This window comes from Salvia splendens, chromosome 10 (genome assembly GCF_004379255.2).
Source record: "Salvia splendens isolate huo1 chromosome 10, SspV2, whole genome shotgun sequence".
Lineage (NCBI taxonomy): Eukaryota > Viridiplantae > Streptophyta > Magnoliopsida > Lamiales > Lamiaceae > Salvia > Salvia splendens.
The window spans coordinates 14,518,909-14,578,575 of record NC_056041.1 but is presented as its reverse complement, the minus strand read 5'-3'; the positions used below and the strand labels follow the sequence as shown (position 1 = coordinate 14,578,575).

At 35.9% G+C, this 59,667-nt stretch overlaps 10 protein-coding genes across 12 annotated transcripts in view; 3 read left to right on the top strand and 7 right to left on the bottom strand.

Moving 5' to 3' along the window:
* Window positions 1-1,039: 1,039 nt before the first annotated feature.
* LOC121750522 (dirigent protein 11-like) lies at window positions 1,040-1,795 on the bottom strand. Its single transcript, XM_042145074.1, has one exon. It carries the CDS (start codon window positions 1,722-1,724, stop codon window positions 1,128-1,130), a length of 597 nt encoding a protein of 198 aa, XP_042001008.1. The 5' UTR covers window positions 1,725-1,795; the 3' UTR covers window positions 1,040-1,127.
* Window positions 1,796-3,058: 1,263 nt separating this feature from the next.
* On the top strand, window positions 3,059-5,203 carry LOC121750569. 2 transcript variants are annotated; one of them, XM_042145128.1, is made up of 5 exons: window positions 3,059-3,503; window positions 3,608-3,658; window positions 4,092-4,148; window positions 4,485-4,558; window positions 5,001-5,203. In XM_042145128.1, exons 1-4 carry the CDS (start codon window positions 3,364-3,366, stop codon window positions 4,549-4,551), a joined length of 315 nt encoding a protein of 104 aa, XP_042001062.1. In that variant the 5' UTR covers window positions 3,059-3,363; the 3' UTR covers window positions 4,552-4,558; window positions 5,001-5,203. The 2 variants fall into 2 exon arrangements, with proteins under 2 accessions (XP_042001062.1, XP_042001063.1); XM_042145129.1 differs by lacking the exon at window positions 4,485-4,558.
* A 1,323-nt stretch (window positions 5,204-6,526) lies between these two features.
* Window positions 6,527-7,327, bottom strand: LOC121751131 (dirigent protein 11-like). The gene has a single exon (XM_042145849.1). It carries the CDS (start codon window positions 7,265-7,267, stop codon window positions 6,656-6,658), a length of 612 nt encoding a protein of 203 aa, XP_042001783.1. The 5' UTR covers window positions 7,268-7,327; the 3' UTR covers window positions 6,527-6,655.
* Window positions 7,328-13,135: 5,808 nt separating this feature from the next.
* LOC121751647 (dirigent protein 11-like) lies at window positions 13,136-13,792 on the bottom strand. The gene has a single exon (XM_042146445.1). It carries the CDS (start codon window positions 13,753-13,755, stop codon window positions 13,183-13,185), a length of 573 nt encoding a protein of 190 aa, XP_042002379.1. The 5' UTR covers window positions 13,756-13,792; the 3' UTR covers window positions 13,136-13,182.
* A 927-nt stretch (window positions 13,793-14,719) lies between these two features.
* On the top strand, window positions 14,720-17,555 carry LOC121751252 (zinc finger MYM-type protein 1-like). 2 transcript variants are annotated; one of them, XR_006040038.1, is made up of 3 exons: window positions 14,720-14,856; window positions 15,038-16,887; window positions 16,970-17,555. XR_006040038.1 is itself a non-coding variant. In XM_042145965.1 (2 exons), the coding sequence occupies exon 2, from the start codon at window positions 15,053-15,055 to the stop codon at window positions 16,679-16,681; it is 1,629 nt and encodes a 542-aa protein (XP_042001899.1). In that variant the 5' UTR covers window positions 14,720-14,856; window positions 15,038-15,052; the 3' UTR covers window positions 16,682-17,555. The 2 variants fall into 2 exon arrangements, 1 of the variants encoding a protein (XP_042001899.1); XM_042145965.1 differs by having other exon boundaries at window positions 15,038-17,555.
* A 10,300-nt stretch (window positions 17,556-27,855) lies between these two features.
* LOC121752669 lies at window positions 27,856-30,186 on the bottom strand. The gene is made up of 7 exons (XM_042147778.1): window positions 29,872-30,186; window positions 29,513-29,698; window positions 29,076-29,260; window positions 28,796-28,976; window positions 28,603-28,725; window positions 28,457-28,498; window positions 27,856-28,239 (listed from the first exon to the last, which is right to left on the bottom strand). Exons 1-7 carry the CDS (start codon window positions 30,184-30,186, stop codon window positions 27,856-27,858), a joined length of 1,416 nt encoding a protein of 471 aa, XP_042003712.1.
* A 9,053-nt stretch (window positions 30,187-39,239) lies between these two features.
* On the bottom strand, window positions 39,240-40,143 carry LOC121751210 (dirigent protein 21-like). The gene has a single exon (XM_042145928.1). It carries the CDS (start codon window positions 39,974-39,976, stop codon window positions 39,407-39,409), a length of 570 nt encoding a protein of 189 aa, XP_042001862.1. The 5' UTR covers window positions 39,977-40,143; the 3' UTR covers window positions 39,240-39,406.
* A 1,464-nt stretch (window positions 40,144-41,607) lies between these two features.
* Window positions 41,608-42,407, bottom strand: LOC121752668 (dirigent protein 21-like). Its single transcript, XM_042147777.1, has 3 exons — window positions 42,365-42,407; window positions 42,118-42,175; window positions 41,608-42,046 (listed from the first exon to the last, which is right to left on the bottom strand). Exons 1-3 carry the CDS (start codon window positions 42,405-42,407, stop codon window positions 41,608-41,610), a joined length of 540 nt encoding a protein of 179 aa, XP_042003711.1.
* A 13,934-nt stretch (window positions 42,408-56,341) lies between these two features.
* LOC121750361 (dirigent protein 22-like) lies at window positions 56,342-57,198 on the bottom strand. Its single transcript, XM_042144882.1, has one exon. It carries the CDS (start codon window positions 57,111-57,113, stop codon window positions 56,514-56,516), a length of 600 nt encoding a protein of 199 aa, XP_042000816.1. The 5' UTR covers window positions 57,114-57,198; the 3' UTR covers window positions 56,342-56,513.
* Window positions 57,199-59,393: 2,195 nt separating this feature from the next.
* LOC121750462 (dirigent protein 21-like) overlaps window positions 59,394-59,667 on the top strand; it is an 861-nt gene continuing 587 nt past the window's right edge. Inside the window, exon 1 of the mRNA XM_042144997.1 lies at window positions 59,394-59,667. This exon is cut by the window's right edge and continues 587 nt beyond it. Coding sequence (XP_042000931.1) covers window positions 59,546-59,667 — 122 coding nt within the window. The 5' untranslated portion in view covers window positions 59,394-59,545.

Genomic DNA, 59,667 nt, shown 5'->3' with positions numbered 1-59,667 from the left:
TACTTTTTCCCCCCTCTCTCTCTTACTTTACCAATTTCACATTAAAACCCGTGCTATTCACAATGTGTCCTATTTTTCGTGGACGGAGGGAGTATTTTTTATCATCAATTTTAAATAAGTGCAAAAATACATAAAATGTTAGTTTTAAGTCAATTTTTCATGGATCAAATATTCTAGCAAAATTAAATATGACACGTCCAGTGACAATTTTTAATGATATGGAAATGACATGATAAAAATTAGTGTTAAAATAACAATTACTAACACAATATCCTTTGATTAATTTGATGGATTTTTTATATTTTAATTAATAAATATGGGAATTATGTGACAAAACAAGATGGATTTGGTATAGTTAGAAATTTTGACATGCCACCTTAGACCAAAACAACATCGTTTTGGACATTCCGGCATGTCATATTGGACTCCATTATATTTGGACAAAAGTTGATTTTATATGAAATTTTCCGCACAATAAAAGTTCATGTTTTTTCTTTTTAATAAGGTGTGACTCATTATCCAATAACATTTTCTTTTTATATCTCCTATTCTACCAATTATGCTTTAAAATTCTTGTTATCCTAAAAGTGTCTATTTTTATGGGTCGGTACTCCATATTATACTGTAGTAAAAATTACTTTGTTATTAATAAAGATATCCTGATGAAGTTCTTCCATCGACGATATATAATTTCTTTTTCACTCACTACCCATATATTAAAACCTCAAAAATGATAGAACCACTCCAATATATGTGTGTTAATTAAGCCATCTCTATTGTACACTATATTCAAACTCAAATTTTTAATAAATGTCATACTAAAGTAGTAGTTATATTTCAATTATTGATATGACCCTGGATATTGAATTTTATTACTCTATAATGGGAAAACGCATAGCATTAATATACGTATATAGTACGTGCTCCTTATTTTTTGGCGTGTTATCTAAATTCAAATATAAATTTTTTACTAGAATCCATTCAAGCAGTTGACTCAACTGGCAAAAGATAATTAGGAATTCTGTGAGTTCCTCAAATGTAAAGTAAAAAACTAAAGGATTTTATAAGCGACATATGCAAAAGACGAATTTAAAACACAATCTGAGTGGAAATTCACAATTCCCTCATCACATTTCACTGAGTGTTCCACTATAGGTGGTGTAGATGTTGTAATCCAACACCGATATGTTTGTTCCGGTTGAATTTGTCTTTTGAATTGCGTATCCACGTGCAAATCGGAAAACTCCGGTGCCGCCGGCAACCACGAGCTCCCGCTCAGCCAGGCCGATCTCGTTCCGCCCGAGAATGCTGAGCGTGCTGCCCGCGTAGGGCCCCGCCGAGAAGTAGAAGTTGAGGTTCACCGCGATGGCGAGTGTGTTTAGGTCGGCTCTCGTAAGTAGCCCCTGAAGGCGCCCGAGCGCTTCCGAGTCGCCCTCCGGCCCGGCCGTGACGAGGTCGTCGATGACGCGGACTTTGCCGAAGCCCGTCTTCGAGGTGTTGGAGATGGAGGCTTGTGCCACGTCGTACGTAGTGGTGTTGGGGTGGTTCACGCCGAGATCCTGGACAAAGACGCGGAAATTCACGATACTTTGTTTTCCAAAGCTGTGGGGGAATTCTGTGAGTTCCTCCACGACAAGGCCTTGCTTTCTAGCATCCACACTGAATGTGGACGCTAGCAAGCAAGAGAGTGTTAGGAACACACCAATTGAGGCAAGCTTTGCCATGTTTGTTTATTTATGGCTGATTTTAACTTGATGGATATGTGAATTTTGTGGGGTGATTGATTTCGTATTTAGAGAGGGGTTTATATAGAGGTATTGAAGTAATATTTAATGATAATAATAAATGGAATTGTGCTTGTACATTTCGGAGAAGTTTCTCTAGCTTCAAGTTGGAAATAATAATTTTTGTCTTTCATGTGTTCTTATAACTACTATTGTAACTACTCAATTGAAAATGTTTACAATTGGGCCATATGGTTTATAAAAATCATTTCACACTCAATGAACAACGAAAAGATGCGAAAACTCAAACTAACAAACACTAAACATAAACTTAATCAACTTTGCGCACGTCAACTTTCACGTCACATCGGATTACTACGATAAATTTCCCCCTAAATATGCATGAATTGATCAAATTAGTGTCTAGTCTTGATAATTGCTAGTACTATTATAATATTACGAAAATGCCATAGGCTGCAGCGTATCAAGCTCCTTGACTCCTTGTTATAACGCACGGAATAAATATGCCATTATTGTGACTCACCTCAGGCGGCTAAATGCAAAATTATTCGATTTTATTTTACATGAAAAATTGACAAGTGGTTGTTTGTAATTAGATTACAATTTTTATTACGTGGAAATTGTGAAAAGCCCACCCACCATATATTATTTAAAAATACTTCAAATTTCAAATTGTGAAAATATCTCTATAATATGTGATCGCTATTTAATGTGTTTTGTATAGTTGGAACTATTCCTCAGCCCACGAAACATAATCACAAAAAAAACTAAATACTATAAAAAATAAAACCAATAGCCCAATAAATTTCAGCCCTTAAAACTACATACAAAAGAACAAATTCAGCCCACACAATTGCTTTATTGTCGATATTTTAGGTGATATGTTCTTAATACTCGTGCTGGAGAGACGTTGCAATTAAAACAATAGTAGAAATCGGTCCTTGGCCATTCTTGCATTCTGCTCCTCAGGACAAAATTCAAATATTTCATATTTATTGGGACGAAATATATTTTTCCTTTATCATGCAGTAAACTGCAATATTGATTGTATAAATTATATATTTAATTATATTATATTGCTACATTAATTAGATTTGACCACTAATTTAGCCAGTCGATTTTTAAGATATTAGGTTACTCTGTACATACACTGTGTAGGAATTCGCGAACAAAAGTCATGCAAATTAGAATAACACATGTTGCTATAATTAGCTTTACTGAGAGAGTGGTTAGAAAAAGGGCCCACTTAATAAACAAATTAGCTTTTATTCGAACTTCTAGTTGAATTTATTCGAACTTAATGATAGCAAATAGCAGGCGGGAGTGAGATATGTAATAAGATTCAAGACTCTTTTCTTCATAACTTTTAATTACTATACTGTAACCCTATAATCACCTTCCAGCAGAAGGTAACTGATTTATCAGATCTAAATCTAAATCAAGTGATCAAATCTAAATCTCGATCGTCTCAATCAATTGATCAAATCTAAATCTCGGTCATCTGAGTAAAAAATCTATATCTCGATCGTGCAACTTCTGACGGCGTATAGAAGATGGCAGGTTTTTAGAGGAGAGCGGATTCAAAGAATATGCTTTTTTTTGTGTGAGAAAGTCATCGATGATTCAGTTCAAGACGAAGCTGGATATGTCCATGGTTGCTAATTCCAAAGAGATCGTTGTCATTTTAGGATTGAAGGCAGCTGGTTTGAGCGATCATGCGCCATATATGCCAGAGACACCAATAATGTCATTGCTCAAGTAAGATCCAGATTTAAACCCACTTTTTTTCTCTAATTTAAATCTATCCATTAATGATGTAACTATGGAGCACTTGGTTTATGGTCTATCTTATTCTTCATCAGCTTTACTCAATGGATTCTACTACTAATTGGATTAATTCGATCTTTGTTGAGGTAATTCTGCATCTAAAAGCCTTACCACCATTATGTGATTTGCACAACTAACATAACCCCTTGACAAATTGTTTGGGTTTTATATTTGCTTAGTAACAAGTATTTTATATGATGTTGTTGGAAAACTCCATGTTTCTAGACATAGGCCAAAAATATTGTGAGTGATCAAAGACCTAAAAACTATTGACAAGTAGAAGTGACTGAGGCCTAAGTTATGATATACCTTAAGTAGCTCAAAACAAGGAATTTGCACCCTTCTTCAATCAAGTTATCCTTGCTCCTAATCTTCTTTAACAATACCACATTATTTGCACTTTAATGATCATAGATTGGTTTCAAATTTGAGAATTTTGTTCACTTCTGCTTCATACTGCTGTCAGTGCAACTTGTATCACTACTCTAAATGGAAATGGAACTATATTCTGTTGTGCAGCTTTTACAATTTTGAATGCCAAGAAAGCCGTTGTCAAATTCGACCTTTTCAAACATGGTAAGTCAAGAATCACCATATTTTATAGCATGATGGAAGAGTTTGCTATAAATTATGCATTATCCCCACTCTAATTGGAAATGGAATTATATTCTGTTATGCATGCTGCCTTTTATCTTTCTTTCTACTTTGTTTTTCTTGTATATCATGGATAATATATTAATGTGCACCTCGCCACTTGGTGAATTAGTTAACAAAATAAAAGATCTGTCGACTATCCTGTTTTATTTCTTACGGCAGAACGCATTTTATTTGTGCAAGCAGCAAAACTAAACTGTTGTAGGTGTTTACAAAGACAGTATGAGGCTTACTCTAATATTAAGTAGTAACTCTCAGGATGTATTCCAGATTACTCCCTACAGCTATTTCACTTATAGCAAGAAAATGTCGACAGCTCCTCTGATATTATTGTAAAGTTCCCTCTCTCTTTCATTCATTCTCTCCATCTATATATATATATATATATATATGTGTGTGTGTGTGTGTGTGTGTGTGTTAGAATTTATGTACAGAGGAATTAGTATTTATAGGAAATGCAGAAGATCGGTAGATTTATGTGACTTATGCCTATCAAGGGAACAAAACTGTCTACACTTTTTAAAGTTTTGTGTATATGTAAAATTTTTGTTTCTAGTCACATTCTGAACTATATCTTACTTTAGGATTTTAGTTGTTTTCCCTACTGTCATGCCAAGCTTGCAAATGATCATTTCCTTGTTCTGTTTTGCTTAATTTAGCCTTGAAAATTGTTTACTACTATAACCTTTGGACTTAACATTCTCCAAGTTTTAAATTAGTCATTCCTACCATTCTTATCGTACTGATTTGTTGATTTGTTACATGTCAATCCAGCAAATGAACGGATGCTCGAAGACGGTGGTGCTGATAGATGCGAGCAGACTCGGAGAAACAAACTGCTACATTGGTAGAACAAGCGAAAAGCCTTCAGTCAACAATTCCTACAAATGAAAAGAAGCTAAGGATAGATTAAGCAATGTAGACTCCATGAAGTGTGTAAAACAATTTTATTTAATTGAGTACATTTCTGAATTTCATTTACTCTATTTATTCGTTTGATAATAATTAATGAAAAAATCTGTATAATAATTTGGAAAACAAATAAAAAATAAAAATGAAAATATAGCAAACCAGCTTATCCGAGCATATTTTATCCAATAAAACAGACATTTTGCAAGCACAATGCGGTGCTTGCAAGTTTCAAGCATTTGGCCAGATTAGCTAGCACATTCAAGGTGTTTGCAAATGTGCTTGCAAATTTTGCAACAAAGCAAATGGGAAGCACCTGTGGTGCTTGCAAGTTGCTTGCAAATCTCCATTTTTGCAAGCATATGGGCCTATTTGCGACTAAATCGGTGCTCGCAAATGAGCGTTTGTTTTGTAGGGTATATAGCTAAATTGACTTGAAATGAGCCAGTTTTACGCATCAGTTAAAGTACAATTTGAACACACTAATATGTGGAGTAATAAGTAGTACCTTCGTCCCAAAAAAATGACCTCTTCTTTGAACTGTATGAGATTTATTCAACTTTATTTTGTGTGTTAGGTAAAGTGAATAAAGTAAAAGAGATAGTAGAAGAAAGTAGAAATAAAAGTGTTTCTATACTATTGTCGTCATCCTTATTTTAAAAAAATTACTCTCTCCGTTCCAGGATAATAGAAATATTTCATTTCGACACAAAAATTGAAATGAAGAGAATAAAATAGAAACACAAATATAGTTGATTAGTGCATATATGAGAGAGAAAATTGAAAGGAAATGGTTAAGTGAATATAAAATAAAAGAAATTAAATATGTTACTAATATTTATTAAAAATAGAAATGACCCTGTTACTTAAGAATGTCTTAATTATATACACAACTCTATTATATTTGAACGGATGGAGTATTATTTATAACTGAAATTACTTTTTTTCTCAACAAAGATAACATAAAATCATATGAATTTCTAGCATCAACATGTAATTTCATATTCATCCACTACCTTTTAAAAAAAGTTACTAGCGTCAACATGTAATTTCTTATTCATACACTACCTTTTAAATAATGTTAGAATGCTCCAATTGTTGAAGGTGTAGCTTAAACTATGCTGTTAACTACAGCATATCTCGGGGAACACGCATATTGGAAAATCAAGAGGATATATTTTATATGTCGTCAAAGTTCTTGATCCTGGATATTGAATTTTATTATTCCAAGGGAAAATCAATATACTACTACATTTGGTTATTAACCGATATTTAGTTACCGATAATCATATCAATCACATTTCTATAGCATTAAATGCTCCTTACTTTTTGACGTGTAATTATCTAAATGAAATTTAAAATTATTACAATAATCCACACAAGCAGAAGACTGAATTCGAAAAGGAAATTTTCATCCATAGAAATGTACGTAAAGGAAAAGAAAAAGTGTTTTAGCGACATGAGATGCTAACAAAGTCATAAAACATAATCAAGTAAAGTGGAAATTCATCGTTCACTTATCACATTTTCACAACCTGATTGATTGTAGCGCAATAGGTGGTGTAGATGTTATAGTCCAACACCGATACATTAGTTATGGTGGAATTAGTCTTTTGAATTGCGTATCCACGGGCAAATCGGAAAACTCCAGTGCCGCCGGCGACCGTGAGCTCCCGCTGGGCCAGGGCGATCTCGTTCCGGCCGAGAATGCTGAGCGTGCAGCCGGCAAAGGGCCCCGCCGAGAAGTAGAAGTTTAGGTTCACCGCAATGCCTATCGTGTTTAGGTCGGCTCTCGTCAGGAGCCCCTGGAGGCGGCCTAGCGCCTTGGAGTTGGCGGCCGGCCCGGCCGTGACTAGGTCGTCGATGACGCGGACTTTGCCGAATCCTGTCTTGGAAGTGGCGGTGATGGAGGCTTGCGCCACGTCGTACGTGGTGGTGTTGGGGTGGTTCACGCTGAGATCCTGGACGAAGACGCGGAAATTTATAAATTTTTCTTTTCCACGGCAAAAGCTGTCAGGGAAGCCTGTGACTTCCTTGACGACAAGGTCTTGCTTTCTAGCGTCTGCGCTCAGAGCTGACACGAGAAAGCATGAGATTGTGAGGATCAGACCAATTGAGGCTAGCTTTGCCATGTTTTTTTTATTGCTATTTTGAACTTGATAGGTATGAGAATGTTATGATGTGATTGGTATTGTATGTAGTGTGGGGTTTATATAATGGTCTTAACAAACATTTAATGATTAATGTTCATACTTGGAATTAATAACTTGTCTTCCTTGTGTTTTTAGAGCAACTCCAAAAGAAAGATATAAACCCCTCACATTAAAGTGTCTAATTAATTTGATAGTAGTTGCTAAGTATTGAGTAAAATGCCAAATCCAGTGTTAATATCTTGCTCCCTTGCTGTAATGCACTAAATAAAGGTATCATTAATACGACCCACCTCATGATCAAGCTAAATGAAAAAGTTTCCATTTTTATTGGATTTTTATTATAATTGGTCTTATTATTATAATAGAATCAGCGAAGCTGCAGGTGGCTTAGTAGTTACAGCTCGACTTTTGCATTAATTAATAAGTATAATATTTATATTTTAGTAGTATACTTGCGTAACGTGAAATTCAAGTTCATATTGATCATTTGAATAATGGACCCAATTGATTTTGGAGAAAATTTCGAAAGGCATGGAGCACTAGTAGTAATTAAAATACTCCTATACAGCTATACTAGTGGTCCTCTAACATAAAACAAATAAGTAACATTAAAATAAAACAAGCAGGAATAAAGATTAGTAAGATAAATCATTCAAAGATCTAAACACTTCATACACGTAATATGCACACTTTAAAATGATAAGAAATTGTAAATAATTTGCTTTATCATTTTAAGTCTCTATCTTTTATAGGTACAGATTAAATATGAAGAGATCATGACATTAATCCAGGCACTAAACCATCGGTTACAAGAAATGAAAGCGAAAATAGACGGATCCTATTTCTCATCCTCCATCACACGAATTAAACCCTCCATTTCTTTTCTTTCAATTTTCAACATTTATAACAAGCTCACAATTTTTAGGCAAATTATCTCCTTCAAATGAAATGCATCTGATAAACCTTACGTGCATTGATCGATCGAACTCAGATTCTGAGTTAGACAAATTCATACTCTAGAATTTTAGTAATACAAATAATCCAAAAACGATCAGCAATACCAAATTAAATTAGACAAAATTACATCTGTATAAGTGACATGTATACACGTCCAAAAAAAAGCGTGTTTGCAAACACCAAAACACCTTTTTTTGTAGTGATATAGAACCATAATCACAAATAAACTCAGACTAAACCTATAGCCCAATACTTTTCAGCCTAATAAGTTTCTTAAGCCCAACTTGTAAATGAACCCATAAATATAACAAAGATTAAGACCATAATAGGTCCATTAACACCCCAAAGTTATTACTCCCTCCGCTCTTGAAAAATTGTCATTTATTTTCATTTTTGTCATTCGCTAAAAATTTGTCACATTTCACTTTTATTATATTTTGTAGTGGGCCCTACATTCCATTCACTCATTCTTACTCACATTTTATTAAAAAATAAATAAATATATAAAAAGATGACTCACATCTCACTAGCCTTTTCAACTCACTTTTTTTTTACATTTTTTAAAACCCATATCAAGTCAAATAGTGACAAATTATTAGGGACAGAGGTAGTATACCGATATACCGATTTGTAGGGCTGTCAAAATGGATATCAGGAATTGAATACCCGATATCCAAACCTGAAATATCGGGTAATTGGATAGCCGATACCCGATTTTCTGATTTGCATTTTAACTTTCAACTTTCAAGTATCTTTGAGGTCAACGTCGGAAGTAATGACGACATCATGATGAGGATATGGAATTTCAATAACTTCACATCTTCCCCAGAAGAATAAATGGTCTGAATTGCATATGAGCAAACCGGTAAACACCAGTGCCGCCGGTGAGGATCAGCTCCCGACGGTTGACCACGTTTATTAGCTTTTCGAAATTAAATATGAGATGGTAACTCTTTAGTATAACTAAAAATTGAGCGTGTTCAGCCAATTATAATTATAAAAAAGAGAAAAATGAAGAGAAGAAATATTATTTCTATAAATTACGATTGAGTGACGTGCCCGATCATTAAAATATTAGTCAATTCTATATCCGAGTTTAATAGTAATTAATAGTAGTAATGAATGTTATTAAAATGGGAATACAAATGAATGATGGGAACGAACGAACATGTGGAGCTCCAAAATAGAAACATACTACTAAGGGATAAAAGGTGGAATAGATGGTGTATTCTATAACGGTATAGAGGCTGGAATCCTCTCTGACGCCGCTCGAGTACGTGCTCAACACTGCGTAGCCGGCGCCGCTCCTCATTCCGGCCCCCGACGTGAAGACGACGTTGTAGCTCATCGCCATCGCTGCATTCGCCACGTCGGCGGAGGTCATGATGCCCAGCGCCTCAGTGTCGGCGCTGGGCCAATGACGAACACTTTCCCGAAGGAAAGAAGCGCGTCTGTGGAGACGGCGGCGCGTGCGACCTCGTGAATTGTTGCATTTGGGCGTAGAATTGAATTTTGGCTAACTTTTCATTTTTGAGGCATAAATATTCGAGCTGGAGTACTTCATCACCTATTTTCCGACTGTTTATTTTTGAGGCATAAATACTGAGGCGAGCGATGGACAAAAATGTGTACGTAGGGTTTAGATATTTGGGGAAAATTCGTTATGTTAAGTGATGTGGTTTTGATGGGTTTATATAGTGAGTTGATGAAATTGCTGATTACTCAAGTAATAATAATTTGAGTAATTTAATTCAGGTTTTATAATTGGTTATAGTTTTGTTTTTCGATTTTATATGACTGTTGACTTACTACTCCCTGTTCGTATGATTAAATATCTATATTTGATTTGCATAGATTTTATGTACTCCATTTTAGAAAATAAAGTAAATGTGGATATTCTAAAATGTTACTTCTTCTATTCTCTCATAGTCGAGTTACTTTTTTTAACTTGTTTTAGAAAAAGCATAATAAATAGTTAAAGTGTCTCTCTTACTTTACTTTTTCTCCACTCTAACTATTTATTACTCCCCCGTCCCCCAAAGAATATGAACTTTGGGTTCGACATGAGTTTTAATGTAAAATTGGTAAAGTAAGAGAGCAGTAGAAAGAAAAAGTAATTAAAGTATTGTTAGAGAGAGAAGACTTTCTAAAATTGGAAAGTGCATATTCTCGTGGGACGGACTAAAACGGAAATAGTGCATATTCTTGTGGGACTAAAACGAAAAGATTGCATATTCTTATGGGACGGAGGGAGTATGATTTTTCCAAAATGAGTGCTAAAAAGAAGTGACTCAACTATGAGGAAACAGATGGCGTAATATAATATATTTATAACAAATGAATGCGTGTAATTTGCATTCTTAGATTTTCTAGTTATACTCCCTATGTCTTATTAAATATGAAATGTTTGTTTTTTCATATGTTCATATTTAATGGGACAAATAGAGTATTAGTCAAGATTGTTTTCTTCGTTTAATTTTCTTGTTTATTTATTGCTAGACTTCCGATTGATGTTGATTTAGATTATGTAACTTTTTTTCAATCAACTAGCTGCAAGAGCCGCCTATGACTTTGAATATGAACCATGTGTCATGTGAAAATAAATTATTCTATTGAATTTTATATTATTTGACTCTGGCAGAAAAAGAAGACCTGTAAATTTTATCTATTTCGTCAATATCGTGTTCTACGGTGTAGCAGTAATCGTAAGAGATCTTACATTTCATAACGAAATTCACTTCAATGGAGTATATAATAGTAGAACAAATTAAAAAATATTTATTCTCGAGTGTTTTTATCTATAGGTTGTCATTTATATTTACAAGCTAACTGAACACATTAAAATGCAAAAAGTTACATAAACCCCAGAGTTATTAATGATCACATATAAGAAGTTTAGATTACGCCATGGTGACCACAATTAATGATTGTCCGTGTTTATCCAAAGGTTGAATATAAGGTCATCCACAACGCTGTTACTATACAGTTCCTTAAACTACTATTTGAGGGTTCCACTGTACTTTTTTACTCCATTCATTAACTAAGGAACGGAACCTGCAACCCTCCGTTTCTTATCCGTTCCTTAAATTACTATTCATTCAATTTCATTTTTTATTTTTATTTCCAACCCAATTCAATTAAAACAAACACACTTTATTAAATAAAATAAACTTACAACATAAAATTCGTAAAAAAAACATAATTTAATAATTTCCTAAAAAATAAAAGTACACAATTTTAATAATTTCATCTACCAAAGTTTGCCCAAATGTGCTCAATTAGATCCTGTTGGAGTTGGGTGTGGGCACTAGAGTCGCGTGTCCTTGCAGGAATAGATAACCGTTCTTGTATAGACGGATGCGCTCCACTTCGAGGCGGACTACTTGCGGTTGAGCTTCCGAGGGATTCAGGGTCGAACCAATTTCCCGCCTCGGGTCCTTCGACTTGGACAATCATGTTGTGCAAGATTACGTACGGGAGCGTCGTTGGGGCGGCGCGGCTTCTTCCGCCTCCCGTCGTCGATCTTTTTCAAGTGATTGTTCCAATATTTGACGCATTTGTTCAAAAGGATCCATTAGTTTGATTAAATTTTGGAGACGAAAAACATAGTTGATTTGAGATGAAAATTGGGGTGGAAATAGAGAGGATTTGAGAGGAATAGATGTGTGTTTGTGAGTGAAATGCGTATGAAATAGAAGTATTTCTAGAGTAAATAAATAATAAATAAAAAATGGATACAAAAAAACGGTAACAATACCGTTGCAATTTTTTTTTTTTATTAAATTCGATTTTTTTTAAAAAAATGAATTATTGCGTCACCATGGCGAAACCCACTCGCGGTGCAGCGAGTGGGCGTCACGCGTCGAATGAGAGCCTGCCACGTCGCCTCGGCGCATGGCGGAACGTGTCGTGCCGCGTGCTGCGGTAACGACACCCGGAACAGCATCGGCACAGAATGGCGACAAAACGGCGGCTGCAACGCGTGCCGCCGCGGAACCGTTCCTCCGGAACGGCATAGGCACCGCAACGGCAAAGCGTTGCGGGTGCTCTAAGTAGTCTAACGGGTAGAATTTTTTAGTATTATTATTTTTTAATTTTATATGTTCTTTCAAAATTTCTCGTAGTTGTATTAGTCAAACAATTTTTAATATTTAAATGACATTTGAACCTATAGCGACAATTGAAATATATTGTTAATAGACACTATCAAAAGGATATTTATTAAAACAAAATTAATTCGAATCTGGAGACTCATTCTAGATGAATTTTTTGGTAATAAACAATACTAACAATTAATCTACTTTAATTAAATAATATAATATTAAAAATTTAAGTTAAGAAACTAAGTCATTTTCTATTAAAGTCCAATAACAACAAATGTAGTACTACCATTCAACTCATTACTCGTACATAACTGATATATACATCGAATAGAATATTAAAACTCGTGTCATTTCAAACCATAACATATTTAATAGACATAGGTTGTATTGTATCATTGAACTACAATGCCAAATTACTTAAACATGTATGGAATTTCATCGTTGCACAACATCTAAACATATTCCAAAACACTATTTATTCTTGATCACAACTCACATTTTCATCACATCACACAGGGACAGGGTGTGAAAAATCATAAACTAGAAATCATATAACAAGGATTGAGATAGAAGAAGAATTCTTCATTTATAAAACTTCAATCGAATCACAAACTACACGTGAGCTATCTATTTATACTAAGAGCTAGATATTTTGCTCAACTAACTCCTTAACTAACTTCATGCTGACTAGATGCTTAGTCATTGCCAACTGGATGATGAGTCAGCATGCTTCACGTCTTATGCGAGCCTTCACTTTCTCCATGCACACGTACTCTTGTTCTTGATTCTTCTCATCTTCATTTCATGCATAGCTTGCTTTTCATCCTCTATCTTTCACACAGGGCAAAAGGTGGTGTAAATGGTTAATTCTCCAACAAAATAGAGCACCGAATCCTCAACCCGGCTTGAGTAAGTCCTGACAACGGCGTAGCCACGTGTGAACCTGAACACACCGGTTCCCCCAACCACGGCTATGTGGCGCTCCCGGTCCAGAATCTGGTTCCGGCCAGCAATACTGAGGGTGCTCCCCTTATACTCCCCCGATGTGAAGACGACGTTGAGGCTGTTCGCCATCGCTGTCACGTTCATATCGGCGGAGGTTATGATGCCTTGAAACTTCCCCAACTCCTTGGAGTCGAGCCCTGGTCCTGCGGTGATCACGTCGTCTAGGACAAGGATCGTCCCGAACGATGATGGGTAGTCCGAGGAGACCGCGGCGTGTGCGACCTCCTGCACGGTCGCGTTCGGACCGCCTGTCACGTCATGGACGTAGAAACGAATTTTGACCATTTTTTTATTGTTGAGGCAGATGTTGTCGAGCCGTAGCTCATCGCTGGCCCTGATTTTTGTGGCGATCAACAAAGTGAAAATCACTAAAATTGGATAATTGGCATTCAGTTTTGCCATATGAAAGTTGTGTGTGTGTGTGTGTGCGCTTGTGAGAGAGAATTTCTATAGATTTGCTAGAGTGTGTAGAGATTGAATTATCGATTCTGTATAAGAATGGGATTAATATACTAGCTAGATATTTGATTCATTGTTGATCTAATAAATTAATCACTAGTAGGAAGTCCGTTTGGTTAACAATAAAATATACTAAGTGATATGAATAAGTGGAAATCGAGTTTCATTTATGAAAAATAATAGTAGAAATGAAACGAACAATTTAATAGTAGACCCAAAATGTCGATATGATACTTCCCCGTCCGCCATTAAGAGTCTCATTTCTTGGCAGCACGAGTTTTAAGAAATGTTAGAGAAATTGAGTGAAAAAAGTAGTGTAATATGAGTCTCACTTGTATATATATATATTATTTTAAATGAATGTGAGTGAAATGAGTTAGTAGAATGTGAGACCCTATTACCATTTATGGTAAAAGCAGGGGCGGATCTACTTGGTAAGAGGGTAGGGCTTAAGCCCTTACCCAATTTTTATTTTTTTTATTTTCTATTTATAAATTTTTAAAATTTTTAGAAAATCATGTTAAGCCCTTATTAAAGTGGTGCTATTGTAGAATAAATTATCTTGAAATGATTGATAGAAAGGGCTGAAATTAATGAAAGATCAAAGAAGTAAAAATTTGTAGATCAATGGCGGATGACTCTGTGAAGAAGAAGATGAAATTTATTACTCCACCACCTAATAAGTTAAATAATAATATAGAGACTAGAATCAGAGTGACCCCACCACCTAATAGTAATAGTGGCACTAGCACACGTTTCTACTTTCTAACTTATAAAAGTGCTTCTACTTTCTAACTTATAAAAGTGTTAGTAGTATTACTTTAAATAGTGTTAGATACACACGTTTTTTAAAATAAATATCAGAAAATTTGTGCACAACAATTATAAAAGAAGAGAGAACGGCGGACAACAACTCAACAAGGGTTTCAGTTCAGACTTCACTCTTCAGTCTTCAAAGAGGCGTCTCTTCCGGAGGTTCTGGCGGCCGGGGAATGGCAAGTGATTGAGAGTTGAGAGTTGAGAAATTTCTACATAAATTGCAAGGTAGGGAATTTAATGAAGTTAATTATAATTTCACCCCTGTTTTTTTAGGATTTTAAGAATTAAGAGAATAGTTATAAATGATAGGACTTCGTTATTTTAATTGTGTTATGTTATGTGTTTGGTGTGGTGTTGGCAATTTATGGATATAAACTAATGTTGTATTCCAATAATTATTGCTTAGGTTGAACCGTAGAAAATGGAACGCTTCTTCAAAAGAAAGCGCCAGGATGACTTTTCTTCTCCAAGTGAACCAATTGTTGAAGCAATTAAAAATCAGCCCCAAATAGAAGTCGAATTGCATCTGAATGATATTGTTGGTGATCCAGGAAAACGTAAACCAATTGAAGAGTTCAATGTTGCAATTCGTGATAGAGTACGAAGAGAGTACTTGAATAAGGGTCCTTGCCAACCAATTGGACATAAGAATCGTAAAAAGAAATATGGTATTCAAGAAAGGAGTTTTCAAGATGTTTGGTTTAAAAAGTATACATGGTTAGAGTATAGTGTATCAAATGATGCAGCTTTTTGCTTTTGGTGCTACATTTTCAAGAAGTCAGATAAAGGAAGTCGACAATCAGATGATGCTTTTACAAAGACAGGCTGTAGCAACTGGAAAAATGCATTAGAAAGATTCAATTTTCATGTTGGGGCTGTGAATAATTGTCACAATAATGCTAGAATTCAGCTTGAAGCTTTTCAAGATCAAAGGAACAGTGTGGCAAGTATATTACGGTCAAATACCCGTGAGAAGGAAGTTGCATATCGTGTTCGGTTGACAACTTCATTGAATGTGACTCGGTTTCTCTTAAAGCAGGGATTATCTTTTCGTGGACATGATGAGTCAAGTGATTCTTCAAATCGAGGTAATTTCCTTGAGTTACTTCTATGGTTTAGTCTGCTTAACGATGATGTTTCCAAAACTTTGGGTATAAATGCTCCTGGTAACAATCAAATGTATTCTCCTAGTATTCAAAAGGATTTAGCAAATGCTTGTGCTTCAGAGGTCACACTTGCCATAGTTAATGATATTGGAGATAAAGTTTTCACTCTTTTGGTTGATGAGGCTCGAGACGTTTCATTGAAGGAGCAGATGAGAGTTGTTTTAAGATATTTGAATAATGAAGGATGTGTGATTGAGCGATTTATTGGGATCGTGCATGTAACTGACACTACATCTCATTCTTTGAAATGCGCTATTGATGATTTATTGGTGAACCATAATTTATCTCTATCTAAAGTGAGAAGCCAAGGATACGATGGAGCTTCTAATATGCGAGGTGAGTTTAATGGATTGAAATCCTTAATATTGCAAGAGAATCCATATGCCATGTATATCCATTGTTTCTCTCATCAACTCCAATTAATTATTGTTGCGGTGGCTAAGGGCATTAGAGTTGTGAAGGATCTTTTTACCTATGTCTCCATGATTGTGAATATGGCTGGGGCATCTTGTAAGAGAAAGGACCAACTTAGACAATTGCAACATGAAAGATTAGTTGAACAACTTGATGTTGTAGAAGTGATAACTGGAAGAGTTAAAAATCAAGAAACTAGTTTGGTAAGGCCGGGGGACACTCGTTGGGGCACTCATTACTTTACATTGCTTCGTCTATGCTCTATGTGGTCTTCGGTTGAGAAAGTGCTGGCAGTTGTACGTGACGATGCTATTACTCGTGATAACAGAAGTACCACTGCAGGATTGATCGAAATGATGGATAATTATGAGTTTGTTTTCACTTTGCATTTGATGAGACATTTGTTGGGAATAACCAATGAATTATCTATTGCCTTACAAAGAAAGATCAAAATATTGTTCAAGCCATAGCATTGATCCAAAGTGTGAAACATCAGCTGCAAAGTTTTAGAGAGTATGGATGGGAAGACATACTTGATCAAGCTACCAAATTTTGTGAATTGCATAATATTTCACAAGCTGATATGGATGAAATTATACCGCGCCGTGGTTATAAGAAACATGGAGCAGAGTTGATCACGAATTTGCATCATTATCGTATAGAGATTTTTTATCAGGTACTATAATATTTATATTCATGTTTTCTATATATATATACATATTATTTGTTATTTATGCTATTGTGATTTCAATGCCAAGGTTGTTGATTTAACTATACAAGAGATGGATAATCGATTTTCTGAAGCTAGCACCGACTTGCTAAGATGCATATCATGTCTTGATCCAAGAAATTCTTTCTCTCGATTCAATGATGATCAAGTAATCCGTCTTGCTACATTATATCAAGAGGACTTCTCTGCAAGCGATCGTTTACGCCTTCCACATCAACTTAGTAATTTTATTGCTAATGTACGATGTGATCCTCTATTTGTTTCCTTAAGCAATTTGGGAGATGTTGCTACAGAAATGGTAAAAAGTGGTAAGCATTTGGTTTTTCATTGGTTTATCGGATTATTGAGTTGGCACTGGTTTTACCCGTTGCTACTGCATCTGTTGAGAGAGCATTTTCTGCAATGAAGACTATCAAGACTGACTTGCGAAATCGAATATGAGATGAGTGGATGAATGACAGTTTAGTTGTGTATATTGAGAAGGACTTGTTTTCAACGATTGATAACGAACAAATTCTGCAACGTTTTCAATCGATGAAAACACGTAGAATTCAGTTGCCACCGCTTTAGATGTAAAAACACAACTATGAAATGATCCTCTGTTCTTTTGATTAGATATGTGTTGGACTATTTTGCATTGAACATATATGATTTTACTGTTGCGGTGAATCGGTATTTTATATATATATATATATATATATATATATATATAGAGTTGTGATCAATTGAGATTTTTTAGCCTAATTGAGAATTGAGATGCATTATAAGCCACTCATTTTTATTAAATGAGTGGTCCAGAATTTGCCACATGGAAAATATTTTTACATTAATTAATTGTGAAAGGGCATATTTGTAATTTCATCATATATTTTATTTAATAAATATTTTTTTATTTTTTTAAAAAAAATTATTTTTTTTTCGATTTTTTATTTTTTATTTATTTTATTTATTTTATTTTTTTTATTTTTTGTCAACTACATATACAATTCATGTCAACTACACACATGTAATGTCAACTACATATACAATTCATGTCAACTACACACATGTAATGTCAACTACATATACAATTCATGTCAACTACACACATATAAGGTCAACTACATATACAATTCATGTCAACTACACATATATAATGTCAATTATAAGCTGTTGACATTTGATGTGCAGAGCTATTGACATTTGATGTGCAGACTACACATCGTAGTTGACATAATGTCTCAGTAGTTGACATCGCGCGAAAATTTAAAAAAATTTTAAAAAAAATTAAAAAAAATTAAAAAAATTAAAAAAATTAAATTTTTTTTAGTTGTTGACATTTTAATACGAGTTGTTGACATTTGATATTCTGGCTATTGAAATGAAATGACGATAATACCCCTTAGTTGACATAATCTACTTGCAGTTGACATTTCAAAATGAGTGGCTGAAAATGCATCTCAATTCTCAATTAAGCTAAAAAATCTCAACCTAACAAGACCCTATATATATATATATAGGTCCATGATCAATTGAGATTTTTTTTGCTAATTGAGAAATGAGATGCAACATCAGCCACTCATTTTAATTAAATGAGTGGTCCAGATTTTGCCACACAAAAAATACTTTTAAATTAAATTATTATGAAAGGGTATAATGGTCATTTCGTGGTTTAGTTTAGGGTTCTTCAGCGTTCTGTGAAATTTGCGATTGGCGATTGGCGATTTCTCAGAGATCTCTCTGAGCCCATTGATTCCAACGCTTCCTGATTCAATTGAGTCGAAAATTAGAACACAAACGCTTTCAACGATTTCAACGATCTCTGCTTCGATGATTCCTCATCATATCAATTTAAAAAAAAAAAGACCAATTCGACGGAGTTTGGTTGAATCTGAAGTTTTTAGGTTGATTTTATCGACTTTGATTCTGTTTTTATACTTTATTTGTTGATGCCCAGTAGAATTTGTTCCTAATCGTTTTTTTTTGCTTTTACATCTGTAGCTTCGAGTTCAATTCGTAATCAAAAGCTAAGGTGTTATCTGATGGATTCTTCATCTTATTCCGAGTCGACGTCGACGAATGGTGAAGGTAATTTGGATTGGTTTTCATTAACATGTCCTTTTTGTACTTTGTTGGTGAATTATACTCTGTTGACATAAATCCACAGTTATTGATATTTGAATTGATTTTCTGTTGACATAAATGCAATTCTGTTGATATGATGTATGTTACCTGTTAAATATTGTATGTAGATATACTCTTTGTTAACTTGCAAAATAGTTGTATGCAAAATGTACTCTCCCCTGGCTGAAGAGCTCCTGCTGTGGTGTTTGTTGGTGGAGGAAGGTGTTATGGGTAGGGTTGACAGTTCATGAGAGGATGTCTAAGATGTTGGTGCTGGTGTGTTGGTGCTGCATATTTTAAGATTTTGATTCTGGTGTAGGTCATTTAAGATATGATAGTTGACATTATGTTCTGATTTGAATTGATGTTCTGTTGATATAAATGCAAATATGTTGACATGATGTATGTTACCTGTTAAATATTCTATTTACCTGTTAAATGCAAAATGCACCCTCCCCTGTCTGAAGAATCCCTGCTGTGGTGTTTGTTGTTGGAGGAAGGGGTTAAGATATGCTAGTTCACATTATCTGTTTTAGGTTGTTGACATATTTTCCCATTATGTAGTAGGACCTGTTATTCCAATTTGCAAGGCTGAGTTGAAGCCTTATGAAGGTCAAAAATTTTCTTCACTTGAGGAGGGAATTTCCTTTTATGAAAAGTATGCTCGAGAGGCTTGTTTTGATTTTCGAAGATTTGGAAATAGGTCCAGTGGTGGTGTTATTACTTTTCAGTATGTTGTCTACAACAGACAAGGTTTTCATACAGTTGATCCGTTGGATGTCGATGTAATTATATCTGACGATGTGAACGTGTCGGATGACGATGAAGTAACTTCAAAGAAGAAACGCAGACGTGGCACAAAAAGGTGTGGATGTGGAGCAAGGATCAGTTTAAAGTTTTTTTCTGATTGTGGTGTTAAATATTATCTTGTGCATCAATTCATTGAGGAACACAATCATGCTATGGTTGACAAAGATCATAAGCGATTTATGAAAGGAAATCGCAGTATGAATGATGTTCATCACAAGTTTGTTGAAGATTGCACCAAAGCTAACATCGGTCCTACTTCAACGTTCAACTTATTAAAGGAGTTTTTTGGTGGTTATGATGTTGTTGGGTGTACGTTGAATGATGTTAGGAATTGTTCTCGTGATATTAAAGAGAAACTGAAAGAAGTGGATGTTCAAATGATCCTAAATCAGATGCAAGAGAAGAAGAGAATTTGTGAAGGCTTTTTTTACAAATATCAATTATCACCTGATGATAATAAGTTAGTGAGCTTATTTTGGTCTGATGCATAGTCTCGGAAACATTACCATATGTTTGGAGATGTTGTAGCATTTGATACAACATATTCGACAAACAGGTAGTTTATTTATTATACTTGGTAATTGACATACATAGTAGTTAGTTGACTTAGCAGTTGACATAGTAGTCAACATATGATATATCTGTAGTTGACATTGGTTATTATGAAAAATTTGTTGATGTTTTGTGTTGATCTATTTGTTCAATAGGTATCGTATGGTGTTTGGTCCATTTACCGGGAAAGACAATCACGGGTGTCCTATTGCATTTGGAGCTGGTTTCGTATCCAGTGAGAATTGTGATGCATTCTCATGGCTTTTTACTGTGTTTGTTGAATGCATGGGTGTTGCTCCAAGGATCATAATCACAGACCAAGATTGGGGAATGAGGCTTGCAATTGAGAAGGTATTATCTGGTACAAGACATCGTTTGTGCATGTGGCATATTATGAACAAGTTGTTTGAGAAAATACCTAAATCTATTTCTGATAGAGAAAAGTTTAGTAAGGAGTTTAAGGCTTGTGTTTGGTCAGAATTGTAAGATCCAGATGAGTTTGACATATTATGGACTGGTATTGTTGAAAAATATGGTGTGGAAGATCATAAATGGTTTAAGGACATGTTTGCTGTTAGACATATGTGGATCCCAGCCTACTTTAGAGATGTTCCTATGGGTTCTTTAATGAGAACAACATCTTTTTCAGAATCTGAAAACAGTTTTTTTAAGAGGTACTTGAAACCGTTGTTTAATTTTGCTGACTTCACTCTTCAGTATAACAATGCCATTGATGCTCAAAGGAATCAAACTGAAAGGCTTGACTATTATGATTCTGTAATCTCTCCAAAATATGCCACTGATTTAGCATTTGAGAAGCAATTGGCATCTGTATACACGGATAAGATGTTTAGAGTGGTACAAGAATTGATTTCTGAGGCTGATAAGAGTTGTCGGATGATTAGCATGTCCAGTTTGGAGAACATCGAGGTCTTTAAAGTTTCTGATGCTAGAAAGAAGACCTTCACAGTTACACATGAGAAAGAGACTGAGTCATTTGATTGTGAGTGTAAACTCTTTGAAAGGTGTGGTTATCTATGCAGCCACCTTTTCTTCGTCCTCAGAAACAAAGATGTCAACAATATTCCAGAGAAGTATGTTGGTAACCGGTGGCTGAAAAGTGGATTATTGAAGGCAGTTCATGGTCTCACTAGTGATGAAAGTGCGTCTGGCAAAGGTATGTGAACTGTTTCCAATAGATATTTCAGTTGATTTGTCATATGTTGCTCAAACAAGACGCCAACATTATCTGTATCTAACAAAAACACTCATGTTTAGTACATTTCAATTTTGTGTTGACATAAACTGTATAGGCTGTTGACATGTTACAGATTTAGTGTTCATATAATTTACATAGGATATTGACATGTTATATGTTTGCAGGTTCTAACGAAGATGACAAGCTACAGATTGGTAACAGGTGTCATGGACGTTACTTTGGTCTATATCAACGCGCTTTTAAGAATAAAAATCATCTGATTGCATTGGATAATTTGCTTGCGGGTATTGCTCCTCAAATTTTTACTGATGACACTACTAGATCATCATCAGTTGATAAAAATGATTCCATCAAGAATATATATGGTATTGCTGTACCTGAAGAATAACTGCACATGCTCCAGATGTGGTTAGTACAAAGGGAGGTGCAAGTGACAAGAAAAGCAGGATTAAGTCGAGCATAGAGAAAGCAATTGAAAAAGCAAGTAAACTTCATAGGCGTTGTGGAAAGTGTCATAAAGTGACTGATCATAATGCCAGGAGTTGTGGCAGAAAGTAGACATAATTGTTCTTTTTTAACAAACAGAGTTGTTTTTGAGTTTTTAACATATGCCAGAAGTTATTGACATTTTCTTATTAGTAGTTGATATTTGATATTTTGGCTATTGATATGAGAATTATTTAGTTGACATTTTATACAGTTTATTGACATTTTTTATATGTTTTTAACATTTGATTTGCTGTCTATTGATATGTATTATATGACCATAATTCATGTACATGTGCCCAATAGGGGGAAAAATATTTGTTTTTTTTAATTATAAGATTTGTTTTTAAGTTGATGACATTTTCTTATTTGTTTTTAACATTTGATTTGCTGTCTATTGAAATGTATTATATGACTACACGTACAAGCGACGTCAACTGTGTTACAAGCCATGTCAACTACACGCACAAGCCATGTCAACTTCACGTACAACCATGTCAACTACACGTACAACCATGTCAACATTTAATATTAATATCACGTTTTGTTTACTTCTTTCTACGACTAAACAACTCCTTGTACTTGTTGTTTAGCTCAAGCAATTTCTCCATGTTTGCTTCCATCCAATCATGAGCCAGTTGTAACATCGGCGACCTTTGGTTATTGTAAATCGATGAAATCATCGTGTAGCAATACCTTCCCCTGAGTATCTGGGGAATCTTTACACTACGTCCAGAGAAGCCAATATCCCATTCACTGCCCTTTTTGCCAACATAGGTCTCCATGTGCCTCATCAAATAGACACCACAATCCTTGTTGTTCGTGCTTGTGGCCCACTCTAAAGGCAGAAAGTTGATTGAAGACTTGTTTACATTCTCTGAAATATCTAATATTTTCTTCTCTATGAAGTATGCTTCAAACATATCTTTCTGCAAAATATATAAATAACTAAATCAAACTACACAAACAAAGCATTTGAACATGACGTAGAAATTATGTAAACTAAATGTAGAGAATATGTCAATAACATAGATAAAAGCATACCATTAAACCAATATCAATGTCATACTTCTCGAACGGATCCATAGCTTTATGTGGCTTGTTGTTATCTATTACCTCAATGGTGTTTTTCTTCACCCAATATACTACAAGATAGTAATGGAAATTTGCACAAACTGGGAAGAAGACCTGTATGACATGAAAGATAAAATGACATTAAAGATAAAATTATATCCAAAGAACACCTTTCATATTCTTACGTAAATCTTATTGTGAGATGTTATTACCAAATCAATTTCTCTCCAGTTGAAATCTGGTCTTCTTTGAATCTCATTATCTATCTGAGAAATGAAATTCTTTTTTGCTGTCGAACCATCCCAATTATCTGGCCGATTTGTTACATTGAAATTCTGCATTTAACAAGTTTGGTTAAAGAGACGTCTGATTCAAAGAGTTTACTTATAATTTAAGATTACTTACACATGGAGATGTAGTCAGAAAAAAGCGTGAAAGTGATGTTATGGGCCTTTCTTTTTCTCTGTTGTTCAGGTGTGAAGCCCATGCGTTAATTACACCCGCATTAATTTCTTCATGGGGCTTCAGTGACGAAAACAATTCCTTTGTCGCCCAAGCAAAATCATCCTCATAAACGCATGCATCTCTGAAATGAAGTTATACAAACGACACAAGAACAACATTCTTCAATCATGTTAACTGCACATAAAACTAAAAAATATTTTTTAGATCAATGAAATAATTAAATGATGCATACTTGTCTACTCCTTCTGTTTCTAGTATGTAGTAGTAGACATCTCTTTCATTAGCTTCAAGGTATGTTTTTGTATGTACAGCTCTTATGTCAAATGGAGAGCCTATGAATGGGTCAGAATGCGTTTCAGCATGAGACTTTTTCACTCTGACTTTTGGCACTGGAATCTCCTAGAATGGAACAACATTATGTTATCAGTGCAATAAAATTCATGTTAGTTACAATTAAAATTATGTCAAATATATATACTAGCCATGCAAGTAATATAATTATGTCAACTATGGTGCATCTCGTGTCAACAGCACATACAAGTCATGTCAACTTCAGCACATATCGTGTCAACTATATGTACAAGCCATGTCAACTATGTTACATACTATGTCAACTACACAGAGAACGATGTCAACTACAATTATAAGTCAAGTTAAAAAAAATCATAAGCCATGTCAACAACAATCATAAGCCATGTCAACTACACACAGAAGCCATGTCAACTACACACATAAGGCATGTCAATAACAATTAAAACCAAATGTCAACTTCACTTTCAGTTAAAACCAAATGTCAACTTTATTTTCAAGTCATGTCAACTACACAAAAAACATGTCAACAACAATTAAAACCAAATGTCAACTTCACTATCAAGCCATATAAAAAACAATTCAGTCATTTTAATCATAGTTTAGTTATTTTACTTCAACAATATAATCTTCTTTCTCTTTCCCTTTGTCCTGTTGCTTTTCTTTGTTCATTTCAACATATGCGTCATCCGTTTGGCCTGCAGCTGGTGGTAAGATAGGAGAGGCTGATTCATTACTGTCATCAACCACTGTGTCCTCTTTTGTTCCTTCTACTTCTCCTTCTTCAGCAGCCTATTCAATTAGTAATTTATAATTAATATCAATTTAATTTCAATTGATTCTAAATAACAAAAGATAGGATTTGGCTCACCCCTTTAGGATCAGAAACTGGCGAAGTAGGGATATTTTCTCTGTATCCTTGCTCTGCATACTGCTTGTAAATTAGTTCTACAATGTTAGTATCTAAACTACATGAGTAATCTAATGCCAACTCAGAGAAAGATATGTAAAGAAAATGATGTACTTACTTTATCCAAGAAACGTGGCGTTTTGAAAGTTGGAAATTCAGCCAAATCTTCAAGTGCTTCCTTTTCTTTTTGAGCAAGAAGTATTGATTCAGAGATTGTTTTCCAACGATCAAAAGTTTCAGGCTTGTCTTCCTCAAACATCTTGGACAATAGTTGACACTTCTCATTCACAGCCTCAATTGTCGTTGTTTGGCTTCCAACTGAAGATCTAGCCATATCACACAACATTCCGAATAAGTAATTAGTTTTGATGTGTGGATGAGCTTCTTTAAGGGTCTTGACAAGATTGATTTTCCTATTATTCATGTCAAGAATGTTTGTTACTACATTCTTTATGAATTTTTTTGGTATTTGTAGATTATGGGAAGACCCAACCCCACTGTCAGGAGTAATCTGTGGTTGAGGTACATGTTCCTCCTCCTCCTCATCCTCCTCGTGCTCCTCTTGCTCGTGCTCCTTCTCCTCCTTTTTATCCTTCCCCTCCCCCTGCTGCTCCTCCTTGTCCAAAATATATCTCTTCTTTATACGTCCTAAACCAAAAACTCCTTCTCTGATCTCTTTATTTTCTCTATCCTGAAGATGTTCACTTTTCCATCCTTTCATTAACGGAAGTGTGCGAGGAACAGGACGCTTGTCTTGTATAACTCTATCTAAGTAGCAAAGCTGCACATGTTAAAAAATGCATGTCAATTACTAGTGTGTAGTGTCAACTCAATATAGAAGCCACCTAAATAACTAATACAACTTATGTCAGCTATATTACAAGCTATATCAACTACACATACAAGTCATTTCAATAAGTAATGTAATGCAAAATGTAAAACATACGATGAGGAAGGGAAGTGGTCCTGCAAAGGCGTTCTTCTCTGTCTTCGACCAATTTTCCATAGCAAACTTGAGCACAGAGATTGTATATGAACACCAGTTGATATTTCTAACATTATCCAAATCATCAACTATCTCTCCAATCTTAGATTTTATCATTCCACATGTTGAAGGCTCAATCAATGCAGATTCTAATAAGACCAAGAACAATCTCTTGAACTGTGGTCCTCCTTCCTGATCAGCTAACATAAGCTGTTCAACAGCTTTATGGTTCACGTTTGCTGGTTTCGTATCACATTGCTCTGCTAAGTCCCTCATGAAAGGTACATTACTTTTCCACTTCTCCCTGCGGTAAGTAATGTCTCCTCTTGGAAATCCATACACAAGCTCCACATCCTCTTCCGTGAGATGAATTTTTTTGCCATTACAAAGCTTTATCTTACACTTTTCTTCATCAAAGCTCTTCAACAAAGAAAATGCTAATCCACTAGGAATGTACTCAATTTTGTAATGCAAGACACTCTCAAAACCCATCTCCTTCACAGAATTAATCTGTGCCTCATTCAATTGATTTATTGCATCAACAAAAAACAAAGGCTTCCTTTTCACTAGAAGCCTTTGAGATACATTTTCAGCAATCTGACTATGTTTTTCATCCTCTACACTTTTCTTTTGTTTTTTCTCATCAATCATTAACTCTTTCTGAGATACCGAGGTACTCCTTTTTCGCTTTGATATTTTTCTATTTTCTGGTTTAAAATGAAACACAATAAATCTATATCAATAATAAGTTCGGGCATTAAGTATACTCTGTTAATAAATCTATGTCAATAGCTATGTCAATAGCCATGTCAAACAAATCATATACTCTGTTCAAACAAGCATATACTTTGTTTTATAGCTATGTCAATAGCCATTGTATGAAATGAAACACAATAAATCTATATTAATAACTCTTTCTGGTTCAATCTACAGTCATCCAAATTTGATTTAATACACTAAAATCGAAGCAATATACTTAAAATTTGAATCAATTGCTGAACCCGAAGAAGTCGGAACCACCGCTGATGTTGAACGCCGATTCTCTTCGATCGATGCTTCAACCGATTCAACCACAATTTCTATTTGCGATAAATCCTAAATCGATTTATGCAACCGTTGATTAGAAAAATGATAACAAAAACAACATTCATTATTTTATATAGAGTCACTCCTCCAATTTAATTCAATTGGAAACCCAACGTCAAATTTAACCAAACGGCCTCGGATCTGAACCAAATAATCACAAACGTCCACAAGCACTAGAAATAAGCAGCATTGAAGAGAAATTGACGAATGTAATGCTATATTTAGGCAGATCCGAATAATTTAGAAATGCGGGTACCGAAAATGGATTGACTTCAGGTTCTTCCTCGTCGAACGGATTGGGATCGTTTCCCCGATTCATCGCCACCAACTTTTGCTGCGCCTAAATTCCCAAGGAGTAGTAAATTTGGAGAGATGTTTTGATGGTAAAGCGAGAGAATGAGAGAAAGAGAAGTGACGGTCGAATTCTTTATTTCGAGGCGGGACAACTCTGATTAACTTTGTTTTTGAGGAAGGAAGGAAAATATTTTTTGTTTTTTTTAATTAAAAGATTTGTTTTTGAGTTGTTGTCAATTTATATGATGGCTATTGACAAGCTGTTGACATTTTTGTTATAAGTTATTGACATTTTATATTCAAGCTATTGACATGTATTGTATTATAATGATGCAAGAACTTGTGTCAAACTAAAAAAATAAAAAAAAAATAGTTGTATACTTCTTGTTGACATTTAATAAGAAAAATAGATGTTCACATTTTATAAGAAAAAATAGTTGTTGACATTTAATAAGAAAATTAAGCTGTTAACATTTAATTCTAGTTGTTGACATTTGATAAGAAAAAATAGTTGTTGACATTTAAAAAACATATTGTTCAAAAGCCAATATTCATCTAAAAAACATGATAAGATCAAATATCCAAACCACTTTTTGTTCAAAATCAGAATAAAACAGTTGTTTACTTCTTGCTTCTACAGCTAAACCATTCCTTGAACTTGTTCTGTAACTCAGGCAATCTGTGCTTGTTTGCTATCATCCAGTCATCAGCGACGCGTACCATATCCATATACTTCTTGTTGCTCCTTGATGTAAGCATCGCTTCGCAATATCTACCTCTGAGTATCTGTAGAATCTTTGTGCCACGTTGAGAAAAGCCAATATTCCATTCCTTTTCCTTTCTGCCAAAGTAAGTTTCCATGTGTCTCATCAAATATATACCACTGTCTTCTTTATTGGTGCTTGTGGCCCAATCTAAAGGAACAACTTTGTATGGAGATTTCTTTATATTTTGTGATAGCTCTGATATGTTCTTCTCTTTGAAGTATGCCTCAAACATATCTTTCTGCAAATATATAAAAAAATTAAACTAAACTGTTTATACACAGTATTTCGACAAGATGCATAAATTATGTCAACAAAATGTAAATTTAATGTCAATTTTATTGAAAAAAACATACCAGTATTCCAACATGAAGGCTATACTTTTACAATGGATCCTTGGGTTTAGGTGGTTTGACACTATCTATTATCTCAATTTTGTTCATCTTCATCCAAAATACCACGAGGTAGTAATAGCCACTTGTAAAAACTGGGAAGAAGACCTGTATAGCATGACATAAAATATTAGAGAAAAGAATTTGACAACACATGTCCAAATTTATGTTGTTGACACTGTGAGATCTCTATACAAATTTAAATTTGTTACCAAATCAACTTTTCTCCAATCAAAATCTTGTATTCTACTAGTCTCTTGATCAATTCGTGACATAAAGTTGTTCTTGGATTGTAATGTATTCCAATGAGGCTCCCGATTTGTTATATTCAAATACTGCATTGAACATTTTTTGTGAGTGAAATATGTCATTCAAATAGTTTTCATATAAGTTTAGATTACTCACACATGGGGATGTTGTTAGAAACAACCGTGGAGGTGACGTTACTGCCCTTTCATTTTCTCTGAAGTTCAGGTATGTTGCCCATACATCAATTACACCTATACTGATTTCTGTATGAGGTTTCAGAGATGAAAACACTCCTTTGCTTGCCCAAACAAAGCCATTAGTGTAAGCACATGTATCACTGAAATGAAATCATGCAGACAACATTTAAACATCATTCATAAATTATGTCAACTGCATAGAAATTTAAAAGTGATTCAAAGAATTAAATTACACATACTCATTTGTTCCTTCAGTTTCTACTATGTAGTGGTAGATATCTCTTTCATCCAGGTTCAGGGTTGGTTTCATGTGCACAGCTCGTATTTCAAATGGTGAGCGTAGCACTGGGCTGGGACGCATTTCAGCATGAGTCCGTCTCTCTCTAGCTTCAGCCAGTGGAATCTCAGAGAATGGAACAGGGTTCTGCTGTCAGTGAATTTAATGTTACTTACAATAACAAATCATGTCAACTATATTATACTAACCATATCAATAACTAATATAATTATGTCAACTACGATACATATGTTGTCAACTGCACATAAAAGTTATGTCAACTACTCTACATGCTTTGTCAACTACACATACAAGCCATTTTAACAACTATTACAAGCAATGTCAACAACAATTCAGTCATTTTTAAAAAAGTAATAAGGTTAATTTTACTTATTTTACCTGGTAGACAGTCATTCTTCTCTCTGCGTTTTCAGAAGTTTTTTCTTTTTCCTCATGCATCGTCTCTTTCCCTCTATATCCTTGTTTTTGCACGTTACATTCAGGAGGTGTGTCATCCATTGTTTCAATACCCTCTTGCATCATATACTCAACAATTGAGCATGCAGCTGTATCCTCCCTGTCTTCCTGAAACTCCATATATACAATTTGTATTTTCTACTGAGACTCCATGCTATACCATGTTAATTATATATTTATCTATGTCAACTACGATATCCACAATGTCAATAATTTATATTAAATCTATAAAATTTATATACAAAGCTTCTAGAGTTTAAGTTAATCATTGTAAATTGTACCTGCTCATTTATGATATCAACAATGGTGTTTGTGGCCTTGATTGCTTCTTCATTGTTGCTGATTTCATAGTCACCACATACTTTTGATAATATATGCAAGGCATCTTGTGTTGTTAACTCTCTATCAGCTTCAACTTCTTCTTGAATTTCCAACTCATTTCCGCTGTTCTCAGATCCTATTAGTGATGCCAGTGTGTTGTCATGCTCTGAAGCATTGACTTCTTGTTGTTGGATAGATAGGGATGCTGTCCGTGGAGATCCTAGTACGGCTGTCGAGATAGGAGAGTCTGATTCGTTATCGTCATCACAAATCATGTTCTCCTTTCTTTGTTCGTCTTCTTCAACAGTCTGTCTGACCTCTTCAGGATCACCAACTGGTGAGGTAGGTAAGTTATCTTTGTTTCTTTGTTCTATAGCCTATTCAAAAATTAGTTCAAGAATGTTACTTTCTAAACTATAAGAATAATTCAATGTCAACTAAGAGAAACATATATCAACAAAATGATGTATTAATATAATTATAGGTTATTTATGTACTTACTTTATCAAAGAAAAGTTGGAAATTCATTCAAGTCTTCAATTGTTTCGTTTGCATTTTCAGCATTCCGTATTGAATCAAACAAAGCTTTCCAGTTATCAACAGCAACATCGTTGTCTATATTATATGACTGTGACAAATGGAGAAAAGTGTCACTCACAGAGGCAACTGGAGACTTTTGGCTTCCAATTGCACTTCTAGCAATATCACAAATAAATCCGAATAAATCATTATTCTTGATCTGTGACGAAACTTCTTTGAGGACTCTCACAAGGTTGGTCCTGCCATCATTTATCTGCTTGATGTATTTTACTAAATTGGCCACCATATGTGATGGTAGTATGTTCTGAGAAGAAGATCCAACTCCACTTTCATTTACATCAAGACTTTTTTCTTCATTCCCTTGCTGCTGCTCCTCCTGTATGTAATCTTTTGGGAGTAGGTTCAAGGAAGACCCAACCGCACAGTCATCAGGAATCTGTTGTTGAGGGATCTGCTCCTCCTCCTCATCCTCCTGCTTCTTCTCCTCCTCCTGCTCCAGAGTACGGACATATCTCTTCTTTATACGTCCTAAACCAAAAACTCCTTCACTGGTCTCTCTATCTTCTCTAGCCTGTAGATGCTCACTTTTCCATCCTTTCATTAATGGAAATGTGCGAGGAACAAGACGCGTGTCTTGTGTAACTCTGTCTAAGTAATAGAGCTGCATATGTTAAAAAATTCATGTCAATTACTGGTGTGTAGTGTCAACTGAATACACAAGCCCCTTAAATAACTAATGTCAACTATATTACAAGCTATATCAACTACACATACAAGTCATTTCAATAAGTAATGTAATGCAAAATGTAAAACATACCATGAGAAAGGGAAGTGGTCCTGCAAAGGCGTTCTTCTCTGTCTTCGACCAATTTCCCATAGCAAACTTGAGCACAAAGATTGTATACGAACACCAATTGATATTTCTTACGTTATCCAAGTCATCAATTATCTCTCCAATCTTAGTTTTTATCATTCCACATGTTGAAGGTTCAATCAATGCGGATTCTAATAGGACCAAGAACAATCTCTTGAACTGTGGTCCTCCTTCCTTATCTGCTAACATAAGTTGTTCAACAGCTTTATGGTTCACATTTCCTGGTTTCATATCACATTGTTCTGCTAACTCCCTCATGAAAGGTGCATTACTTTTCCACTTCTCTCTACAGTAAGTAATGTTACCTCTTGGAAATCCATACACAAGCTCCACATCCTCTTCCGTGATATGAATTTTTTTCCCATTATAAAGCTTTATCTTACACTTTTCTTCATCAAATCTCTTCAACAAAGAAAATGCTAATCTACTAGGAATGTATTCAATTCTGTAATGCAAGACACTCTCAAAACCAATCTCTTTCACAGAATTAATCTGTGTGTCATTCAATTGGCTTATTGCATCAACAAAAAACAAAGGCTTCCTTTTCACTAGAAGCCTTTGAGATACATTTTCAGCATTCTGACTCTGTTTTTCATTCTCTATACTTTTCTTTAGTTTTTTCTCAACATTCATTAACTCTTTCTGTGATACCGAGGTACTCCTTTTTCGCTTTGATATTTTTCTGTTTTCTGGTTTAAAATGAATCACAATTAATCTATATCAATAATAAGTTCGAGCATTATGTATACTATGTTAATAAATCTATGTCAATAGCCATGTTAAACAAATCATATACTCTGTTCAAATAAGCATATACTCTGTTTTATAGCTATGTCAATAGCTATTGTATGAAATGAAACACAATAAATCTATATCAATAACTCTTTCTGGTTCAATCTACAGTCATCCTAACAGCTATTCAAACAAGCATATACTGTTATTATAGCTATGTCAGTAGCTATTGTATGAAATGTCAATAATCTTAAGAATTTAACCAAATCCTTAATTGGTAGGTGATGCTTCCAATTTCGATTTTACCATGGCTAATCAACAAAAAAAATCGGCACAAATCAAATTCATAAGAAAACAAATCCAGATTTAATTTAATAAACTAAAATCGAAGCAATATATTTCAAATTTGAATCAATTGCTGAACCTGAAGAAGTCGGAACCACGGCGGAAGAAGTCGGAACCACCGCGGAAGAAGTCGGAACCACAGCGGAAGAAGTCGGAACAACCGCTGATGAAGGCGGAACCACCGCTGATGTGGAACGCCGATTTTCTTCGATCGGCTCTTCAACCGATTTTCTTCGAATTTCGTCTTCAATCGTCATTGTAGAAATGTATGTTTGAAGGAAGTTCAGCAAATTTGTGTTTGTACAGAAAATATTTCACCGAGTGTTTTAGAGAGTTTTGGAAAATGATTTGAAATATAATTTTATTTTTTCCACCATTTGATTAATGAAATGACAGGTATACCCCCGTGTTGACATAATGTGATAGCTGTTGACATTTAGTTAATCTTGTGGATTAGTGGCTGATATTGCATCTCATTTCTCAATTTAGGTAAATAATCTCAACCTAATAGGACCCTATATATATATATATATATAACTATGAAAAAATATACAGTGGAGCCCTTACTGGCAATTTTTTCTGGATCCGCCCTTGGGTAAAAGTGAATCTGGACTATTATTCGCGGACGGACTAAATAGAAAAACATGACTCCTGTTTGTGGATGGAGGGAGTACATTCAACTATGAAGGGAGTGATTTTTGGAATCCTGATCTAGATAAAGAGGTGTAATATTTAGACCGGGGGATGACAAACCTTGTTTGGGTGGTGACAAAGTCATACTCTAAAATAGAAAATTTGACAGAGGCCTATATATTTGGATTAGTAACGATATCAATCTTGGTCTTAGGCATATATTAATGTTACAGTAAATTGACGAAATCAACTTTGCTTTTTTGGTGAAGGGATGATTAATGATAACACGTTGATGTGCGTTGCTCGTTTGTTTATATTTTTTTGATTTTGTTTTAAGTTTTGGTAGAATGCTTATTCTGTGATTTTTTTACTGTTGTTTATATACTAAATTGTTTCTAGATTGGTAACTTATTTAGAACATATTCTATATATTTCATGACATGGGGGACTTATATATTGCAAATTGATATGAAATTGATTGATCTCATCACCACAACAGCGTGGAATCAAACATAGGACCCGCTCTCGTTCAATTCACCTAATAAATAACTCCCTCCGTCCCATAAAAACATCGTCCCATAAAAATATGAGCGGATGAGAAAGAACGGGAATTAAGAAAAAATTGGTAAAGTAAGAGTGATTGGGAGAATAGTAAGGTAAAGTAAGAGAGATGAGGAGAATGATAGTTAAAGTAACGTTAGTGGATAGTAGAACCTACGTTATTAAATTGATATAACTTTTTAAAAATGGAATGCATATATTTTAGTAGGACGGATGAAAATGGAAAATGCACATATTTTAATAGGACGGGGAGAGTAGTATGAAACATATTTGCCATATATAGATTGAGTGTGTGGATTGTATAAGCAAGCGTAAGTCTTGAGATTGAAAAATATTATCAAAGTTTGAGGTGTTGTAATCTTTTATTACCGATCATGATTTTGGTGTAATCAGCTTTGTGTATGTGTTTTTTAGTTAAACTCTATTGTTTTTTGTGACATTTGAGGATTATTACAGATCATGATTTTTGGCCATACGTAGAAGTTAAATAACGAATCACAATTGGAAAGTTAAAGGGGTTAATATTAAGCCAACATAAGATAGAATATATGCAAACTATCAGCGACGGAACTACGTAGGGCCAAGCCCCCGCGCCACCGGACCCCGACCCCAGATCAAGCCCTCACTCCAACCGTCTAGTCCAGTCTCCAGGGAATTCGCCGCCGTCGCTGCTGATTCTGCGAAATTGATAAATTGTTGGAGAAGATGATGCCCTTGACATAATTAGCCGATTCAGATAAGAATTTGATGGGTATGTAAAAATTTATAATGTTATCAAATAAAATAATCTTAAGTGCATTAATTGTGTGCAATACGTCTTATGTTTTTTATAAATTTTGTTTGCCCCAATACCTCCTAATTTACTTGGTACTTAGATTCAGATCCTTATGTTTTTTATAAATTTTGTTTGCCCCAATACCTCCTAATTTAATTGGTACTTAGATTCAGATCACTTGGTGGTTTGATAGAATTAAAATTAGTAGTATATAAAAAAATTATTATGCAAGTTGTAGTTAATAAATATTAGTAAGTGAAACTTAAGACATATTTGTGAAAGATATTGAGAGATGAATGAACAAATAATATAGTATTAGTTGTATATGTTGAGAAAAAAAATTTCAAAAAAATCAGTATGAGACTATTCTTAGGCGATTTCAAGACATAACGATTTGTCGAAAACAATTACTCCCTCCGTCCAGTAATAAGAGTCCCGTTTTTCCGTTTTGGGACGTCCGGGAATAGGAGTCTCGGTTCTACTTACCATATTTGGACAATCTAATTACCCTACTTATTCACTTAAATTTAAAAAATGCCATTAAAAAACCCCACAAACTGATTCCCTAATTTCCACCCCAACCCCATTCTCTACCCTCATTTGCGAGAATTCCCATTCTCTCTCTTTCTCACTCTCTCATTCTCTCTCGGGAAACCTAATCCCCCGCCGCCGCCATCGCTTCCACCACACTGCCTCCACCGTGCCGCCGCCATCGCCTCCTTATTGTCTGTCGCCTACACAACGCTGCCTCTACCACGCCGCCTTCACCGTCTCCACATCGCCCACCGCCTCCACCATCCCATATCAAACCCGAATCGGTCGTCTCCTTCTCTCTCTGAAATGGAATACAGTCCAAAACATTGTCCCTTATATCTCTCTCTCTCAACGAACCCTATTCCTCTTTCTCTTCTTGAAATTAATTGTTGTATTAAGTGTAATTAAGGTTTTTTCGACTGGTTGTGTGTCTGATTTGGACTATGGTCCAAAACATTGTTGTATTGGAGTATTAATTTCATAAAATTTTGTTCTTGAAAAATCTGATCTTGTGGTCTCTCTGCGGTTTTTGATCTTTGATTTAAGTTCGGTGCTAGATTTGATTCATTAATCTTGTTTTTTGAAATCGATTCACATCGGGTTTGAATTAAAGTGTAGATTTTGCAATGTGTATTGACTTGAGCTAGTTCTATTCTTGGTGTTTAAATCTTCATATTGTGATTGTGACTGCAATTAGCGTGGTTTGTTTACTTTAAATCTTTAATTGTTGGATATATAATTTGGAATAAAAAATAGTGATACAAAAAAACTAAAATCAGAAAATTATAAATTAAACATTTTAAGTGGACCCAAAATTCCACTATCATACAAGTACTCTCTGTGCATGATTAAATGTCTCATATCTGATCGGTACGAGTTTTAAGAAATTGTTTAGCTTTATAGAGTAGAGTAGGTGGAAAAGTAAGTGCAATGTGGAGCCTACTTTTATACTCTGATTGTATAATAAAATGTTAGTGAAATGAGTTAGTGGAATATAGGGTTCATGCAAATATAGTAAAAGTGAAATGTGACATTTATATGCGGGCGGACGAAAAAGGAAAAATGAGATATTTATTGACGAACGGAGGGTGTACTTCTAATAATTATTCCGGTCAGAATCAAATATAACGATTATGCATGGTTCAATGTTGCATATTCCGGAAGATATTATCAAATCAGCAGTGTGCAAACTGCAAATAAATGAAAGTAAAAATAAGCCAAAAATTAAGAAAACAAATGCATACAATGAAAAAATTATGAAAACAAATGCGAACAATGAAACAATGTACTCACTCTGTCCCATAATAGATGTCACATTTTCCTTTTTTAATTTGTCCCATAAAAGATGTCACATTTCCTTTTTTGGAAAAAGTTTTCTCACACATAGGGGTGGGCAAAACGGGTTACCCGTGGGTAACCGCACCCGACAAGTTGGGTACCAGTACCCGATTTCAGCTAAATTTGCTATCCCAATACCCGTCCCGCAACATAACGGGATTACCCGATACCTGTGTTGGGTTTCCCGTACCCGACCCGAAACTGGTGCTTCTAACTTTAATCGAGCAGAAAGTGCTTCACTCACTCCAATTCACTACATGCCTCCACCTAAACTCTGGTGACTGGAGGTGTAGGCCTACGGCGGCAGATGCGGGAGGCAGCGGGTAGAAGATCGTAAAAGGGCTGGAATAAAATTGAAGAGAGGTTAGAGGAGTTTTATAAGAGAAAAAATTTATGGGGAATTAAATATTAGTTATGCTAATTAGTTAAAATAGAAAATTTTAAAACCTAATAGCAATCTTCCATTATTTACTGTATTAATTTTAAATCTTTGATGGTAAGCTTTGAAGTTTGAATAAATAGTTCCAATGAGTTTTTAATTGTATTTATAAAAATATTTCAAATTTTTTTAGAACGCTTAGATTCTATAAAGTATTAAAAGACGAGTATTATTGAGACTAACGGGTATACCTGCGCAGGTAGCGGGTATACCCGCGCGCTACCCGTAAAACTCTAAAATACAGTACCCGATCCTGCCCCATTTCCCGTTAACATCAGATAGCGGATACCCGATACCCGGCGGATATCGGGTCGAGATGGGAATTACCCATTACCCGCTACCCATTTTGCCACCCCTACTCACACATGAATATAAATATATTATTTTCTCTTTCCACTTAATACATAAAACAACGTATCTTAAAATCCCGTGCCAATATCCAATTATGCCATCTTTTATGGGACGAGTACTATTACCACTCATAAGCTAACACACATGAACAACACACGGTTTCGTATACTGTGACACCTCAACCCCTCTGATGTATGCACTTACTATAAATAAATTTCTTATCATAAAAGCAATCGATACACGTGTCTAATTCATAGAACACACATATTATATAATTCTAAAATTCAACATTCATCCAGCACATATTTCAAAACATTCTGTAAAGTAGTGGAACCCTCTCACAACTCTATATACTATACATTTATCTACATGCGAAACTGATGAGGAGGAGAAAGTTGTCAATATGCGTCAGCCGCCAAACCTGATAACACTTTAATCTCACATGATACAATATCAAGCATACTCTTTTATCAAAACATATAATCAGAAACAATACATATCATACTTTAAAAACAAACCATTTCATATTCATATGCATATGCCTCTCTGATCAATTTATTATTCCGTGACAGTCAAGCCTGGTATCTGCCCGGGATTTCCAATATAATTGACCCGTAGGTCCCATTATGATTTGACCCGAAGGTCCCACTGTAATATGACCCGAAGGTCCCAATATGTTTGACCCGAAGGTCCCAATATGATTGACCCGAAGGTCCCAATATGTTTGACCCGAAGGTCCCAATATGATTGACCCGAAGGTCCCACTATGATTTGACCCGAAGGTCCCAATATGTTGACCCGAAGGTCCCAATATATCCACTGTAATTTCAGATCCAGGGCAAAACCGTCACAGATCCTTTTCAATCCAATGATTCACATCATAAGTATCATAACCATATCATTTGCACCAATAACATATTCATACCATATTCCATCAAATTATCCAATATATCTAAACAAACATGTCCATTTCAGCAATCAAATATTCATATCATATTCGACCATCAATATCAAATAATTCATAATCATATCAACTTCACACCATATAATCACATAATTCACTCCAATTCAACATATAACAATCAACCACATAACACATGTAAAACTAAAAGTGTGATATATACACACCTGATTAGGATAGATAACCTGGTCGAACACTAGCTCTTGATTCCCGATCTACGTTCCTTGATCCTCTAAAAAATTCATAAGTGTAGAATTTCTCTCTCTTTTTCCCCCTTCTTCCCTTTTTTTTAACCTCTTTCAACTCCTTTATATATATATGACGAAGCTTACTTCAAAAGCTAAACCGAAGCTTACCTCAGAAGCTAAATACGAAGCTTACCTCAGAAGCTAAATACGAAGCTTACCTCAGAAGCTAAACTAATACAAAGAGTTACTTTCTTTTCTTTCCATATTCTCACTACATATTATTATAAATCCCATGGACACATTTTTCATGCACAAGACACTTAGTATTAAGCACACATACACATTTGCATAACTAATATATAATAAAATATGTAATTATGCCATATAATGTATGATTTGGGTCACGAATGTCACCTATACAATTAAAACTCAAATTGAAGTTCTCAAGCTAAACTATATTACATTAATTAACGTCGTAAAACATTATGTAACACGTTTCCTTATTTTCCATGTTATTCGTTCCAGTCTTACTCTCACCTATAAATCTCGAGAAGTACAAGAAAAATGTTATAATTATATAGTATTATTATTAACAATATACGTCATATTCTCAAATTAGTAACCGTATACGTCCCAAGATGTATTGATTTTATTTTTAGTGGAATACTAATTATATTTAAACATTTAAAACATAGTATCAATTACGTCACAAGACTCACACATAAGTCGGATAAGTTGATTTTACCAACGGATCTTGCCGTTGGTAATTTGCGTGTTTTTCATAGTGTGATTTGGTGCCTCGTATGGGTACCGTGTTGTTTCACTTAGAAAATAGTACTTATAAGTTTAATATTCAAGATGTGTTGTTTTTTCTTCACTTTAACTACTGTTAGTATTATTTTTTTAAATAGAGTGCAGAAAATGAAACGCCTCTATTAATATGAAAAGGAAGGAGTATTAAATAATTATTTCCACGTCAAGATCAAAATCACATGTGAATTTACCATGAAATCTTAATTCTTCTAATTTTTTATTGCTGTAAAATAATATACTTAAGTAAATTAATGTTTATAAGGGCATTCATAAAAAAAGTACTCACGGATGTTGAACATTATACATTGTGGGACAATATGTACACATCATTTATTCTAACATAATCCACAAACATCATCAATATAAAACAACATTACTATACACATGATGTGTACTACTAATAAAAAACGTTCAAAAACATTTTCTTGAAGTCCTGACATAAATCGTATATTCAAGCACACCATAATTCGTTGCCGCATCATTAGAATAGCTCCTTGTAATCGCATATCCACGTGCATACCGGAAAGCCCCGTTTCCGCCGACAACCGGCAGCTCCCTCTCCGCGTCGGAAAACTGATTCCGGCCAACAACGGTGACCGTGCTTCCGTTAAACTTCCCGGCCTTCAAGAAGAAGTTGAGATTCATGGATGCCGCCGAGACTTGGAGGTCCACAGAAGTGGTGGTCCCCTGCGCTCTCGCCACCTCCTCCGAGGCGATGTCCGGCTCCGCCGTGACCCGGTCGTCAAAGACGTTGATCCGGCCGAAGCCGGTGGGGGAGGTGCCGGTGATGGAGGAGTTGGCGACGTTGTATAAGGTGGCGTTGGGGCCGCTTCGGACGTCGTGGACGTAGAAATGAAGCTTTGTTGTGTTTTTGTTACTTATGCAAAGGTTTTCGAACCATGGTGTTTCGGCGGCAGCGGCGGTGGTGGTGATGAGGAGGGAGACAATTGTTAAGAGAAAATTATGTGTTGGGTTTTTCATATTTTCTTTTTTTAGGGTTTTCTTTTTTGGGATTATGCAATGTGTTGATGATATAATTTGGGGGTGATAAAAGGGGGTTATATAGGATCATATGTAATGGATTGATGAAAAAATGATGAACCCCGGGATTAGCTAAGGTATATGATTGTTTAATTAATTAGGTGCATTTTGTGTGTTAGATGAAACTTTCTATACTACTATATAATTATAGACTTTGAATACTTACATTCAACTTCATTATTAATTCGAGTACATCTGTGTTTGTGGCCTATAACAAGTTTGGACTGCTTGGATACACATTTGGGGGGCCATTACGTGTGTTAATAAATTGACACATAAATTAAGTACTAGTATTAGTAAGTGTACTACCGATTTCCGACCTATAAAGTAAATGTATATTAATTTGGAGAGTGTTAGAGGGGGTATGAAGTAAGTAATTTTTATTAGGACCTATATAGGAGTTTAAAATAGGATACGTACAAATCGAGTATTCGATTTATAGACTATATAGATCCAAGAAAATATTATTGGAGAGTGTTAGAGGGGGTATGATGTAAGTAATTTTTATTAGGACCTGTATAGGAGTTTAAAATAGGATACGTACAAATCGAGTATTCGATTTATAGACTATACAGATCCAAGAAAATATTATGAAAATGATATTACTATAGTAAATGCCGTATTCTAATTACGTGGATCGACTACTGATAAACTCGTAATTCTATCAGTTTGATAGATTTGTTGATATAACTATTATTATTGAGTTTCATAGCTGGAATTGTGTATTTCCGGCTAATTATAGTAATGTTTTTGAGTTCACGAATTTTTTGAGAATGTTCAAGAAAATAGGTGAAAATGAGTTAAAAGGACCTATTATCATGATCACTCATAAAGGCAAAATGGACAAAGGAGGGGAGTCTGAAAATTAATAGTAATCGGCCTAGCAAAATGATCTCCAAATGATACTTAGGGGACCATTTTGTAACGCCACGTTAGTAAGATAATTTACTTAGACATCTTAATAAGTTAGATTTCTCAAATAAATTAAAATAAAAATAATATGCCAGATAATTGTACCACAAGCTATAACAAAAAAATTGACCAAATCACACACATTCACATAGTAAAACAAATCACAGCACGTTTCCTTATTATAGTTTCCGTGGAATACCACCATTGCGTTTCACTCTTTTCCACATATAAACTCCACGATAGATAGCACAAGAAAAATAGTACAATATACTATATAGATGAGAAGCCCTTTATGACCTTAATTAACTTAGTTATACTACATTGATACTCATAGAGCGATTATATATAAATTGAAATACTAATACCGTTTTGAGTTCCATTTATGATATGTCAAACAATTGTTTCAACGGAACATATACTTCATTGCAAAATCAAACATGCACTAGCAATCGAGCCATCCATCTCGAAATTAGCTCAATTAGTACGGCGATTCCCCTAAGATCAATCGATCGGAACATTCGAGTCACCATTCCACATCATGGAAGACTCTTATTTTTCCTTAAAAATACACATCTTATCATAATCAAGCAATCTGTGGACATCATTTATTCACACATAGGTCACACGGTAGAGACGTCCACTAATTAATTAAAACATTCTTAAATCCTCTCGATATACGGACATCTCCTAGGAGGGGTGACATAAACCGTGTACTCAAGCACACTGTAGTTGTTGACCTCCTCATAAGAATAGCTACTTGTAATTGCATACCCACGAGCATTCCGGAAAGCCTCGGCCCCGCCGACGACGGAAAGCTCCATCCTGGCATCGGCAAATTGGTTCCGGCCGTTGATGGTGACGGTGCTCCCCTTGTACGGACCCGAGGTCAAGAAGAAGTTGAGGTTCATGGAGTATGCTTGAACATTTAGGTCCATGGATGTGGTGGTGCCCTGTCCTCTAGCCACCTCCTTCGACCAGAGGTCCGGGGCCACCGTGACCTTGTCGTCAAAGACATTGACCCGGCCGAACCTGGTGGGGGAGGTGTTGGTGAGGGAGGAGTTGGCGACGTTGAACAACGTGGCGTTAGGGCCTGTCAAACTATACAAGGAAAGGATCCATAATTGATGAGAAGATTGGTAATTGTTTGGTAATTGATTTGTAATTAATACCTTGTAATAGGCTCATAGAATAGGTTGATCTCTTGCCTTAGATAGTTCTTCCCTTCACCTATAAAAGAAGGAGAAATTGTACACTTTCAATATACAAGAAATAAGAGAACTTATATACTATTCTCTACAAACTCTAAACTACAATGGCTTCAATCGTCGCTGCCCCTCTCGATATCCATCTTCAAGATGGTATCAGAGCAGGTTGTTAACGTGGTGGACTCAGAGAAAGTTCATCACAGTCCCATACCTTCCCCGGCCCATCGACCTTGAACCTGTGAGCAATCAAACATGTCAGATTCCGAAAGTTCAAACCCAACCAACACATCCTCAAACACCATCAACATCACAACCGATCTTGCGGCGCAATTCGCCGAGTTTCTCAAGATTAGCAACAAACCACAATACACACCACCATCCCAGATTGAATCTCTCGGTGAAATTACCGTCCAGACCAAGTTGAATGGGGACAATTACCCCTTATGGTCAAATCTGATGGAACGTGCAATCGGTGGTAAAGGGCTGACATCTCACATTCTCGGAGTTTCAAGCCCCCCACCACTGACCGATCCAAACTACCCAAAATGGCAGCAAAGGGATCACTGCACATTCAATTGGATTATCAACAATATCGCACCGGATCTCGTAACAGAGGTCTCGCAATATGCAAATGCCAAGGACCTCTGGGAAGGCCTGGCAATTACATACGGAAGCGGTAGAGATCTGTTCCAAGTATATGACTTACACAGACAGTGCATGACGATGAGGCAGGGAGGAATGACCCTCGAAGCTTTGTGGGTTAAATTTCAAGATCTGTGGATATCCATAGATGCTCGTGACCCAAGCACAATCGACCACCCACCATCAATCGAGAAGAATAACCAAACAATACAGAGGATGAGAGTGTACCAATTCCTTACCGCACTGGACGAGGGATATGAAGGGATAAAGAAGGAGATTATCAACAAGGATCCAGTGCCGAACCCAAGACAGGCGTACGCAATGGTGAGGCGTGAAGCCTTCAATGCACGACTCATCAAGTCAAAAGAACCAAGCCCTGGAATTGGAGCCGGCTTGATAACCCTGGACCGGAGCAGAGTCACCAACAGCCAACCGCTGCCGCCTCAACCACCGTCGAGATTTTCAAACAATCGGAGGGGAGAAGAAGATAAAAGTCGATTAGTTTGACATCATTGCGGAGGAAAAAAGCATACGAAAGAAACCTGCTTTCTCCTCCACGGATATCCCGATTGGTGGGAGGAGATGAAGAAGAACTGACAGGCGAAGGCAAATCGCGGAGGAGGAAGGGCGGCGACGGCGTCTGTGGCGGTGGCGACAGGAGAACGGGCCACTCACGTCGACTATCCGACGGGCAACACCAATCCTCCAAACGCCGACTATCTGACGGGCAATCGAGGAACCGAGGAACGAGCCATCGCCACCGCCGCGGCTAGGGCACAGAGCGACGTGAATGAGGGAGAGATGACGGCTAAGTTTTGGGCCGAAGGTAAAGAGGTGTCTATTTCACAAATAGATCCCTCATCACAAACTCACTCTCATATTTTACCCCATTCCAAACATATTTCCATATCCCCTCCCCAGAAATTTGCAAACTTTACTCTTTGACCCGGGATCTTTACACAAATTAGATTTTGAGCCCCCAGGACTTAATAATATCCAAAAATTACCCCAAAAATTTGGAAATTATAATTCTGGTGATCCAACTTTTGAAACTTTGAAAATCCACCCTAGTATTCCATGCCATAATACTTTTGAGGCACTTGCAAACTCGTCGATCTCAACTATAAGAGAAAAAACTAGTCATTGGATTTTTGATTGTGGAGCCACAGATACCATGTCTTATGATGCAAATGATTTTTTAGAAATCTCAAAATCTCGGAAAATATTTATCCAAACAGCTAGTGGGAAATTAGCACCAGTTAAGGGGGCGGGCACTATCCATATTTCCCCTACCTTGCGCCTCTCAAATTGCTTATATGTTCCGTCTCTATCCCATAAACTTCTATCTGTGAGTCATGCAACTAAGGAACTTCACTGCAAGTTACTAATGCAACCTCATTTCTGCTTATTACAGGATACCCAGACGGGGGAGATAGTTGGGCGTTGCACTGAACGACACGGACTGTACTACGTGGATAAGGCAGCCCAACAAAGTTCTGCGTTGCTGTCTCACGGACTGACTGACAAACAGACTTGGCTTTGACACCGCCGGTTTGGGCACCCTTCTATAGGATATATTCGTTTACTTTTTCCGAAACTAGTTAATTCCACTTTTGCCTTGAATTCTGAAACCTATTTTTTGGCCAAAAGCCATAGACATTCATGTTATTCAAATAATACTCGTGAAAAAACTCCTTTTGTCTTAATTCATTCTGATGTGTGAGGTCCTGCACCAGTTACTGGGGGACAAGGGTTTCGCTATTTTTTGCTGTTTGTCGATGATTTTACACGCATGACATGGGTCTATTTTTTAAAAGCAAAATCTGAAGTTTTTGAAAAATTTACTCAATTCTATACTCTTGTGCAAACTCAATACAAACAGTCTATCCAAATCCTTAGACCCGATAACGGGGAAGAATTTGTTAATTCCAAAATGTAACTTTTTTGTGCCGAAAAGGGATTAGTTTACCAAACTACCTGTCCACACAATCCGGAACAAAATGGGGTAGCAGAGAGGAAAAATAGATATATCCTGGAAATGACCCGAGCCTTCCTTATTGACTCAAACATACCCAAATCCTTCTGGCCGGAAGCTATAGCCACTTCCGTTTACCTCATTAACCGCCTCCCGACATATATTCTAAACTTCAAAACACCTCTTGATATTTTCTCCCAAAACCATTCCATCCCATCCTCCCTTAGCCTTGAACCAAGAGTGTTTGGGTGTACTGTTTTTGTCCATATTCCTAAGCCAGAAAGAACTAAATTCGCCTCAAGAGCAGTCAAATGTGTCTTTCTCGGATACGGTAGATCTAAAAAAGGGTATCGCTGTTATGATCCAATTTCTCGAACACTATATACCACAATGAATTGTGACTTTGTGGAAGATGAATACTTCTACTGCTAACCTAGGAGTCAGGGGGAGACTAAGGACAACAACGACTCCCTAGATTGCCAGTCTCCTATACCTAGACCGACCATACCCATATCCATAACTAAGCCCCAGGGGAAGAGTAACCGGCCTCCACAGTCATCGCCTGTTACAGATGTCGGTCCACCCGAGACAGTTAGCGGCACCACCGGGCAGCCGAACTCCAACATACAGAACGTGGAATTAAGTGACATGGCCAAACCATCAACCCCGATCTCGGATCCCGAGGTAAACAGTTCTAAAAATAGCATTGTGCCTTTGCATGTTACAGACAACACTATAATGACAGAGAAGATGAAGTAGAACCAATGGGCTTAGATGAAGATATTGGGCAGTATGAATTGCTCAAGAGAAGTACTAGAGGCGTCTCTCCACGAAGATACTTCCCAGATTGGACGGGAAGAAAATCAAGATATTCCTTGGCAAATACTATTCAAGGACAACTCACGGAGATGGCAAGGGTATTTGAGGCTGCCCTATATGAGGAAGAAGAAATTCCACAATCGTTCGAGGATGCAATGAGGCACAAACATTGGAGGGATGCAATGAAGAAGGAGATAGATGCCTTAAAGAAGAATGGCACGTGGGAAAAGTGTACTTTACCAAAAGGGAATAAACCAGTTGGATGCAGATGGGTTTTTACTATTAAGAGACGAGCATATGGTTCAATCGAGAGATACAATGCGTGATTGGTAGCCAAGGGATACACTCAAGTATATGGAGTGGACTATGAAGAGACCTTTTCTCCAGTGGCCAAACTAAATACAGTGAGAACATTGCTGTCTGTAGCTGCCTGTAAGGATTGGCCTTTGCACCAGTTTGATGTAACCAACGCCTTCTTACATGGAGAGCTCGAGAAGGACAAGGAAGTGTACATGGAAGTTCCTCCAGGTTATTCAGAGGAGTTTGGGGTAGGAGAAGTATGCAGGCTAAGGAAGACTCTATACGGGCTCAAGCAGTCCCCGAGAATATGGTTCGGAAGATTCTGCCAAGCAATGTTCAATCATGGCTTCACACAAAGCCAATATGATCATACGCTTTTTCTAAAGAGAATGGGGGATAAGATGACATGCCTAATCATCTATGTGGATGACATGATCATTACTGGAGATGACAAAGAAGAAATCCAGAATTTAAAGGAGAATTTGTGCAAGGAATTTGAGATGAAGAACCTCGGAGCCCTGAAGTACTTCTTGGGGATTGAGGTACTGAGATCACAACGTGGGATCTTTCTAAGACAGAAGAAATATGTACTGGATCTGTTGACAGAAACCGGGCTATTGGAATGCAAACCTGTAGAAAGCCCAATGATTCCAAACCATGGATTGAAAATCGAAGAAGGAGCGAAGTTAGCTGACCGTGGGAAATACCAGAGACTAGTGGGAAATTTGATCTACCTTTCACATACAAGGCCTGACATTACCTATGCAGTCGGTGTCGTAAGCCAATTCATGCATAAGCCTCAAGAAGATCATATGGAAGCTGCATTGAGGATAGTAAGGTATCTAAAGGGAACTACATGGTATGGTGTGTTCCTAGAGAAAAAAAAACCTGGAAGTTGATGGATACACGGATGCTGACTGGGCAAGCAACCCAATTGATAGAAGGTCGACAGGGGGTATTTTACCTTTGTAGGAGACAACCTAGTCACTTGGAGGAGTAAGAAGCAAAAGGTGGTAGCATTGTCGAGTGCTGAAGCAGAATTCCGAGGAATCAAAAGTGGTCTAATGGAGATCATGTGGCTACGAAGACTGTTGACCGAGATAGGCTTTTCCCCAACACGGAAAAGTCAATTGTTTTGTGACAATAAGGCGGCAATCAGCATATCTGAAAACTCAGTGCAGCACGATAGGACTAAACATGTGGAAGTAGATCGACACTTCATCAAAGAAAATCTCGAAGCCGAAGTCATCGAATTTCCGCTTGTAAAGTCTGAAGATCAGCTTGCAGATATCCTCACTAAAGCAGTACATCATAAGGTATTCCACGAAGTCTTGGGCAAGTTAAACATCGGAGACACCGTTGCTCAACTTGAGGGGGAGTGTCATACTATACAAGGAAATGATCCATAATTGATGAGAAGATTGGTAATTGATTTGTAATTAATACCTTGTAATAGACTCCTAGAATATGTTGATCTCTTGCCTTAGATAGTTCTTCCCTTCGCCTATAAAAGAAGGAGAAATTGTACGCTTTCAATATACAAGAAATAAGAGAACTTATATACTATTCTCTACAAACTCTAAACTACAATGGCTTCAATCGTCGCTGCCCCTCTCGATATCCATCTTCAAGAGGGCCGGCGCGGATGTCGTGGACGTAGAAATGAAGCTTCGTGGTGGGTTTGTTTCCCTGGCAGGAGGTTTGGAACCATGGGGTGTCCGTCGTGGTTGCGGTGGTGGGGGCCGTGAGGAGGGCGGCTATTGCTAAGAGAAGACTAAATGTTGTTAAGTTCTTCATACTTTTTGGGGGGAGGAAACCCTAATTTAGTGAGGGTGTTGAAGGCGAGGGATATGTTTTGAGATGATGAATGGGGTTTATATGGATACATGGCTACAAATTTGATGAAATATGATTATCTATTTAGGATTAAGTTTTGTAATTAATTTAGTTGGAGAGGGTGGATTATGACTCATTATCATATAATTATTCATTTACGATTAAGTTGTGATATTCAATATCATGAACCAAATATAAGATATACTTGTATTCAATCATGAGATATAAGAGCATCCATTATAGGCACAAAGGGGGCGGACGGAAAATGGGGGCGATGAGGGGGCGGTCTATAGTGGACCGGACGTCCGCCCCGGGGCGGACAGAAAAAAGGGGGCGGGGCTGGGGCGGTAGAGGCTTCGGCGACTAGGGGGCGAGGACGGGGCGATGGTGGTGGCGGCGGGGCGAGTCCGGGGCGATGGCGGGCGATCCTATAGTGGAGCGACGGGCGATGGGCGTCCGCCCCATTTGAATTTTTTTTTAATTTCGAAAATCACCCTATAAATAAATACTACTCCTCCACCATCTATTTTTACACACTTTCACACCCTTCATTTTCACACACTTTCCCTTCATTCACTATCTACACTTTCACTCTAAAAAAATGCAAGGTGGAGACGACGAATCCCCCGGCTCGCACGAATCGGGATATGGCGGCAATCCTTCCCAGCCGTCGGGATATTCGGTCTCAATTACCTCGTTTTATAATTATTTCAATTCAGCCAATTTAAAAACGAAACGAAAAAATTAAAATGAAAATTGGTTATTAAATTTCGGAGCTATTGGAAGTGTCCGACTATAGTGGGGCAGTGGAGGAAAAAATTGTGGCTATGGACAAAAAATTAGAGCAGTGGACAAAAAAATGTGGCGGAGCTATTGGGGAAGGCCGCCTATAGTGGATGCTCTAATTGTTAAGACCGAACTGCCCCTAGGTGGAATAAGTTAAGTTGATAGTATTTCGTCCTATTTTTACACGTTGGAAAATTATATTCTGGTACATTAATTTGGGTTGATGCATACATTTGTTGTGTAGTAGCTTTCGGTGTTTGGGATATTTGTTTCCGCATAATGAATAAGAGTTGCCCTATTTAATTTAATTTTATTCAATTTGCAGGACGTCTAAAACTTAGAACTAGTTACGTCTTTATATCGCAGTTGAAAATCAAGGTCATAGTTTTAAGGTAGTATTGGAGACATTTTATTAGTCCCAGCTCATTTGACAAAAAAAGAAAGAAAATAAATATGGGAGTGCTATGTTAATAACTCTATGATATAATTAGGTAGGGTAGTATCTGAATAAACATAGATTATATATATGTCTTAGTTTGATATTTTTATTGTTAACCAGTTTTAACAAATTCGATTAAGATTTTTAATTATTTTTTCCACATATTATTTTTATTTGAAAAAATAGTACTCCGTATATAGATTTTTACTGCTTTTGAGTGGATCCCATAGTCGGTCAACTGTATTTTGTGCTTTTATTGATTTTACACCACCAATCTTTTCTCTTCCAATTCAACACATGCTTAAAATGCTATCTAATAGGCGACGCTTAACCTTATCTCAATGAAATACATCATAATAAAGAAATTGTTATCTATCTCAATTACGACTATGATGATTTATACAGTTTATAGCAAAACAATTAAGAAAAATTTTAGTATCAACTTCAATGATAAATAAAACATACTCCCTTCGTTTTTATAAAAATAACAACTATTTCCATTTTAGGTGGTTCCTTAAAAAGAGAAATTTTAGAATCTTTCTATTTTTGAAAATAGACCGCACAATTCACTAACTTTACTTTCATTACGTTTTCTCTTCTTCTCTTTTACTTTACTCATTTTTCTTTTCATCTCTCTTACTTTACCAATTTTTCTTACTTACTTTATCAATTGTGCATTAAAACATGTGTCGTTCCAAATGTTTCTATTTTTTTAATACGGAGGGAGTAATTACAAAAATAAAAATTTCTCTTAGTGAAGATCACTAAGAGAGCTATACAAGAGAGAAGGTCATCTGCAACGCTGTCTCGTATCCGTCTCTTAACCGTCTCATCTCTTCACTATTCATGGGCCCCATTGTACTTATCACCTCATCTCTTATCTAAGTGACATCGCATGCATCCCTCCATCTCTTAACCATCTCTTAACCATCTCATCCCTTAACTATTCATTCAATTTCATTTTTTATTTTTATTTCCAACAAATTCAATTAATAAAAAACACTTCATTAAATAAAATAAAATTACAACTTAAAATTCTAAAAAAATAAAAAATCACATTAATAAAATCCTAAAAAATAAAAAAAATGCATAATTTAAAATCTTCCGCTCACTCTCTCTAAATTCAAAATCTCAAAACTCAAAGAAGCAGAAGAAAGAGTTGTCTAATGACGGTCATGTGCGTCTACTGGTTGCTAAATTTTGCCCAAATGTGCTCCATTAGATCCTCCTGGAGTTGGGCGTGGGCGGTAGAATCACGTGTCCTTGCCCGAACAGACAACCGCTCTTACATAGACGGATGCACTCCACTGCGAGGCGGACTACTTGCGGTAGAGATTCCCGGGGTTTCAGGGTCGAACCAATTTCCCGCCTCAGGTCCTTCGTCGGCGACAATCATGTTGTGCAAGATTATGCACGTATACATGATGTCGACCATATTCTCCATAAACCACGTACGAGCCGGGGCTTTAATAATGTTGAATCGAGCTTGGAGAACCCTGAATGCTCTCTCCACATCCTTGCGAGCAGCCTCTTGCTTCTGCGTAAAAAGAGCCTATTTTTCGTTCATCGGCCTGTTGAACGTCTTCACGAAGGTTGGCCACTTCGGATAGATGTCGTCGGCAAGATAGTACCCCATTTTATACTGCCGGTTGTTAGCGATGAAGTTGATGGCCAGCGCTTTACCATTCAAAACTTCGGTGAAGAGGTCGGATTGGTTGAGCACGTTGACGTCGTTGTTCGATCTGGGGACCCCAAAATACGCATGCCAAATCCATAGCCGGTAGAAGGCAACGGCCTCGAGTATAACGGTGGGGTGGGTGCCTTTGTGGCCGCTCGTGTATGACCCCCTCCACGCCACATGGCAATTCTTCCATTGCCAATGCATGCAATCGACGCTGCCAAGCATCCCGGGGAATCCGTGCACTTGTTCGTGAAGTCGGAGCAGAAACTGACAATCTGCGGTGCTTGACTTCCGGAGAAATTCATCGGTGAAGGCTGCCCGGACGCCTTTGTAGAAGTTCATCAAACACATTCTCCCAGTGCTTTCCCCAATGTGCAGGTATTCGTCGAACAAATCCGTCGTTTGTCCAGTAGTAAGCTGGCGGATTGCTGCAGTTTATTTCTGGAACGTCGTGTGACTGGGACGGCCAACGGCCTCGAACCCTTCTTGGAAGTACTCTTCTCGGGCTGCCAATGTATTTGCGATATGCAGAAATAACCGTTTACGCATGAAGTACTCTTCTCGGGCTGCCAATGTATTTGCGATATGGAGAAATAGCCGTTTCCGCATTCTGAAACGGCGACGGAAGTAGGTCTCTCCCCATACCGGATTCTCACAGAAGTAATCGCGTACCAACCTTGTGGCGGCTTCCTCCCGGTTACGATGGATGTAAATCCGGGATCGCCTTTGAGGCGCCGTGGCTTCCTCCTCCCTACGTCGATCTTCTTCTAGCGATTCTTCCATTATTCGACGCATTTGCTCAAATGGATCCATGAATGGATTAAATTTGGGAGAAGAATAATGTTTTGAGATGAAAATTGGAGAGAAAAGAGAGATGATTTGAGAAGAATAGATGTGTGTTTGTGTGTATAATGAGAATGAAAGAGGAGTATTTATAGAATAAAAAAAGGAAAAAAATTACCGTTCAACGGTAATATTACCGTTTTTTATTATTTATTTATTTTTATTAAATCAAAATTTTAAAAAATGATATATTGCGTCAGCATGACGACGCCCACTCATGGGCCGGCGAGTGGGCGTCACTCCTAGCGCCAGTGCGCGCCATGTGGCGCTGGCGCGTGGCGAGCTGTCTCGTGAACCCACCCTCCGGGATGAGACAGGAGACCAGACCGGGACGAGACGGAGGGCTGCATCTGCGTCTCGTTGCCGTCTCGTCTCTCCGAGACGAGACCGAGACGGGGGCGAGATGCATTGCGGATGCTCTCAATTATTATGGTACTTCCCTTGCCATGAACCGTACTTCTCCATTAAATTTTCTATTGCTTTTTTTGTATTTGAATTTCGATACAATGATAGACAGGCACATAGAATTCATTTCACACTTAGTTCAAAATTACTTGATAGATATGAAAAATCACTTGAAAGTTATGCAGATAAAAAATAATGTGTTAAGTACTCCTCCGTCCCACTTAAGATGACACGTTTTCCTTTGCTTGAAAGTTATGTAGATAAAAAATAATGTGCAATGACACGTTTTCCTTTTTATTTGTTCCAACTAAGATGACACATTCCTTTTTTGAAAATTTTCTCTCCCTAATTAATACACCTAACCACTTTTTCTTAATCCTATTAAAATATTCATCTTTCTTTCTCTTTCTATTTTAATACTTATACTCATATTTTCTCTTTCCAATTAAATACATTAACGAGTGACTCCTAAAATCTCGTGCCGACCAAGGAATGTGTCATTTTAGTCCGGACGAAGAGAGTATTTGTTATCATTATAATATTGACTTTTAATTCATCAACTTGTCAAAGAAAAATATTTTTAATAATTGAGTGACACAAAACATGAGCCACCTACTAGTTTTAGACTTGCAGTACTACTAGTTTTTTTTACTTAAATCAACGTATATGATTACTTTTTGGGGTGAAAAAAAAACCGGAAATAGAATATCCGAACCGAACCAAATCGAAATTTTTAAATTCGGTTTGGTTTTTTTGATTTTTCGGTTCGGTTCGGTTTTGAAAATAAAAAATTTTGATTTTTTGGTTCGGGCGAAGAAAAAAACCGAAAAACTGAATGTCCGAACCGAAGCAAACCGAAAATTTGAAATTCGGTTTGGTTTTTTCGGTTTTTTTGGTTCGGTTCGATTTTGAAAATACAAAAATTTCGGTTTTTCAGTTCGGTTTGGTTCGGGCGAAGAAAAATCGAAAAACCGAATTATATATATATATTCTATAAATTTAATATATTATATTATATAATATATATATATATATATATATATTCTTTTAATATATTCTACTATATAATATATATTATATGTATTATTAATTTTATATTGTATATAAATATTCTATTAGTATATATAAAATAAAATAAATTACATATATATATATATATATATTAATATTATATTTATTATTTTCGGTTTTTTTGCGGATTTTTCGGTTTTGTTCGGGTTTTTCGGGTTTTTAAGTTCGGTTTTCAATTTTTCGGTTTCAGTTTTTCGGTTTTCGGTTTTGATTCGATTTGTATTTTGAACTAAATTTGATTTTTCTGTTTTGATTCGGTTTTGGTATAAAACCAAACCGAAACCCGAATGCACACCCCTATATATTCTCTATTAGTATATATAAAATAAAATAAATTACACACATATATATATTAATATTATACTTTTTTCGATTTTGCGGTTTTTTCAGTTTTGTTCGGGTTTTTCGGTTTTTTAAGTTCGGTTTTTGGTTTTTCAGGTTCGGTTCAGTTTGGATTTTGAACTAAATTCGATTTTTCAGTTTTGGTTCGTTTTGGTAAAAAAACCGAACCGAAACCTGAATGCACACGCCTAAATTTCCTTCCTAGCTAGAGCAAAATAAAAATTTAATTAAGTTAGAGTAAAACTTCATAAATGATTTTTAAATTATGCCATTTGCACATATATGGATACCGGATAAAATTGAAAAATATCTCCAGTGGTCAGTCACATAACGATTATGTTGGCCAGATGCATTTGCCTACTTGTCTACATTAAATATGTAAGGACACTTTAATTTTTATAACCAACTAGTATATTAATTATCTACCATAAATGCGTAATTATATTAGTAATGATACATTTGGGGAATTGAGATTTGAATGTGGATGCATGACACGACAATGTGGCAAAAGGCCGACGCTTCACACGCGCCACATTGTGATTAGCCGTCACTAAAGTATATAAAAAAATGTGCCTAATTACAAGCTAACTTCAGTTTTCTCAATATGTTGGTAACACTCAAAAAAATAGTAATAATTTAGAACGCAAATAAAGCTTTTCTAAATAAAGGGTAAATTAATTAAATTTTTTGTTTTTTAGAATACTTTTATTTGTGTCCTTTTATTTTAGTTGAGACACAATAATAAATACGTTTTTGAAGTGTTGGTGGTACATTTAGAAACTAAAACTATCGTCATTATTCAATCATATTTAAAAATATCCTTAATAATTATTTTTTGTTATAGTGAAATATCTACCTGGCGACCCCTCCGTTTTTCCTATCACCGTGCAACCACATACGAGGCGATTTCATTGTAGATGACCTATTGGTTAAAACCTAGAAAAAATAATTAGAGTTTAAACAATCATAAACACAATAGATTATAAGCATACTAATAATAATAACATATACCTACTATAAATTGAAATATGTATCTGTATATTTATAACTATATTTTATAAAAATTGTTGTCTATTCTGACCCCCAAAAAGTTAAATTCAATAATAAAAAGGATAGGATTTAACCCACCTATATTGACTGAACTCAATAAACAATACAAAAACAGTAAAGGATTTAACCAACAAAAAGTTTGATCATATAAAAATGAATGGAGGAAAATGGGTGGAGATTGTTTAGTCGAAGACCTCCCTGAAACATATAGACCTTCTCTTAAAATAAAGAGACAATCCAAGACAACTTTGAGTCAAGTATTTTATTATTAATAAAATTTAAAACTAAAGACTAATAATTTATTATAAGGGCTGTTAATTAGTAAAACTAAATTAACATAAATAAAAATTGGATTTCTTATAAAAGAAAAAGGTGAACAGTCTAGTTTGTGTTGAGTCCAGTAATAGCAAAGACCACAGGACCTTCCAGTTTAGGCTCCTCTTTAGTCTCGATAGGCAATAGAATTTCCGTTCTCGCAAAAATCGGATATGAGAAAAATTATACTCTGAATTTATCAACTCTATTAATTGAGATTTATTTACTAGTAAAAATGAAACCAAATTTACAGAAAAAATATATTTATCCTAATCAAAGTATAAAATAACACTTGATGATAAGTATAAAATAAAAATTCAAAAATAGGATTAAAAATAGACCACTTACTTTTTGCTATCCCTCGAAATATTAATAATTTACATAAAATAGGACAAAAATGACCACGTTTTCTTCTTCCTTGATTATAGAGTTCATCACGTTCCTCTCAATTTTTTATTCGATGAAAATAAATAAATATAATTGGTCTTTTCAACTAAGCCGCCTGACCACTACATGACAAAATATCCAAGTTACAAAATATCCACCACTTATTGATGAATCATAATAGTAGTACTTATCTAAAGTGGTTAGGTTAGATCACTTGAGTCTTTCCCTTCCAACTACTATTCTTCATCTACCAACAAGCCGCCAATAAAAATTGATCACATTTTGTTAAACACTTTATGTAATCATATTGGAAATTTATGTATGTTCATACTCCTTTAGTCTCTATTATGTATCTCACTTTTTTTTTTGAAATGTCCCTTATAAATGTCTCATTTCATTTTTATTATGGATTTCAAATTTCATTAACTCATATTTAATTACTCATTTCATCCACCATTAAATTTTTTAACTCTCATTTTTCTTTCGTTCGAAAAAAAAATCTCATTTCAATTTTATTATTTTTGATGTGTGGAACCCAAATTTCAATCACATTTTATTATAAATTGAATATATAAAAGTAGATTTACTTTCCACTTGCTTTTTATACTCACTTTCTTAACATGAGCCGGTAAAAAAATACTAGGACATATATTGCAGGACATAGGGATCGTCCAGGATTAAGAGTCATGTTTTTTCATCTCGTTTTGCCGGCTAATAGGAGTTACTGTTCATTTTTAATATAAATGGTAATAGGCTACAATTCCACTACCTCATTTCAATCATATTTCATTTAAAATTACTGCTCCCCATGTCCCATTATAAATGAAACTTTTTCTTTTTGAGTTGTCCTATTAAAAAGAAACGTTTTCTAAAATTGAAACAATATTATATCTACTTTTCATCTCTTTTATTTTATTCTCTCTTCATTAATTTACAAAATAACACTACATAAAAATTTCACGTCGACAAGCAAACGTTTCATACATATTTAATGGGATGAAGAGAGTATATAAAAGCGGAACTCATGAATAACATATGGAGCACATAATATGGAGTATTTTTTAACATGCCTACAATTTTAATAATTCGCTCTATTAGATTGGGTCAGTCACCCCTTAAAAAACTTTATAAGAAAATAGGGTTATTCATATTTATATAGAGTAGATAAGATTTTCCCCAAGTGATTGTGATGCAGATATTTAGATATTTAACAAACTTCATCATCAATTAGTACACGTAAATTTGAATAATGGTCGTCGGCTAATTAATTCATTATAAGACCTTGAAATTGATAGAATGAATCAAAACAAGGAACATGCGTATTTCACATTAATATGGGGCACATTTTATTACAACATGAAGAAAAATAGTAAAAGAACAATAATACTATTCACATTAATTACGGTACCTTAATATGGGGCACATTTTATTACAACATGAAGAAAAATAGTAAAAGAACAATAATACTATCACAGGAACTCATGTTCAATATTCTTCAACCTTGCGCCAGCCGTTTTGACATAAAACGTATACTCAATAATGGAGTGACTAGTTGCCGCATCGTAGGAATAAGTAGAGCTTATCGAATAGCCGGTGGCGAACCGGAAGAGGCCGGTCCCGCCCACAACGGGCAGCTCTCGTGTCGCCTGGCCGATTTCGTTCCGTCCCACAATGCTAATGGTGCTCCCATTGTACTCCCCCGTTGTGAAATAAAAGTTAAGGTTGGTAGCAAAGCCCATAACTCCGAGATCCGCCGAAGTTATGAGGCCCTGGACTCGCCCCACCACGGCTGAAGCCTGGTCGGCCTCAGACGTGATTAGGTGGTCCATCACTTTGACTTGGCCGAACCTCACCGTGGAATTCCCTGTTATCGACGCTCGGGCGACCTCGTAAACTGTGGGATTGTCGCCGCCGGCTATGTCTTGGACGTAGAAGTGGAGCTTCGACACCTTTAGGTCTGCTCCGATGACTTTAGTTTTATAAAATGGCAATGATTTGCCCGCATTGGAAATAGATAGAAAGAGAGAGAGAAATATCATACAAATCACTCCGGCATTGAGGTTTGCCATATTTGAAAGAATTAACGGAAATAGAAGTGTGACGAACCGACCAAGATATATATGGATGAACAAGTATTGTGACCAAAAATATTGGTTCAATTATAAGCATGATTAGTCAAAGAAGGCTGGCTTAATAGGAAACGAATATTCACAATATTTCTATTTTTATATATATCCATTTGAATAATTAATTGTGGCAACAGAGTAGTTAGTAGTGACAACTCTTCTAGGTTGACGTGAAGTATGTGTGTTTTCCTGCACAGTATCATAAATTAAGTAATTCATCAACAATAAAAAAATACTACTCCATCTATCCCATAATAAATGTCACACTTTCCTTTTTAGTTTATCCCACGAAATAGAGAAAATATTCAATGAAGATGCCACATTTCCTTTTTTGGAAAAAACTCCCTCTCACATTAATATAAATATACTATTTTCTCTCTCCACCTAACACACAAAACAACATTTCCTAAAATCTCGTGCCATTTTCCAAGTGTGCCATCTATTATGGGACAGAGGGAGTACTACGTGCTTTACATATCAACACAAATTATTTGAGAACTTGTTGAACTGCCGGTGCGGCGATGCCGGCAATAGATATACAGCACATGTTACAAACTACTTGCATTTTGACGAACTATACATTCATTACTAAGGCCATCCACAACGCTGTTCCTATACCGTTCCTAAACCGTTCCTTAAACTACTATTTGCGGGCCCCACTGTACTTTTTTACTCCATTCCTTAACTAAGGAACAGAACATGCAACCCTCCGTTCCTTAACCGTTCCTTAAATTACTATTCATTCAATTTCATTTTTTATTTTTATTTCTAACTCAATTCAATTAAAAAACACACTTTAATAAAAAAACAAACACATTTTATTAAAAAACACACAACATTAAAACAAAGTTACAACATTTGACGCATTCCGTCGTCGATCTTCTTCAAGTGATTGTTCCAATATTTGACGCATTTGTTCAAAAGGATCCATTAATTTGATTAAATTTGAGAGAAGAAAATTGGGGTGGAAATAGAGAGGATTTGAGAGGAATAGATGTGTGTTTGTGAGTGAAATGAATATGAAATAGGAGTATTTAAAGAGTAAATAAATTATAAAAAAAATAAAAAAAATTACAAAATGGCTAAAAAACGGTAACAATACCGTTGTAAATTTTTTTTTATTAAATTAGAATTTTTTTTTAAAAAAATGAATTATTGCGTCACGTGACGAAACTCACTCGCGGGGCAGCGAGTGGGCGTCACGCGTCGAATGGGAGGCCGCCACGTCGTCTCGGCGCGTGGCGGAACGTGTCGTGCTGCGGGCCGCGGCAACGACACCCGGCACGGCATGGGCACGGTTTGGCGACGACACGGTGGCTGCAATGCGTGCCGCAGCGGAACCGTTCCTCCGGAACGGCCTAGGCACCGCAACGACACAGAGTTGCGGGTGCTCTAAAACACCAGTGTCAATATTTTTCTTTATTGTAATTTGGCATGTGTGTGATTGAGGATTGTATTGGTTCTGATAATGAATCATAGCAAGTGGTGCCTTTTTTGTGGGAAAGACTTGGCGTAAAGAAGAAGAGTCAATTGCATACTCGGTTGGTAATTGAAAAATCCCACTGCAATTATGATTAGTCACATCACTCTTGCGCATAATTTTCTTAATTTTCTAATTTTAAACCTTTTATTTTCATTTATATACATTAGTTGTGTAATTTTAATTTTTATACAATATTTAAGTTGTTTTTGTGCCAAAGATATAAGGCTATTATATTTCTGTTTGAGAATGCTATCTTTATATGAGCGTGATAAACTGATAATAATGTTATCCTAGTTTAGATTTATTTTTGGTTAGTCCACAAATATGGATAAACCAAAAGTAAATCGCACCATACCGTGTCATTACAACTTGATTTACTTTTATTTTAATTATAATACAATTCGGTTTACTATATGAAAATCACCAAATTGTAGGAGTATTTTATTGGTTTGATTTTTTGTTACATAGCACTGAACTAAACGGTTGTCGGCAGCAGCCGCTAGCTAATGGATGGATTAGATATAGTTAAGAGCAGACTTAGTTTCTTAATTCTAAATTTAATATTCATACTTATCCTTGTTATCGAATAATGTATAAATTTCTAACAATCAATGAGCAAAAGTATATATATGGACTAGTCAAATTCGTGTTTGAAATATAAATATATTAGTACTATGAACTAAGTTAAAACAAAATTTCCTAAACTAGAATAGTAGCTGTACTATGTTTTCTAATCCAACTTGTCATCAAAAGCCAAACATTTCAAATTGAAACAGGCAACTACTAGTACGAAATTTCAACTCCAACTCCATACATATACACACAAACATAATCACCCTTCTTCATCACTCCAATCTTCAAGAAAAACCTCCCCACAAAAAAACAAAAAAAGATGAAGAACCAAACCACCCTTGTCCTCCTCTCAATAATCTCCTATCTCCTCATCGCGACACATGCAAGAAAACAAATCCCCACCACTGCCGCCGCCACCGGAAAATCATGGGTCCGTACCAT

Excerpts from the sequence above, each read along its gene's own strand:
- LOC121750522 (XM_042145074.1), bottom strand. The coding sequence starts at position 1,724 with ATGGCAAAGCTTGCCTCAATTGGTGTGTTCCTAACACTCTCTTGCTTG.
- LOC121750569 (XM_042145128.1), top strand. The coding sequence starts at position 3,364 with ATGATTCAGTTCAAGACGAAGCTGGATATGTCCATGGTTGCTAATTCC. Across the intron at positions 3,504-3,607 it reads CCAATAATGTCATTGCTCAA|CTTTACTCAATGGATTCTAC; the intron begins GTAAGATCCAGA and ends ATTCTTCATCAG. Across the intron at positions 4,149-4,484 it reads ATTCGACCTTTTCAAACATG|GATGTATTCCAGATTACTCC; the intron begins GTAAGTCAAGAA and ends AGTAACTCTCAG.
- LOC121751131 (XM_042145849.1), bottom strand. The coding sequence starts at position 7,267 with ATGGCAAAGCTAGCCTCAATTGGTCTGATCCTCACAATCTCATGCTTT.
- LOC121751647 (XM_042146445.1), bottom strand. The coding sequence starts at position 13,755 with ATGGCAAAACTGAATGCCAATTATCCAATTTTAGTGATTTTCACTTTG.
- LOC121751252 (XM_042145965.1), top strand. The coding sequence starts at position 15,053 with ATGGAACGCTTCTTCAAAAGAAAGCGCCAGGATGACTTTTCTTCTCCA.
- LOC121752669 (XM_042147778.1), bottom strand. The coding sequence starts at position 30,186 with ATGATTTGTGATGACGATAACGAATCAGACTCTCCTATCTCGACAGCC. Across the intron at positions 29,261-29,512 it reads GAAGAATGACTGTCTACCAG|AACCCTGTTCCATTCTCTGA; the intron begins GTAAAATAAGTA and ends CACTGACAGCAG. Across the intron at positions 28,726-28,795 it reads TTCTAACAACATCCCCATGT|TATTTGAATATAACAAATCG; the intron begins GTGAGTAATCTA and ends TGTTCAATGCAG.
- LOC121751210 (XM_042145928.1), bottom strand. The coding sequence starts at position 39,976 with ATGAAAAACCCAACACATAATTTTCTCTTAACAATTGTCTCCCTCCTC.
- LOC121752668 (XM_042147777.1), bottom strand. The coding sequence starts at position 42,407 with ATGTTTGATTGCTCACAGGTTCAAGGTCGATGGGCCGGGGAAG. Across the intron at positions 42,176-42,364 it reads AGGTCGATGGGCCGGGGAAG|GTGAAGGGAAGAACTATCTA; the intron begins GTATGGGACTGT and ends CTTCTTTTATAG. Across the intron at positions 42,047-42,117 it reads TTCTATGAGCCTATTACAAG|TTTGACAGGCCCTAACGCCA; the intron begins GTATTAATTACA and ends TTCCTTGTATAG.
- LOC121750361 (XM_042144882.1), bottom strand. The coding sequence starts at position 57,113 with ATGGCAAACCTCAATGCCGGAGTGATTTGTATGATATTTCTCTCTCTC.